The 70,826-nt window shown below is 46.3% G+C and overlaps 3 protein-coding genes across 5 annotated transcripts in view; 1 reads left to right on the top strand and 2 right to left on the bottom strand.

The window, feature by feature from the left end:
• The first annotated feature begins 22,640 nt into the window (after window positions 1-22,640).
• ANKMY2 (ankyrin repeat and MYND domain containing 2) lies at window positions 22,641-52,142 on the top strand. Its single transcript, XM_085850876.1, has 11 exons — window positions 22,641-22,945; window positions 31,780-31,844; window positions 34,628-34,766; window positions 35,021-35,119; window positions 36,547-36,707; window positions 36,834-37,045; window positions 40,651-40,786; window positions 44,025-44,153; window positions 49,450-49,567; window positions 51,198-51,372; window positions 51,926-52,142. Exons 1-11 carry the CDS (start codon window positions 22,879-22,881, stop codon window positions 51,957-51,959), a joined length of 1,335 nt encoding a protein of 444 aa, XP_085707002.1. The 5' UTR covers window positions 22,641-22,878; the 3' UTR covers window positions 51,960-52,142.
• Window positions 52,143-53,395: 1,253 nt separating this feature from the next.
• On the bottom strand, window positions 53,396-60,032 carry LOC147013720 (nuclease EXOG, mitochondrial-like). 3 transcript variants are annotated; one of them, XM_085850877.1, is made up of 6 exons: window positions 59,839-60,029; window positions 57,993-58,133; window positions 57,769-57,908; window positions 57,603-57,679; window positions 57,377-57,485; window positions 53,396-53,856 (listed from the first exon to the last, which is right to left on the bottom strand). In XM_085850877.1, exons 1-6 carry the CDS (start codon window positions 59,990-59,992, stop codon window positions 53,542-53,544), a joined length of 936 nt encoding a protein of 311 aa, XP_085707003.1. In that variant the 5' UTR covers window positions 59,993-60,029; the 3' UTR covers window positions 53,396-53,541. The 3 variants fall into 3 exon arrangements, with proteins under 3 accessions (XP_085707003.1, XP_085707004.1, XP_085707005.1); XM_085850878.1 differs by lacking the exon at window positions 59,839-60,029 and adding an exon at window positions 59,685-59,823; XM_085850879.1 differs by lacking the exons at window positions 57,377-57,485; window positions 57,603-57,679 and having other exon boundaries at window positions 59,839-60,032.
• Window positions 60,033-65,558: 5,526 nt separating this feature from the next.
• The window catches only part of LOC147013721 (uncharacterized), a 21,177-nt gene continuing 15,909 nt past the window's right edge, over window positions 65,559-70,826 (bottom strand). Inside the window, exons 7-10 of the mRNA XM_085850880.1 lie at window positions 68,196-68,323; window positions 68,043-68,105; window positions 67,737-67,870; window positions 65,559-67,585 (exon numbers count right to left, since the gene is read on the bottom strand). Of these exons, the coding sequence (XP_085707006.1) occupies window positions 65,812-67,585; window positions 67,737-67,870; window positions 68,043-68,105; window positions 68,196-68,323 (2,099 nt within the window). The 3' untranslated portion in view covers window positions 65,559-65,811. The remainder of the gene's footprint in view (window positions 67,586-67,736; window positions 67,871-68,042; window positions 68,106-68,195; window positions 68,324-70,826) is intronic.

Consider the following 70,826-nt stretch of genomic DNA (forward strand, 5'->3'; position numbering starts at 1 on the left):
CAACGCAGTCTCCGTGCCAGCTCAAGTGGCACACGCAATGAGCACAACGAATGGATGCATGAACGGTTTGAACTGAATGCAGTGAACCACAACGGTGCATGGGCTGCACAAACGCAGTCTCCGTGCCAGCTCAAGTGGCACACGCAATGAGCACAACGAATGGATGCATGGACACAAACACGGTGCACGGGCCGCCACTGCAGGCCCGTGTTGTAGCTGCCAACAGGGCAGTTCTCGCAGCTTGCAAACTGTTGCCTTGATCCTGGCGCACATGGAAATGAACAGGGGGGGGCAAAGCAAAAATTGAACGGGGCTGGTGAACGTGGGCAGTGGGCATGGCATGGCAAAGGTGAGCAGGCAAACACAGCCCGCAGAAGAAGGCCGCTGCAGGCAAACACAGCCCGCAGAAGAAGGCCGCTGCAGGCAAACACAGCCGGCAGATGAACTGGCCGGCACAGGCCTCGAAGAAAAACAGCCAGCAGATGAACTGGCCGGCACAGGCCTTGCAGCACACAGCTGCCGATGAACTTGGCCGGCCTCCGCCTTGAAGCAAAACACGGCCAGCCGATGAAGTGGCCAGCCTTTGCCGTTCAGTGGAGGTTGGTGGAGGGAGTGCGGTGGTGCTGGCCACTTGGAAGGCGGGCTCGGACCTACCCACCTGTCTCCCTCCCAACCTATCGCCTTTGCCTGTCACTGTACATACCCACTCCCTTAATTTGTCAAACCCCAATTTCGCCCCAACTTTTTTTTTTTATTTTTTTTTATTTTTACTTCCCCACTATAAATCGTCCCCTAACCCCCTTTATCGTCTTTGTTCGGCTAACCTATCCTGTCACCTAGCCTACTCCCAACCCCTACGTTCCCTTCCCGGAGGGGAATAAGGGAGAGCTAACGTCCTGTGTCGAGGCCCAACGAAGCCTCAGAATGGCCTCCCCAGAGTTCGGCGATCTATAACCAAAGTGGGTCCAGCGGCCCACAACGAGAGCGAGGGGATGGATGGTGCGGAGGGGTACACTTCCTAATCTACCCTAACCATTTAACTATTAAACTACCCCGGGGCTTCAACAAGCGCCTCTCGCTTAAACTATTGGTTCTAACAACCCAGATTCCCGTCGCCTATGTTGGTGTCCTCACAATTTCGGGCCTCGACCCCCAATTTTCTCTCCGTGCCCTCACACGGTCTCCTGGCTGGGACACGTGGCTCCCTTTGGCAGGCACGACCCTCTGCCGAATCTCCCGCTATGGCACCCCCGGGCACTACACTGCCTCCGAGCCTACCAGCTCCCTAACACCGGGGAGTGCCCCCCATGGCACCTCCCCTGAAATGCACACGTGGCAGGCTGGCTTCCCAGGCCCCTTTCCGAGGGTCACCCTTGCCCACAACACTGCCCACGCGGCTAATGGCGCCCCGGGCCCCTGCACCAAGCAGGCGCACCCGTGCCCACTACTCTATCCCGGCCCCCCATGGGCCCATGGCCTACCGCGGCCGACTAGCCTGGTGCCCGGGGTACCCACTCAGCGATACTCACCTTTCGCAGCCACGCTCCCAAGCCCGTCAACAGGGCTCCTGCACCCCTCCAAATGGGTCTCGAGCCTACTTTCCCACCAACAGCAAAACGACCTCCATTTTCAATTTGACTAACCCAGCTAACTCACTTTATACTGACCCCGGGGTCCCTTGGGCGGGAGTCACTCCTCCCCCCAATCACTCATCGCACCATGCATTCCCCATTCACTCCACACACACACAGACCCGCTGGCCTCACTCACTCATCATGTACTCACCTCTCAACTCTTCAACACACACACCGCTGAACTCTGCCATCCTTCTATCTGCACCCCCTAACTAACTCGTGCTCCCACGTCGTCCCTTAAACTACAGCACGTTCCTTTTAACACTACGTAGCTAAGCTACGTCCCCTCTACACATTCACAAGTCTGTCACTGTCTCCAAATAAATCCCATTTTATTTCCCAACCTAAAGCTCGCTACAATCCCTCTAACTAATCCATTCCACGGACTCCATGAGGACTTACCCCTGCCCCATGAAGTCGGTCTAGCTCAGCTAACCCTTCCCCCTAACTAGTTTCCATCCTGTGCCCAGGTAAGGGGGTCTTCCACCCCTTTCCCAGGAATCCTTTGCACCCGAAAGTGAGGCTTGCTGTCTTCTTTTTTTTTCATGCGCAGCACCTGCGCGGCAACTCAGAGCTCGCGCACTTTGCACCTGGCCGTGACGTCATGCAGCTGCACGTGTTCCTCGTCCCTCCTTGGACGGGACCATCCGGCAGAGATACCCCTCCTGCCGGATTCCAACCCCACGTGCAGCCATGACGTCACCGTGCGCTTAAAAAAAAACACAAGCCCCACGTCTCGAGGGGTTCCCCACGCGAACACATGTGCTTTGCCCGTTGGAGCTTAACACACACGATCGCGTGGAGAACCCGTCCGGTCCAAATCCATTTACCTGCCTAAACTTTGTCCGTCCGCGGGATCGGCAAATCCACCGCGTGCGTTTCCGGACCGGGGCTTCACTCTCGCAAGCGAGCACGTGGTGGTCTCGTGCGTTGCACAGCACGAACCGCGTGCTCACTGCTGGGTGAACCCGGCACGGTCCACGAAACAACTACAGCCGCTACTCGGCTTTCGTTTCTCCCATGTCGCCGTCTCCGTCGCCATTCCACACACGCATACCTGCGTGTCACGACGCACACAGTCCACTCCATCACATTCACACCGGGAGACGCGGCTGCGTGCTCCCGCATGCCAACCGACATCTCCCTCTCATACCGCTCTCTCACACACACGGTCTCCCTGGCACACAGCGACCTTGCACACGGCCGTTCACTCACGCGTGCGGGGGCACTCACCCGCGGTGCCTCACTCGCACTCCGTGCCTCATCCACACACGCGGGGGCACTCACCCGCGGTACCTCATCCACACACCGTGCCTCACTCATACACGCGGGGGCACTAACCCGCGGTGCCTCACTCGCACTCCGTGCCTCATCCACACACGCGGGGGAACTCACCCGCGGTGCCTCATCCACACTGGCCGTTTCATCCACACACACGGCCTCACTCACACACGGTGCCTCATTCATACAGGCCGTTTCACTCACACCCACGGCCTCTACCACACACGGTGCCTCATCCACACACGGCGTGCTGGGAAGCACACACTCCGGCACCATCGCCACCATACCACTCACACACGGGGTCGCTTCCACACACGGTGCCGCACTCACACCTTGCACCACACACACAGGGACAACCACACTGGGGATTCGTGTCCCCACAAGGGTCTCCAGGGCCTCTACACCCCCCAAGCTCTCCAAGCACCCGTCCACAGCACTCGTCCCCTCAACCTCGCAAAGCACGACCGAACCCACCTGGTCGTGACTCACCTCAAGGGGGCATACTCCCTCCCCTCGTTCCTGGAGGAGGTCATCCAGGTGCTCGCACTGGGTCTCTACCCAGTCCGCCAGCTCACCCCCATTATCCTCCACTACCTCCGTGTGTGTGTGTGCGTCACTTACCCCGTCTTCCTCGTGTAGTCTTTCCTCTATTGTTCCCTTCCCGGCTACCGTCACTGCCAACTCTTCACCCTTTACCTCTCTTGTCTCAACTATTATTTCCGTTGTCGTCACCTCGTGTCTCGTCTCACACGTTTTGGTCTCCCCATTTAATTTTTCCCTTTCGGTCATCGTCACGACCCTCGCCCAACACGTTCCACGAATTATTTTTTCACCCGCCTCCACCGCGGGCCTGTCAGCCGTTGTACCCCCTTCCAGCTCGTTTGCTCCCACACGTGGAGTCGCCATTCCCAGCTCCCTGGTCACGGCCTTCATGCCCGCCTGCAGGCATCGGCCCATGTTCTGCGTCTCACCCCGTAGTTCTTTCATTTCTTCCTTCATGTTTGCTTCCATTCCGTTTATTTGCTTGTTCATTTCGTTTTTCATTTCATTTGTATTTGTATCCATCTTTTCGTTCATGCCTTTCATTTCGTTTGTATTTGTATCCATCGTCGTTTTCACTTCATTCATTTGCTTGTTCATGTCTTTCATTTCGTTTTTATTTGTATCCATCTTTTCGTTTATTTGTTTGTTCATGTCTTTCATTTCGTTTTTTATTTCATTTGTCATTGCCGCCAGCATGGCGCATAGCTGGGCCACGTCGGGTGCGCTTGAGTGAGCCGTTTCGGCAGGGGTTGGGGAAGGGTCTTGGTGGAGAGGGGGGGGGAGGTGTCATACACCGCGGCCGCTGCCGCACCCACCTCGGGCCCTGGGTTCAGTTGGGCGAGTCCGTGTTCCTGCACAATCAACATTTCCTGCTCGGGGATTCCATCCTGGACCATGGACTCTACATTATTACACATATACATTTCTAATACCCCCGGCTCCCGCTCGCCTTGAGACGCCATCTTGCTTCTCGTGAAGGGTTAATTTGCTCGCTCGTAATTTGGAGGGAATCGGGGGTCGCTTCTCTCACCCCTGGACCGATTCCCGTGAATTTAGCCGGAGACAGGACAGCCCGTTTTCCTGTTCTCCGATACCAGTGCCGCGAGGAGGGCGATGAATTTGTATCGCACGACCTGACACCAGTGTCGCGGTTTTCGCGCCCGCCGGCGTGCGAACGGCCACGTAACTCGAATCGCGGCACGTCGCCCACCGGACGGACAATCCAGTCGTGACCCTCTCGGACTAACGCCGGGAACCAGTCACGGGTGGACCTTTCGGTCTCACCGCGATCGAGCCAATCAGCCACCGCGTGGGATAGGGTTGCTCGCCGAATTCGACCCACCTAAGTACCCACGCGGAGGGTAGACCGGGCGATCGCACCTCGCCGCAGGTCGACTTCGGACACGGGGCACTTAAGCGACCCGTTCCGTACTATCAGAATAACCGAGCGGTGTTATCGTCGACCTCGACGGTTCGATTAATTATCGGGCGTACTCAGCCCACTACCAACCCTTTACGTGAAGCAAGATGAGGGTTCAATGGAGGAAAAGACGAAGCGAAGCGGGAGAACAGTTCAACAATAAAGCACATTTATTCGCGGCACACGGGAAGCACACAAATACAATTCCACCAAATGCACACAAAAAAAAGAAAACAATTCCATTTACACAAAAAGCAAACATAAAAGTGAAAACACAGTGCAGAGCTAATACCGACTACCGAGCACACGGCAACACTTATACAATTCTACTTCACAGACGGCGCCGACAACACATACCCAAAACCAAGGAAAAGAAATACCCTCAAGAATGAGGCAGGCCTGAGGCCGAGACCGGGTCGGGCCTACCCGTCTGGTGATGAGACGCGGAGCGGCGATGGCCCCGCAACCCGCGGGCCTCGTGGACGGTGTCTGGTAGGGGGTGGGAACGGGGCCCCCTTGGTCGCACTATCTCAGCGCGGGGGGAAACAGGAGGGGGTTGCTGATGCTCGGGGTATAGAGGATCTTTATTATCCCTGGTGTGCGTCTCCACCTCGGCCAGGTCGCGCTGCCGGCCTCCCTCGGGCGTGCAGCTCCCGGCACCGACGCGAGCACCCCCTCGTCTGCCTTCGCCGTTGCCGCCTCTCCGCCTCTGGACTTTCCACCCTGGACTCTTCTCTGGGCTCTCCTCGTTCGACTCTCTTCAGCTTCTCCAGCTACTGCAGCTACTGCAGCTACTGCAGCTACTGCAGCTACTGCAGCTACTGCAGCTACTGCAGCTACTGCAGCTACTGCAGCTACTGCAGCTACTGCAGGCTTCGGGCTCCAGACTTCCACATCCTCTGACTCTTTCTCGTTCTCTTGACTGACGAACACCGTCCTTTTTATCCCCCCGTAGCTTCGCCTTTGACCCCCTCCCTTCGACCTTTCACCTCGCTCCCCATTGGCCCGAGAAAAAGTGGGCGTGAAGGCTTTTTGATCCACAAATTTGCATATATCGATCGTTCTGGAGGCGGGGCCAAATCGCCCCTCGCTCACCGATTGGACGGCAAAAAGTGGGCGTGTGTCGTTTTTGATCCGTTTTTGAAGCACAAAATCCGTGATTTTGTACACGCTGTTCAACGTGCGCCCTGCACGAGTCCAACACCGGCACCCACAGCGGGGCAAGAACGGTGGCGATGCTCCGGTTGCGAGGTGTGACGTGAAGGTCGTGGCGGTTGTGGTGAAGCGGCGTTGTGGTTGGTGGTTGATGTTGTGGTTGTGGTGGTAATCATGGCGGGTGGTCCAAAATAAAGATAGTAAAAGAAAAACGGCTATCCTGAAGAGTCGCAGCTCGCATAAATGACATGTATTCCCACTAGACAACGGGTTTGGGCCTAACTACACATATACTTGCCGAGATACCTCACCTAAGGGACCTGAATGGTGGTTTGCGAATTTGGTAACCACAACAATATATATAAATCGCATTTCTCAAATCAAGAAGAGATTGATCTCTTTTCACGAAAGGGAATATATCCGTATGACTCCATGGATTCATTTGAGAAGTTTAAAGAAACACAACTTCCTTCAAAGGAAAGTTTCGATGGCAAGTTGAATAAAACTCATATTTCCGATAGAGATTATACACAAGCTAAAAAGGTTTGGGAGAAGTTTAATATAAAGAATCTTGGAAAATATCATGATTTGTATCTTAAAACTGATGTATTGTTATTGGCTGATGTGTTTGAAACTTTTCGAACAGTCTGTCATAATAAAAATTCTTATGGATTAGACCCCGCTCACTATTGCACAGCCCCGCTTTGGCTTGGAGTGCTATGTTAAAAATGACAAAACAAAATTTGGAATTAATCAGTGATAGATATGCTTTTAATGATAGAGAAGGCTAAAAGAGGAGGAATATCTCAAGTATGTTCCAAGAGATATGCTAAATCAAATAACAAATATCTTCCTGATAATTATCTATCTATAATTCCAGCAATGTGTGTGTGTGCGTGTGCGTGTGCGTGCGCGTGCGTCTGTGACCGCTGTTTCTCGACAACCACTGGTCCGATCTAGTTTAAACTTGCCAGGTATATTGCTGGGGCCCTGTGGATGTGCCTTTTCAAGGGTTGATATTAATCGGACAAGTGGTTCCCAAGTTATGGCCATTTATTTACCAAACCAATGACAGGACACGTTGCTGCGAAGGCGTGGCCGATGGGGAAAGGGCGCCATTTAGTTACCAATGACAGGAGGGAAACCATGGGGTAACATTCCTGGGCCAGATTGCAGGAGAGTGTGTCAGAGTGGTGCTGAGGTGTCGTCCACCAGACGGCGGTCTCCTTGTGTTAACCTGAGGCGGTCCCTTCGGGTGGGTTCCTGGAATGTCCTATCCCTAAGAGAGGATGATCACCTGTCTCTGTTATCATCTGAGCTCAAGCAATTGGACATTGGTATTGCAGCACTCTCTGAGGTTCGGAGACCGTATTACGGCAAGATAATGGTGGGTGGTTACACCTACTATTGGTCTGGTCGCTCTGATGGTTACCATACTTATGGAGTTGCTGTAGCTGTGTCCAATAAGGTGACCCCAATGATAATTGAGGTAACGCCGGTCAACGAGCGTATTATGAGACGAAGGATTCGTCACTCCTTTGGTGTCATTTCCCTGGTCTCTGTCTATGCTCCGACTGAGGTGAGTGATCTCACTGTGAAGGATGCATTCGATGCCACTCTCCGAGTCTGTGGTTGATCACTGCCCGAGACGAGATACGCTTCTCATCTTGCGGGATTTCAATGCGTCAACTGGAACTGATAGGGATGGTTATGAGGTGTGTGTTGGTCCCCATGGGTCAGGAACTATGAACCAGAATAGCACTAAATTCCTTGACTTTGCAAGAAGTCATGGACTGAGGGTGGCTGGTTCATGGTTTCAGCGCCCACAAGCTCATCGCTGGACTTAGTATTCCAACGCTGGCGGTGTGGCATAGGAGATTGACCATGTTCTCGTTGACGGTCGCTGGAGGATGATCCAGAACTGCAGGGTCTACCGGAGTGCTCAGTTCATCAATACTGACCACCGGCTTGTTGTAGCAACTCAAAAGCTGCACCTTAAATCCGGGAGAATGTTAACATCCCTGCCTAGGCTGAATGTTGGCAAGCTCAAGGATTAGAGGGTACCTGAGGAGTTTGCAAACAAGCTGAGTGGAGATTTGGGGGGTCTGGCTGCTTTGGGAGGTCCTGAATAGTTGTGGATTACCTTCACGACCACCGTCCTTGATGTTGCCAGTGGATGTCTTGGAACTCACCGCAGGGCAAAGAAGAATTCTGTCTCTTAAGGGACACTGGATACCATTTACCAGAGTCGCAGAGCCAAGCTGAATGGCAGAGCTGAGCTGTTGAGGGAACTGAGGCATAAAACTGTACGTGCACTGAGGGTGGACAAGGAGGCCTATGTGCGAGGAATCTTTGACGGGGTAGAGCATCACCTGTGGACAGGTGATTCTCATCCTGCTTACAGGGAAATTTGTGCATTGCGTTCATCCAAGCCCATCCCTCGGAGCACTGCAGTGAGAGCAGAGGGTGGTAGGCTCTTGACAGAGGAGTCTGAAGTGAAGGCCCGCTGGGCCGGTTACTTTGAGCGGTTGTACCAGGCTGATCCCCCAGCTGTCGAGTTGGACGTCAAGGGTGTTACAATCCCTGTTGCTGACCCTTCAATCAACTGTGGTCCACCTTCGCTTGTGGAAACACAGGCTGCGGCGAACCGGTTGAAACGGGGTAAAGCTCCAGGGATCTGTGGCATCCATGCTGAACTTCTCAAGGCTGGTGGAAATGCTGCACTCGTGTCGTTGCATGCAGTTTTGTGCTCTGCCTGGAACACAGGCATCATCCCAACTGATTGGAAGAGGGGCCTTGTTGTCTCTCTCTGGAAAGGGAAGGGTGATCACCAAGACTGTAACAACTACCGAGGGGTGACGCTGCTCTCAGTGCCAGGCAAGGTCTTTGCTCGGATAATTCTTGATAGGGTTCGCCACCATCTGCTTGAGCACCAGCATCCAGAGCAGTCAGGCTTTACACCAAAGAGCTCAACGATTGACCGTATCCTTGCTCTTCGTGTCCTCACCGAACGCAGACGAGAGTTTCGGCAGGGGCTGCTTGCAGCCTATGTTGATCTCTGTAAAGTGTTCGATCCAGTGAATCGGGATGTCCTCTGGAGGATTCTTGGTCTTCGTGGGGTGCCACCAAAACTGATCAATCTGATGTCTGAACTCTACTCTGGAACTGAGAGTGCTGTGAAATGTGGTGGTACCATATCTGACTTATTTCCAGTTGTTACTGGAGTTCATCAGGAGTGTTTACTGGCCCCCACACTTTTCAGCACTTGTATGGACTGGATTCTATGGAGGATGTCGGGGAGATGAAGCTGCGGTGCATCGTTTGGGAATATCAAGATCTCGGACCTTGATTTCGCAGATGACGTAGTCATCTTTGCGGAGACTTTAGATATCCGTTTGGGGGCCCTTGAGGTGCTGAATGAGGAGTCAGAGCCGCTGGGATTACGGATTTCTTGGGTCAAAACTAAGATCCAGGCTTTCAATGACATCTTGGATGCTGCTGTCCTGTCTGTGTCTGTATGTGGTGAGGATGTTGAGGTCATGGAGAGATTCACTTACCTTGGCAGTGATATTCATGTCTCTGCTGGCTGTGAGTCAAAGGTTAATAGACGTCTGGGTCGGGCCTGCGGAGTCATGGATTCACTGGATCATGTGGTGTGGCGCTGCCGGTACCTGTGCGGGAGGACGAAAGTCCCAGTCTTCTGGTCCTTGGTGCTTCCAGTCTTGCTCTATGGATGCGAGACATGGACTCTGACCAAGGATCTGAGATGGAGACTTAATTCCTTTGGTTCCAGGTCTCTTCGGAGAATCCTTGGCTATCGCTGTTCGGATTTTGTGTCCAACTAGCGGTTGCTGGGAGAGACTCAGATGAGATTTGTTACCTGCATGGTCCATGAGCGTCAGTTGCAGCTGTATGGACATGTGGCTCGTTTTCCTGACACTGATCCTGCTCACCAGATTCTCTCAGCGAGGGAGTCTCATGAGGGGAGGAGGCCAATGGGCCGACCACATGCCTCATGGTTGCAGCAGGTTGACCAGCATCTCATGGAGATGGGGATGGGCCTGGGGAATGGCCAGATGGAGGCCCCTGGAGTGGCGGAAAGTGGACGCAGTGATGCGCTGTTCTGGCACATGCTTCCATACCTGACCTGACAGGACACGTTGCTGCGTAGGCGTGGCCGTTGGGGAAGAGATCCTCAGGATATGTTGCTTGGCGTTTTGCACCCACAGTATCTATCTTCTATCTATCTATAATTCCAGCAATCTCTGTTTGTTTGCCTTTCAAAAGGTTTGAAATTAATCGGACAAGTGGTTCCCAAGTTATGGCCAAGTTAGAGTGCGTTCCCCATTACGGGTTACAATATAGGACTTCCGGATAGTGATGACTTACTGTATTCTAATAATTTCTTTATTTCTTATGCGCATTTATAGATAAACACAATACCCCAATCCAGTCGTCGTACGGCCACGCACGTACGGGCACGCGAGAGCGAAGGAACGGCCTGTGTGGTTGTTGTTCCTGGCATGCGGTTTGAAGGTTTTTTTTGTTTGTTTGTTTGTTTTTTTGCACATACGGCCACACACATACGGCCACGCACGTACGGGCACGCGAGAGCGAAGGAACGGCCTGTGTGTTTGTTGTTCCTGGCATGCGGTTTGAAGGTTTTTTTGTTTGTTTGTTTGTTTTTTTGCACATACGGCCACGCACGTACGGGCACGCGAGAGTGAAGGAACGGCCTGTGTGGTTGTTGTTCCTGGAATGCGGTTTGAAGGTTTTTTTGTTTGTTTGTTTGTTTTTTTGCACGTATGGCCACGCACATACGGGCACACGAGAGCGAAGGAACAGCCTGTGTGGTTGTTGTTTCTGGCATATGGATTGAAAGTTTTTTTTTTTTTGAGCGAAGGAACGGCCTGTGTGGTTGTTGTTTCTGGCACGCGGTTTGAAAGTTTTTTTTTTTTTAGTTTTTTTTTTGCACGTACGGCCACGCACGTATGGCCACACATGTACGGGCACGCGAGAGCGAAGGAGCGGCTTGTGTGGTTGTTGTTTCTGGCACGCGGTTTGAAAGTTTTTTTTTTTTTGCACATACGGCCACGCACGTACGGGCACGCACTTGTAATAATAATGAGGACAACTCTTACCTGATGTATTATGATGCTAACAATTTGTATGGGTGGGCGATGTCTCAATCTTTACCTTCTGGAAAACTTAAATGGGTTAAAGAAAAACATTATGAAAAAGTTTTACAAGACATTGTTGTCTCCTCTCAAAAATAATTGGATGAAGCTGAAGTTGGATATTATTTTGAGGTTGATTTAAAATATCCAGAAGAACTTCATCACAAACATAAAGACCTACCTTATGCCCCTGATAAAGAAAGTCCAAGAAAAGAATGGTTAAGTGATTACCAACAGTCATTCAATATAAAAGGTAAATCAACAGAAAAACTACTTTCAACATTAAATGATAAAGAAAGTTATGTTTTGCATCAAAGGAACTTGAGACAATATTTATCTGCTGGGTTGAGAGGAAAATTCATCGGATTTTGAAATTTAAACAAAGTCATTGGTTAAAGAAGTATATTTAGTTAAAGAAGTTAAAGAAGTATATGGTTAATACAAAAAGGAGATATATATATATATATATATATATATATATATATATATATATATATATATATATATATATATATATATATAAATAAATGACCGTTTTTACAGCCATTTTTCCCTGCTGTGCAGGGGTTTGGCTTTTTCTTGAGGCAATGTTTTATGGCCGGATGCCCTTCCTGACGCCAACCCTGGTCGCCTCTTACGACACACAGGGATATGGTACACCTATTCTAACCGGGGCATACACCGGGACCAGTACACTGGCACTCATTTCGCCGACCTCGGAAGGATGACAGGCTGAGTCAACCCCCTGGTGTTAATTCAGCAGCCAACGGGGCTTGAACTCAGGACCCTGGGATCCCAAGCCGCCACCCTAACCACTAAGCCAACACCAGGCTAATACAAAAAGGAGAACAGAAGCAAAAACTGATTTTGAGGACTTTTATAAATGAATGAATAATGCTGTATTTGGAAAGACTATGGAAAATGTTGGGAATCGACAAAACATAAGACTTGCTACATCTTGGAAACAGGCTAAAAAGTTAATTAATAGACCAAGTTTTGAATGAGCGGAGGTGTTTTCAGAGAACTTTTGTGCTAGTCATTTGAAAAAAGAGAGTATTGAAATGGATAAACCTATTTATATAGGAACATCAATTCTTGACTTGTCAAAGTCGTTAATGCATGACTATTACTATAATAATTTAAAATCAAAGTATAAGGATAATGTGTCATTGTTATATATGGATACAGATAGTTTTATATTAGAAATTAAGACAAGTGATGTATATGAGGATATGATTGATAATATTGATATATATGATACAAGTAATTATTAGTCAGGTGATGTGTTGTTTTCATCAAAGATTAAAAAGGTTATTTGTAAGTTTAAAGATGAATTGGGTGGGAAGGTCATGAGTGAATTTATAGGATTGAGATCAAAGTCTTATGCTTTTACATATATTGATAATAATAACATTGAAAGGTGTGATAAGAAGCTAAAGGGAATAAAGAAAAATATAATCGAGGAAACAATAAACTTTAAACATTATTTCAACTGTTTAACCTTAAAGAAGGAAGAGTGCAGAAAAATGAATACAATAAGAAGTTATAAACATCAATTATATACAGAAGAGATAAATAAGAAAGCATTAGGAGCTTTTGATGATAAAATATATATTTTAGAGAATGTAATCAAAGGTCTCCCTTATGGTTATAAGTATAAGTGTTAAGATATTGGGTTGGGAATTTTAACAGGCTACCACCGTCTTTTTACTGGTTTATAAATGATAGAACCAAGCAATAACCAAACCAAAGAGTGGAGATGTAATCAGCCTTGGTATTTAAATGGGAAACATAAAGAATGTGAGAAATATCAAATAAGTCTTATTGAAGAAATAACCAGGGTAAAAGTACACAAAACAAATAAGTGGATAAATTTAATTTCAAATAAGTTGGAGGATGTAAAAAAAAAAAAAAAATCCTTGAATGGACTGAAAACTTTGATGGTTATCAATTGAACAATAGAAAAACAATTTACTACAATCTCAAAATGATATGTGGCTCAGGAGGTGGTCAAATAAGAGCATTAGGAGAAGTTTATCATTTCATTTCTGCTCAACAAAGACACTTATACCAAGAACCAAGTTCCAAGTTATTCTTTGTGAATATACTCAATGGAAATGAATGTTATAAGAAAATGAAGTTATTCCCTGAAGTAGAACATGGGCAAATATTCGTTAGTTCACTCTTCGAGTGGAATGAAGATATAAAAGGATTGTGATTATGTTTGGGGGGAAGAAGTGCTTTAATCAGTAAGTCTCAATCTTTCATCGTCTCAATTTTACATTTGCTTGTCTGGGAGGGAAGGGGATAGGTGGGGAGGAAATCAGTCGCCTATTTTGGACTTTTGGAGGTTGAATCAGAAAGTTTTTTTTTTTCCCTTTTCCCCCATTCATTTGAATGGGTGTCCCAGAAGCCCCATTTATCATCGACTCATGATGACAATTGAAGTCACCACATACGAGGAAGAGAGAGTTTGGATGAGAAGATAGAAGTTGGTCCATGTTTACGCATAGTGAGGTGTTGATGGAGTCATCACTGTAAGATGGACGGTACAGTACACATATAAACATGAGGTGGGAGTGGAGGGGAAGCCGTAGCCAGAGGTATTCCTGGGGGTGTGGGGGAGTGAGGACAGTGAATAGAGTCTTTGATGAAGAGAGCAACTCTTCCACCAGGACGAGGCTCAGGTCTGTTATACCGGAGGAGGGAGTAACCAGGGAGAGATACTTGGGAGTTAGACACGTCTTGAGGGAGGAAAGTTTCTGTTAGGCAGAAATTGTTGCCTTCATCGCTCATTGTTTGTCCATCTCTGTCTGCCTTCTCCCTCTGCCCAGCTGTTGACGTTTCCCCTTTATCCTACTGTTCCCTTTGTGATGTTGTGTTCTGATCTTTTCTGTGTCCTAGCTCTTTCACGAGCATGGACCACGTGTTAAAAAAAAAAAATTGGTCGGCTGTCGAAGTAATACAAAAAGTGGTGTAGTTGGCAACTATGCATTTGTTCATCAACACTGAGATGTGAATGAGGATCGGACAGTGAGTGGGCCAAATGGCCTCAACGTATTGTTGTGGTTACCAAATTCGCAAACCACCATTCAGGTCCCTTAGGTGAGGTATCTCGGCAAGTATATGTGTAGTTAGGCCCAAACCCGTTATCTAGTGGGAATACATGTCATTTATGCGTGATGCGACTCTTCAGGATAGCCGTTTTTCTTTTACTATCTTTATGTTGGACCAACCGCCATGATTACCACCACAACCACAACATCAACCACCAACCACAACGCCGCTTCACCACAACCGCCACGACCTTCCCGTCACACCTCGCAACCGTAGCATCGCCACCGTTCTTGCCCCGCTGTGGGTACCGGTGTTGGACTCGTGCAGGGCGCACGTCGAACAGCGTGTACAAAATCACGGATTTTGTGCTTCAAAAACGGATCAAAAACGACACACGCCCACTTTTTGCCGTCCAATCGGTGAGCGAGGGGCGATTTGGCCCCGCCTCCAGGACGATCGATATATGCAAATTTGTGGATCAAAAAGCCTTCACGCCCACTTTTTCTCGGGCCAATGGGGAGCGAGGTGAAAGGTCAAAGGGAGGGGGTCAAAGGCGAAGCTACGGGGGGATAAAAGGACCGTGTTCGTCAGTCAGAGCAGTGTGGAAGTCTGGAGCCCGACGCCTGCAGTAGCTGGAGAAGCTGAAGAGAGTCCAACGAGGAGAGCCCAAAGAAGAGTCCAGGGTGGAGAGTCCAGGGTGGAGAGTCCAGAGGCGGAGAGGCGGCAGCGGCGAAGGCAGACGAGGGGGTGCTCGCGACGGTGCCGGGAGCTGCACGCCCGAGGAAGGCCGGCAGCGCGACCTGGCCGAGGTGGAGACGCACACCAGGGATAATAAAGATCCTCTATACCCCGAGCATCAGCAACCCCCTCCTGTTTCCCCCCGCGCTGAGATAGTGCGACCAAGGGGGCCCCCTTTCCCAACCCCTGCCAGGCACTGTCCGCGAGGCCCGCGGAGTGAGGCGCCATCGCCGCTCCGCGTCTCATCACCAGACGGGTAGGCGCGACCCGGTCTCGGCCTCAGGCCCGCCTCATTCTTGAGGGTATTCTTTCCTTGGTTTTGGGTATGTGTTGTCGGCGCCGTCTGTGAAGTAGAATTGTATAAGTGTTGCCGTGTGCTCGGTAGTCGGTATTAGCTCTGCATTGTTTTCACTTTTATATTTGCTTTTTGTGTAAATGGAATTGTGTTTTCTTTTTTTTGTGTGCATTTGGTGGAATTGTATTTGTGTGCTTCCCGTGTGCCGCGAATAAATGTGCTTTATTGTTGAACTGTTCTCCCGCTTCGCTTCGTCTTTTTCCTCCATTGAATCCTCATCTTGCTTCACGTAAAGGGTTGGTAGTGGGCTGAATACGCCCGATAATTAATCGAACCGTCGAGGTCGACGATAACACCGCTCGGTTATTCTGATAGTACGGAACGGGTCGCTTAAGTGGCCCGTGTCCGAAGTCGACCTGCGGCGAGGTGCGATCGCCCGGTCTACCCTCCGCGTGGGTACTTAGGTAGGTCGACCCGGCGAGCAACCCTATCCCACGCGGGGGCTGATTGGCTCGATCGCGGTGAGACCGAAAGGTCCACCCGTGACTGGTTCCCGGCGTTAGTCCGAAAGGGTCACGACTGGATTGTCCGTCCGGTGGGCGACGTGCCGCGATTCGAGTTACGTGGCCGTTCGCACGCCGGCGGGCGCGAAAACCGCAACACTGGTGTCAGGAGTGGGATACAAATTCATCGCCCTCCTCGCGGCACTGGTATCGGAGAACAGGAAAACGGGCTCTCCTGTCTCCGGCTAAATTCACGGGAATCGGTCCAGGGTTGAGAGAAGCGACCCCCGATTCCCTCCAAATTACGAGCGAGCAAATTAACCCTTCACGAGAAGCAAGATGGCGTCTCAAGGCGAGCGGGAGCCGGGGGTATTAGAAATGGATGTAGAATGTGTAGAATCCATGGCCCAGGATGAAATCCCCGTGCAGGAAATGTTGATTGTGCAGGAACACGGACTCGCCCAACTGAACCCAGAACCCGAAATAGGAGCGGCAGCGGCCGCGGTGTATGACATCTCCCCCCCCCCTCTCCACCAAAACCCGCCGACCCTTGCCGAAACGGCTCACCCAAGCGCATCCGACATGGCCCAGCTATGCGCCATGCTGGCGGCAATGAACGAAAAGATGAATGCGAAAATGATCGAAAAAATGGATGCGAATATGAATGAAGTGAAAACGACGATGGATGCGAATACACAGCAAATGAATGAAGTGAAAACGACGATGGATGCGAATACACAGCAAATGAGGGAAGAGATGAAAAAGCTGCGGGGTGAGACGCAGAACATGGGCCGAAGCCTGCAGGCGGGCATGAAGGCCGTGACAAAGGAAATAATAATAGTGGAGACAAGGGAGGTAAAGGGTGAAGAGTTGGCAGAGACACGGGAGATAGAAAAAATAGAGGAAAGACTACACGAGGAAGACGGGGTAAGTGACGCACACACACACACAGAGGTAGTGGAGGATAATGGGGGTGAGCTGGCGGACTGGGTAGAGACCCAGTGCGAGCACCTGGATGGCCTCCTCCAGGAACGAGGGGAGGGAGTATGCCCCCTTGAGGCGAGTCACGACCAGGTGAGTTCGGTCGTGCTTTGCGAGGTTGAGGGGGCGAGTGCTGTGGACAGGTGCACGGAGAGCTTGGGGGGTGTAGAGGCCCCGGAGACCCTTGTGGGGACACAAATCCCCAGTATGGTTGTCCCTGTGTGTGTGGTGCAAGGTGTGAGTGCGTCCCCGTGTGTGGAAGAGACCGCGTGTGTGGATGAGGCACGGAGTATGAGTGAGGCACCACGTGTGAGTGGTGTGGTGGCGATGGTGCCGGAGTACGTGCTTCCCAGCACGCCGTGTGTGGATGAAACGGCCAGTGTGAGTGAGGCACCGCAGGTTAGTACCCCCGCGTGTGTGGATGAAACGGCCAGTGTGGATGGGGCACCGTGTGTGAGTGAGGCCGTGTGTGTGAGTGAAACGGCCAGTGTGAGTGAGGCACCGCGGGTTAGTGCCCCCGCGTGTGTGGATGAAACGGCCAGTGTGGATGAGGCACAGCGGTTGAGTGCCCCCGCGTGTGTGAGTAGTATGGTTTGTGTGAGTAGTGAGGCACGCGTGAGTGAACGGCCGTGTGCAAGGTCGCTGTGTGCAAGGGAGACCGTGTGTGTGAGAGAGCGGTATGTGAGGGAGATGTCGGTTGGCATGCGGGAGCACGCAGCCGCGTCTCCCGGTGTGAGTTTAATGGTGTGGACTGTGTGCGTCGTGACACGCAGGTATGCGTGTGTGGAATGGAGACGGAGACGGCGACATGGGAGAAACGAAAGCCGGGTAGCGGCTGTAGTTGTTTCGGGGACCGTGCCGGGTTCACCCAGCCGCGAGCACGAGGTTCGTGCTGTGCAACGCACGAGACCACCACGTGCTCGCTTGCGAGAGTGACGTCCCGGTCCGGAAACGCCAGCGGTGGATTTGCCGATCCCGCGGACGGACAAAGTTTAGGCAGGTAAACGGATTTGGACCGGACGGGTTCTCCACGCGATCGTGTGTGTTAAGCTCCAACGGGCAAAGCACATGTGTTCGCGTGGGAAACCCCTCGAGACGTGGGGCTTGTGTTTTTTTTTTTTTGCGCACGGTGACGTCATGGCTGCACGTGGGGTTGGAATCCGGCAGGAGGGGTATCTCTGCCGGATGGTCCCGTCCAAGGAGGGACGAGGAACACGTGCAGCTGCATGACGTCACGGGCAGGTGCAAAGTGTGCGAGCTCTGAGTTGCCGCGCAGGTGCTGCGCATGAAAAAAAGAAAAGCAAGCCTCACTTTCGGGTGTACAGGATTCCTGGGCAAGGGGTGAAAGACCCCCTTGAACCTGGGCACAGGATGGAAACTAGTTAGGGGGAAGGGTTAGCTTAGCTAGACCGACTCCATGGGGCAGGGGTAAGTCCTCATGGAGTCCGTGGAATGGATTAGGTAGAGGGATTTAGTGAGCTTTAGGTTGGGAAATAAAATGGGATTATTTTGGAGACAGAGACAAACTTTGGATGTGTAGAGGGGACGTAGTTTAGCGACGTAGTGTTAAATGGAACGTGCTGTAGTTTAAGGGACGACGTGGGAGCACGAGTTAGTTAGGGGAGGTAGTTAGAAGGATGGCAGAGTTCAGCGGTGTGTGTGTTGAAGAGTTGTTGGTGAGTTGTGAGGTGAGTACATGGTGAGTGAGTGAGGCCAGCGGGTCTGTGTGTGTGGAGTGAATGGGGAATGCATGGTGCGATGAGTGATTGGGGGGAGGAGTGACTCCCGCCCAAGGGACCCCCGGGGTCAGTGTAGAGTGAGTTAGCTGGGTTAGTCAAATTGAAAATGGAGGTCGTTTTGCTGTTGGTGGGAAAGTAGGCTCGAGACCCATTTGGAGGGGTGCAGGAGCCCTGTTGACGGGCTTGGGAGCGTGGCTGCGAAAGGTGAGTATCGCTGAGTGGGTACCCCGGGCACCAGGCTAGTCGGCCGCGGTAGGCCAAGGGCCCATGGGGGGCCAGGATAGAGTAGTGGGCACGGGTGCGCCTGCTTGGTGCGGGGGCCCGGGGCGCCATTAGCCGCGTGGGCAGTGTTGTGGGCACGGGTGACCCTCGGAAAGGGGCCCGGGAGGCCAGCCTGCCACGTGTGCGTTTCAGGGGAGGTGCCATGGGGGGCACTCCCCGGTGTTAGGGAGCTGGTAGGCTCGGAGGCAGTGTAGTGCCCGGGGGTGCCATAGCGGGAGAATCGGCAGAGGGTCGTGCCTGCCAAAGGGAGCCACGTGTCCCAGCCAGGAGACCGTGTGAGGGCACGGAGAGAAAATTGGGGGGCGAGGCCCGAAATTGTAAGGACACCAACACAGGCGACGGGAATCTGGGTTGTTAGAACCAATACTTTAAGCGAGAGGCGCTTGTTGAAAGCCCCGGGGTAGTTTAACTGTTAAATGGATAGGGTAGATTAGGAGATGTACCCCTCCGCACCATCCATCCCCTCGCTCTCGTTGTGGGCCGCTGGACCCACTTTGGTTATAGATCGCCGAACTCTGGGGAGGCCATTCTGAGGCTTCGTTGGGCCTCGACACAGGACGTTAGCTCTCCCTTATTCCCCTCCGGGAAGGGAACGTAGGGGTTGGGAGTAGGCTAGGTGACAGGATAGGTTAGCCAAACAAGGACGATAAAGGGGGTTAGGGGACGATTTATAGTGGGGGAGTAAAAATAAAAACAACAAAAAAATAAGTTGGGGCTAAATTGGGGTTTGACAAATTAAGGGAGTGGGTATGTACAGTGACAGGCAAAGGCGATAGGTTGGGAGGGAGACAGTAGGGTAGGTCCGAGCCCGCCCTCCAAGTGGCCAGCACCACCGCACTCCCTCCACCAACCTCCACTGAACGGCAAAGGCTGGCCAACTTCATCGGCTGGCCGTGTTTTGCTTCAAGGCAGAGGCCGGCCAACTTCATCGGCAGCTGTTGTTTTGCTGCAAGGCCTGTGCCATCGGCTGGCCGTGTTTTGCTTCAAGGCCTGTGCCGGCCAGTTCATCTGCCGGCTGTGTTTGCCTACAGCGGCCTTCTTCTGCGGGCTGTGTTTGCCTGCTGCCTTTGCCATGCCATGCCCACTGCCCCTGTTAACCAGCCCCGTTCAATTTTTGCTTTGCCCCCCCCTGTTCATTTCCATGTGCGCCAGGATCCGCAAGGCAACAGTTTGCAAGCTGCGAGAACTGCCCTGTTGGCAGCTACAACACGGGCCTGCAGTGGCGGCCCGTGCACCGTGTTTGTGTCCATGCATCCATTCGTTGTGTTCATTGCGTGTGCCACTTGAGCTGGCACGGAGACTGCGTTTGTGCAGCCCATGCACCGTTGTGGTTCACTGCGTTCAGTTCAAAAGGGAAGGCCTTGGACTGCGTGTGAGCAGCCAGCCACGTTCCCTGTCACCTGCATTGTTTTGACCCAGAGACTGCATGTGGGCAGCCTGGCTCCCTGCTAACTGCTTTTCTTTGCAGAGTTCAGTGATCCTGGGCCATGGTTTAGTGTAAAATTTGTAAGTTAAGGTTAAGATGTACTGTAAATATGAGTGCGCCCCCGGCATGTCTGTCTTAGCGCCGGCAATTTTATTTAAGTCGTCCGTGTGAGTGAGTTTGTTTCGGTAGTTACGCAGCCCTCAGGTTATTTATTTTGGGGACACGAATACCATGAATGTCGCACTCAGGGATCCGTAGGTAAAATGTACTAGGGGAAAACTACACATGATGGCACACGAAAATTTGACGACTCGGGACGAGTCTGTAAAAAGGGGAGGGGGTAGTGTTGTGGTTACCAAATTCGCAAACCACCATTCAGGTCCCTTAGGTGAGGTATCTCGGCAAGTATATGTGTAGTTAGGCCCAAACCCGTTGTCTAGTGGGAATACATGTCATTTATGTGTGCTGCGACTCTTCAGGATAGCCGTTTTTCTTTTACTATCTTTATTTTGGACCAACCGCCATGATTACCACCACAACCACAACATCAACCACCAACCACAACGCCGCTTCACCACAACCGCCACGACCTTCCCGTCACACCTTGCAACCGTAGCATCGCCACCGTTCTTGCCCCGCTGTGGGTACCGGTGTTGGACTCGTGCAGGGCGCACGTCGAACAGCGTGTACAAAATCACGGATTTTGTGCTTCAAAAACGGATCAAAAACGACACACGCCCACTTTTTGCCGTCCAATCGGTGAGCGAGGGGCGATTTGGCCCCGCCTCCAGGACGATCGATATATGCAAATTTGTGGATCAAAAAGCCTTCACGCCCACTTTTTCTCGGGCCAATGGGGAGCGAGGTGAAAGGTCAAAGGGAGGGGGTCAAAGGCGAAGCTACGGGGGGATAAAAGGACCGTGTTCGTCAGTCAGAGCAGTGTGGAAGTCTGGAGCCCGACGCCTGCAGTAGCTGGAGAAGCTGAAGAGAGTCCAACGAGGAGAGCCCAAAGAAGAGTCCAGGGTGGAGAGTCCAGAGGCGGAGAGGCGGCAGCGGCGAAGGCAGACGAGGGGGTGCTCGCGACGGTGCCGGGAGCTGCACGCCCGAGGAAGGCCGGCAGCGCGACCTGGCCGAGGTGGAGACGCACACCAGGGATAATAAAGATCCTCTATACCCCGAGCATCAGCAACCCCCTCCTGTTTCCCCCCGCGCTGAGATAGTGCGACCAAGGGGGCCCCCTTTCCCACCCCCTGCCAGGCACTGTCCGCGAGGCCCGCGGAGTGAGGCGCCATCGCCGCTCCGCGTCTCATCACCAGACGGGTAGGCGCGACCCGGTCTCGGCCTCAGGCCCGCCTCATTCTTGAGGGTATTCTTTCCTTGGTTTTGGGTATGTGTTGTCGGCGCCGTCTGTGAAGTAGAATTGTATAAGTGTTGCCGTGTGCTCGGTAGTCGGTATTAGCTCTGCATTGTTTTCACTTTTATATTTGCTTTTTGTGTAAATGGAATTGTGTTTTCTTTTTTTTGTGTGCATTTGGTGGAATTGTATTTGTGTGCTTCCCGTGTGCCGCGAATAAATGTGCTTTATTGTTGAACTGTTCTCCCGCTTCGCTTCGTCTTTTTCCTCCATTGAATCCTCATCTTGCTTCACGTAAAGGGTTGGTAGTGGGCTGAATACGCCCGATAATTAATCGAACCGTCGAGGTCGACGATAACACCGCTCGGTTATTCTGATAGTACGGAACGGGTCGCTTAAGTGGCCCGTGTCCGAAGTCGACCTGCGGCGAGGTGCGATCGCCCGGTCTACCCTCCGCGTGGGTACTTAGGTAGGTCGAATTCGGCGAGCAACCCTATCCCACGCGGGGGCTGATTGGCTCGATCGCGGTGAGACCGAAAGGTCCACCCGTGACTGGTTCCCGGCGTTAGTCCGAGAGGGTCACGACTGGATTGTCCGTCCGGTGGGCGACGTGCCGCGATTCGAGTTACGTGGCCGTTCGCACGCCGGCGGGCGCGAAAACCGCAACAGTATTTTCCTGAACGGCTTCGTGAGCAGTATCCTGTTTAGTGGTACAGCTGGCAACTCAAAATCAGCGGTGCAGCTGGCAACTCCATAATAACCGGTGTAGGTGGCAGCTCTATAAAAAGCGGTGGAGCTGGTGGCTCTATAATAAGCGGTGTGGCTGGCGGCTCTATAATAAGCGGTGGAGATGGCGGCTCTATAATAAGCGGTGGAGCTGGCGGCTCTATAATAAGCGGTGGAGCTGGCGGCTCTATAATAAGCGGTGTAGCTGGCGGCTCTATAATAAGCGGTGTAGCTGGCGGCTCTATAATAAGCGGTGTAGCTGGCGACTCTATAATAAGCGGTGTAGCTGGCATCTCGAAAATCTGTGGTGTTTGAGAAAACCTTTGTTTCCACACACCCTCATCTTGCAAACTGAGCTGTGTCTTCCATTGTAAAACAATTTTAATATATATGTATATATATTTATTACTCTGAATTGGATTCGTAAAATATATAATGTGGAATTAGTCGAAGCCTAGTTTTTTGGGCCTGGTTTTGTGGCCGTGTCCGTGTTTATTTTTTGAGTAGGAAAAGCATCGGAAGTATTTGTAAAATCTGAATTTTGAAGGTGGAAGTTATTTTCTCATCATGGTTCTCACGAAGAAAGGCGATCTCGTGGAGGAAGAACGGGAGTTGCTGACAAACGTGTCGCAGGGTAAGGTGAACATGTTTCGTGTTTCCATCGGAGTTACCTGGTTCATGATGCGACATCTCAGGTTGAAATACCTTTGTCACGGTGACCTCGATCGCGTCTTGTTCGTTGTTCACCAAATGTGTATTCTACGTGATTTAAATATATACTCTTTCAATGAAAAGCACTTCAACGTTGGAAGGAACGAACACGAACACGAACACGAACACGCGCACGAACACGAACACGCGCACGAGCACGCACACGAACACGCGCACGAGCACGCACACGAACACGCGCACGAGCACGCACACGCACACGAACACACGAACACACGAACACACGAACACACGAACACGCGCACGAGCACGCACACGAACACGCGCACGAGCACGCACACGAACACGCGCACGAGCACGCACACGAACACACGAACACACGAACACACGAACACGCGCATCCTTTTATATACTTCAAGATGGTATTTAATAAGATACCACATGACATTGGAGGTTGGTGGACAAGGTGAGGGCTTGTGGAGTGGCTGGTCAGGTAGTTAATTGGATTACAAACTGGCTTAGTGGTCAGAAGCAAAGGGTGGCTGGTCAAGTAGTTAATTGGATTACAAACTGGCTTAGTGGTAGGAAGCAAAGAGTGGTTGGTCAAGTAGTTAATTGGATTACAAACTGGCTTAGTGATAGGAAGCAAAGAGTGGCTGGTCAGGTCGTTAATTGGATTACAAACTGGCTTAGTGGTCAGAAGCAGAGTGGCTGGTCAGGTAGTTAATTGAATTACAAACTGGCTTCGTGATAGGAAGCAAAGAGTGGCTGGTCAGGTAGTTAATTGGATTGTAAACTGGCTTAGTGGTAGGAAGCAAAGAGTGGCTGGTCAGGTCGTTAATTGGATTACAAACTGGCTTAGTGGTCAGAAGCAGAGTGGCTGGTCAGGTAGTTAATTGAATTACAAACTGGCTTCGTGATAGGAAGCAAAGAGTGGCTGGTCAGGTAGTTAATTGGATTGTAAACTGGCTTAGTGATAGGAAGCAAAGAGTGGCTGGTCAGGTCGTTAATTGGATTGTAAACTGGTTTAGTGATAGGAAGCAAAGAGTGGCTGGTCAGGTCGTTAATTGGATTACAAACTGGCTTAGTGATAGGAAGCAAAGAGTGGCTGGTCAGGTAGTTAATTGGATTGTAAACTGGCTTAGTGATAGGAAGCAAAGAGTGGCTGGTCAGGTCGTTAATTGGATTACAAACTGGCTTAGTGATAGGAAGCAAAGAGTGGCTGGTCAGGTCGTTAATTGGATTACCAACTGGCTTGGTGATAGGAAGCAAAGAGTGGCTGGTCAGGTAGTTAATTGGATTGTAAACTGGCTTAGTGGTCAGAAGCAGAGTGGCTGGTCAGGTCGTTAATTGGATTACAAACTGGCTTAGTGATAGGAAGCAAAGAGTGGCTGGTCAGGTAGTTAATTGGATTGTAAACTGGCTTAGTGGTAGGAAGCAAAGAGTGGCTGGTCAGGTCGTTAATTGGATTACAAACTGGCTTAGTGGTCAGAAGCAGAGTGGCTGGTCAGGTAGTTAATTGAATTACAAACTGGCTTCGTGATAGGAAGCAAAGAGTGGCTGGTCAGGTAGTTAATTGGATTGTAAACTGGCTTAGTGATAGGAAGCAAAGAGTGGCTGGTCAGGTCGTTAATTGGATTGTAAACTGGTTTAGTGATAGGAAGCAAAGAGTGGCTGGTCAGGTCGTTAATTGGATTACAAACTGGCTTAGTGATAGGAAGCAAAGAGTGGCTGGTCAGGTAGTTAATTGGATTGTAAACTGGCTTAGTGATAGGAAGCAAAGAGTGGCTGGTCAGGTCGTTAATTGGATTACAAACTGGCTTAGTGATAGGAAGCAAAGAGTGGCTGGTCAGGTCGTTAATTGGATTACCAACTGGCTTGGTGATAGGAAGCAAAGAGTGGCTGGTCAGGTAGTTAATTGGATTGTAAACTGGCTTAGTGATAGGAAGCAAAGAGTGGCTGGTCAGGTCGTTAATTGGATTACAAACTGGCTTAGTGGTCGGAAGCAAAGAGTGGCTGGTCAGGTAGTTAATTGGATTGTAAACTGGCTTAGTGATAGGAAGCAAAGAGTGGCTGGTCAGGTCGTTAATTGGATTACAAACTGGCTTAGTGATAGGAAGCAAAGAGTGGCTGGTCAGGTAGTTAATTGGATTGTAAACTGGCTTAGTGATAGGAAGCAAAGAGTGGCTAGTCAGGTCGTTAATTGGATTACAAACTGGCTTAGTGATAGGAAGCAAAGAGTGGCTGGTCAGGTCGTTAATTGGATTACCAACTGGCTTAGTGATAGGAAGCAAAGAGTGGCTGGTCAGGTAGTTAATTGGATTACAAACTGGCTTCGTGGTAGGAAGCAAAAAGTGGCTGGTCAGGTCGTTAATTGGATTACAAACTGGCTTAGTGATAGGAAGCAAAGAGTGGCTGGTCAGGTAGTTAATTGGATTGTAAACTGGCTTAGTGATAGGAAGCAAAGAGTGGCTGGTCAGGTCGTTAATTGGATTACAAACTGGCTTAGTGATAGGAAGCAAAGAGTGGCTGGTCAGGTCGTTAATTGGATTACCAACTGGCTTAGTGATAGGAAGCAAAGAGTGGCTGGTCAGGTAGTTAATTGGATTACAAACTGGCTTCGTGGTAGGAAGCAAAAAGTGGCTGGTCAGGTCGTTAATTGGATTACAAACTGGCTTAGTGATAGGAAGCAAAGAGTGGCTGGTCAGGTAGTTAATTGGATTGTAAACTGGCTTAGTGATAGGAAGCAAAGAGTGGCTGGTCAGGTCGTTAATTGGATTACAAACTGGCTTAGTGATAGGAAGCAAAGAGTGGCTGGTCAGGTAGTTAATTGGATTGTAAACTGGCTTAGTGATAGGAAGCAAAGAGTGGCTAGTCAGGTCGTTAATTGGATTACAAACTGGCTTAGTGATAGGAAGCAAAGAGTGGCTGGTCAGGTCGTTAATTGGATTACCAACTGGCTTAGTGATAGGAAGCAAAGAGTGGCTGGTCAGGTAGTTAATTGGATTACAAACTGGCTTCGTGGTTGGAAGCAAAAAGTGGCTGGTCAAGTCGTTAATTGGATTACAAACTGGCTTAGTGATAGGAAGCAAAGAGTGGCTGGTCAGGTCGTTAATTGGATTACCAACTGGCTTGGTGATAGGAAGCAAAGAGTGGCTGGTCAGGTAGTTAATTGGATTACAAACTGGCTTAGTGGTCGGAAGCAAAGAGTGGCTGGTCAGGTAGTTAATTGGATTGTAAACTGGCTTAGTGATAGGAAGCAAAGAGTGGCTAGTCAGGTCGTTAATTGGATTACAAACTGGCTTAGTGATAGGAAGCAAAGAGTGGCTGGTCAGGTAGTTAATTGGATTACAAACTGGCTTCGTGGTAGGAAGCAAAAAGTGGCTGGTCAGGTCGTTAATTGGATTACAAACTGGCTTAGTGATAGGAAGCAAAGAGTGGCTGGTCAGGTAGTTAATTGGATTGTAAACTGGCTTAGTGATAGGAAGCAAAGAGTGGCTGGTCAGGTCGTTAATTGGATTACAAACTGGCTTAGTGATAGGAAGCAAAGAGTGGCTGGTCAGGTCGTTAATTGGATTACCAACTGGCTTAGTGATAGGAAGCAAAGAGTGGCTGGTCAGGTAGTTAATTGGATTACAAACTGGCTTCGTGGTAGGAAGCAAAAAGTGGCTGGTCAGGTAGTTAATTGGATTGTAAACTGGCTTAGTGATAGGAAGCAAAGAGTGGCTAGTCAGGTCGTTAATTGGATTACAAACTGGCTTAGTGATAGGAAGCAAAGAGTGGCTGGTCAGGTCGTTAATTGGATTACCAACTGGCTTAGTGATAGGAAGCAAAGAGTGGCTGGTCAGGTAGTTAATTGGATTACAAACTGGCTTCGTGGTAGGAAGCAAAAAGTGGCTGGTCAGGTCGTTAATTGGATTACAAACTGGCTTAGTGATAGGAAGCAAAGAGTGGCTGGTCAGGTAGTTAATTGGATTGTAAACTGGCTTAGTGATAGGAAGCAAAGAGTGGCTGGTCAGGTCGTTAATTGGATTACAAACTGGCTTAGTGATAGGAAGCAAAAAGTGGCTGGTCAGGTCGTTAATTGGATTACCAACTGGCTTAGTGATAGGAAGCAAAGAGTGGCTGGTCAGGTAGTTAATTGGATTACAAACTGGCTTCGTGGTAGGAAGCAAAAAGTGGCTGGTCAGGTCGTTAATTGGATTACAAACTGGCTTAGTGATAGGAAGCAAAGAGTGGCTGGTCAGGTAGTTAATTGGATTGTAAACTGGCTTAGTGATAGGAAGCAAAGAGTGGCTGGTCAGGTCGTTAATTGGATTACAAACTGGCTTAGTGATAGGAAGCAAAGAGTGGCTGGTCAGGTAGTTAATTGGATTGTAAACTGGCTTAGTGATAGGAAGCAAAGAGTGGCTAGTCAGGTCGTTAATTGGATTACAAACTGGCTTAGTGATAGGAAGCAAAGAGTGGCTGGTCAGGTCGTTAATTGGATTACCAACTGGCTTAGTGATAGGAAGCAAAGAGTGGCTGGTCAGGTAGTTAATTGGATTACAAACTGGCTTCGTGGTTGGAAGCAAAAAGTGGCTGGTCAAGTCGTTAATTGGATTACAAACTGGCTTAGTGATAGGAAGCAAAGAGTGGCTGGTCAGGTCGTTAATTGGATTACCAACTGGCTTGGTGATAGGAAGCAAAGAGTGGCTGGTCAGGTAGTTAATTGGATTACAAACTGGCTTAGTGGTCGGAAGCAAAGAGTGGCTGGTCAGGTAGTTAATTGGATTGTAAACTGGCTTAGTGATAGGAAGCAAAGAGTGGCTAGTCAGGTCGTTAATTGGATTACAAACTGGCTTAGTGATAGGAAGCAAAGAGTGGCTGGTCAGGTAGTTAATTGGATTGTAAACTGGCTTAGTGATAGGAAGCAAAGAGTGGCTGGTCAGGTCGTTAATTGGATTACAAACTGGCTTAGTGATAGGAAGCAAAGAGTGGCTGGTCAGGTAGTTAATTGGATTGTAAACTGGCTTAGTGATAGGAAGCAAAGAGTGGCTGGTCAGGTCGTTAATTGGATTACAAACTGGCTTAGTGATAGGAAGCAAAGAGTGGCTGGTCAGGTCGTTAATTGGATTACCAACTGGCTTAGTGATAGGAAGCAAAGAGTGGCTGGTCAGGTAGTTAATTGGATTACAAACTGGCTTCGTGGTAGGAAGCAAAAAGTGGCTGGTCAGGTCGTTAATTGGATTACAAACTGGCTTAGTGATAGGAAGCAAAGAGTGGCTGGTCAGGTAGTTAATTGGATTGTAAACTGGCTTAGTGATAGGAAGCAAAGAGTGGCTGGTCAGGTCGTTAATTGGATTACAAACTGGCTTAGTGATAGGAAGCAAAGAGTGGCTGGTCAGGTAGTTAATTGGATTGTAAACTGGCTTAGTGATAGGAAGCAAAGAGTGGCTAGTCAGGTCGTTAATTGGATTACAAACTGGCTTAGTGATAGGAAGCAAAGAGTGGCTGGTCAGGTCGTTAATTGGATTACCAACTGGCTTAGTGATAGGAAGCAAAGAGTGGCTGGTCAGGTCGTTAATTGGATTACCAACTGGCTTAGTGATAGGAAGCAAAGAGTGGCTGGTCAGGTAGTTAATTGGATTACAAACTGGCTTCGTGATAGGAAGAAAAGAGTGGCTGGTCAGGTCGTTAATTGGATTGTAAACTGGCTTAGTGATTGGAAGCAAAGAGTGGCTGGTCAGGTCGTTAATTGGATTACAAACTGGCTTCGTGGTAGGAAGCAAAAAGTGGCTGGTCAGGTCGTTAATTGGATTACAAACTGGCTTAGTGATAGGAAGCAAAGAGTGGCTGGTCAGGTAGTTAATTGGATTGTAAACTGGCTTAGTGATAGGAAGCAAAGAGTGGCTGGTCAGGTCGTTAATTGGATTACAAACTGGCTTAGTGATAGGAAGCAAAGAGTGGCTGGTCAGGTCGTTAATTGGATTACCAACTGGCTTAGTGATAGGAAGCAAAGAGTGGCTGGTCAGGTCGTTAATTGGATTACCAACTGGCTTAGTGATAGGAAGCAAAGAGTGGCTGGTCAGGTAGTTAATTGGATTACAAACTGGCTTCGTGATAGGAAGAAAAGAGTGGCTGGTCAGGTCGTTAATTGGATTGTAAACTGGCTTAGTGATTGGAAGCAAAGAGTGGCTGGTCAGGTAATTAATTGGATTGTAAACTGGCTTGGTGATAGGAAGCAAAGAGTGGCTGGTCAGGTAGTTAATTGGATTACAAACTGGCTTAGTGATAGGAAGGAGTGAGTGTCTGTGAGTGGGAGGATGTAAGTAGCGAGGTTCCTCAGGGATCAGTACTCGGACCATTACTATTAATCATTTACATCAGCGATTTGGATAATGGGGTAAACAGTAGGTTTTCCAAATTTGCAGATGACACAAAACTTGGAGGTGAGGTTGATATCAGAGTGGGTGGTGATCACATCCAGGAAAGTGTTGATACTTGTATAGATTTGGTAAAATATTGCCAGATGTAATTTAACCTGAACAAGTGTAAGGTATTGGGGATGGGAAAGAACAATGAAAATAGAGATTACAGGATGTAAGGGGGTAATTTTGGAGCGTGTCACACAGGAGAAGGATCCGGGGGTGGGAATAGATACGGAGCTTTAGGGTGGGGGGGTACTTTTGTTTTTCCCATGTAAGTGGGTGAGGTGTAGGGTGGGGGCAGGTGTGAAATGGAGGGGGGGAGTGGGGAGAGTGGAAGATGGGTACTTTTACTTGACTATCTTTGTCGATCTTGGATGATTGTATTTCGTTCTGATCATATGAGTGTGAGTTTTATTTGTCGATTTAAACCAATCTCATGATTACAACTGATGTAAGAGAATATGATGTGCTCGTGGAGGACATCGACAGGCGGAACACCCTTCGGTTGTATTGATTTGCCTGTTTTTCCTCATCTTGGTGATTTCATGTGAAAGCTTGGTGTCCTTGTACGTATAATCACATCCTGGAGGACAAAGCTGCTCCATGAACCTGAGACTTTTACGTATTTGTTTATTTTTAAAGAGGAACGTTATTGTTTGATTCGATCTTTGATCCACCAGGAAAAGACCTCATGGTGCTGGAAATAAGCCCCTGTCCTGGTCCGGCAAGGCCCGGTTGAGACGCGTTTCCGATGGGTTTGATAAATTGCTGTGTCGGTTTCTCTCTTCCCATGTGCATTACAGTGAAGTTGATCTTTCAACACAAGATCCCTTACTCACCTTGCCTTGTGAACTCTATCAATGTATTGTTTTCCAAGAGACGACACTCCAACATTCACACACCTTTGAGTTCGTCCTGGAAATGAATATCAAACCATAACGAGATGCATGCGTTGTCAGTTGAGGATGAGGATCTATTTAAAAGGTTTAAACGACTTTTTACCCTTGCTTTTCCATGACCCTCCATCTAGTAAAGGATGGAAACCACAACTTATCCCATCCAGATATCATTCATCAGACACCTCACCCGGTGGAGTGTTCGAGTTCTCACATCTCATCGAACTTGCACTCGTTTGCCTGAGTCAACATCGTTTCTTTGACACCTTTGTCGACCTCTCGTGATCGGTGAAGCGTTCATTGATGGTCCGTTGGGTACTTTTTCAACAGAAAACAAACTAAATCAATGATTGCTCTCGCATGCCCTGATCTTCAACCTGGTGTTGAATCGTGAAACGGATACCAACAACTTGATTGCATTTATGATGAGAGTCCATAGGACACCTTTACCCCACCCAGTCTTGAGTAAAAGGATGTTTGAAGGGTCTTTTAAACTCTCCCTTTGCGTTTCCGAGCATGGTGTGTTGTCTCAGAGCCGCAATTTTGTCTGAATCTCGATATTCCTCGGCGCTGAGAACACGAGTGGCACGTGATTGGTCGTGATGGCATAACATTTTGTGCATTCGCTACTAAACGAGGGTTTTGAAAGCGCGAAGAAAGTGATTTTTGTTCTCGTGTTCAAGTACGAAATTCAATTGAAATAAAATTAAGTTTTAAAGGCTGTTGAAAAGCAAACGAACAAACATTGAATCGGAAGATTACCGCCCTTGCAGCACATTCTCTTACACCGGTCGATTTAACACGTTCCATCAGTTCTTCGTGCCTGTTGTTTGTGTCCTTTGTGACGTCCTTAAAAACAGTACCTGATTGGAATGTTTTTCAATACTGTTTAACTGTGTCTGTCTGTCTGACTGAGTAAAAAAAATTAAACAAATTCCTTCCTCTTCTCTGCACATGCACGACCGGGATTAGATTCCGTACAATGTGGCGCATTCAGAGCCGAAGTACTGCTTAACTGTTCATGTTCCGATTCGTGTTCAAAACATATAATTCAATTGAAATTAAGTAGTTCCTCGATCATAGACCGATGGATTACGGACGGACAGACAGATAGACAGATAGACAGACAGAGTGAACAAATTGGCAATTGCCGAACGCCGCTTTGCGTGCGCCGTGCTGGGTAATCCGATGTGATGACAAAGCCACAGCAGATCTTCACAGCATCACAGAGCCATCGATTTTTGAATTAACAGTTCGTGATCGTATTTGCACAGATTAACTGGGTTTACGAACGGTATTCAAATGTCATAATCTTCAACGTTGTGCATATTCACATTGTGTGAAGGTGACTGTTTCATTGTTGGGGTGACTTGCTATCTCGTGATTATCAAGATGTTTTAATCCCCTTGACGAATGTAAAGGTTGCCAAGCTTTGCTGTTGCGAGTTTTAACATCTCCTTGCGGCTTTTTTTTCTTCCTTCTTCTTTGCACAGGGAATGTGGAAGAGGTGGAAAGGTTGCTCAAATTGAAGAATGTACGCATCAACTGCCTGGATGAGGTGCTTTTATATTGTCTGTCCTATCATAAGGAGTATTTCAGTGGATGTGGTTATAGATGTAATGGATTTAAAGGGTATTTTAATCTACTTTTAGTGCATGTAGTATATCTACACTTTCAAAAAGCATTTGATAAGGTACCACATCGAAGGTTGTTAGCGAAGTTGAGGGCTTGTGGAGTGGCTGGTCAGGTAGCTGATTGGATTGCAAACTGGCTTAGTGATAGGAAGCAAAGGGTGGCTGTTAGTGGGAGGATGTAAGTAATGAGGTACCTCAGGGATCAGTACCGAACCATTACTATTCATTATTTACATCAACGATTTGGATAATGGGGTGAAGAGTCAGCTTTCCAAATATGAAGATGACGCAAAGCTTGGAGGTGAGGTGGATAGCAGAGGGGGTGATGATCAGATACAGGAAAGTATTGATACTTGTATAGATTGGGTAAAAGATTGGCAGATGTAATTTAACCGAAGCAAATGTAAGGTGTTGGGAGATTAATGATGAAGAATAATGAAAATAGAGATTTCATGATGTAAGGGGTAATTTTGGAGCGTGTCGCATCGGAGAAGGATCTGGGGGTGGTAATAGATACGGGAGGAAGCAGACAGGATAATGCCAGGTAGCTTTTGCACTGTAGGTAAAGAAAAAAGGTTGCATTTGTAGTAGGGGGATAAATTAATTATCAATCAAAATAACACTGTATCGGTAGGTAAGTGGTATTAACACTGTGTAGGAAGTTAGTGAGGCCTCATCAATTACATAGATGATGATTCAAGAGGATTCTTGGAGGTGTCAAGTTTGTAGCTCTTAACGCTTTCTTTATGGACCTGCTTTCACTGGGGACTGAGGTCATTGAGAAATATTTTTTTTTCACGAATACATTATTAACTGGAATGGCACTCAGTGGAGCGCATACCTTCACCAGGCTGAACAGTCTTTGTTTTCCCACTGATGGGCTGGATTTGCATCCGGATCTTAACCAAAATCGAATCTGCTTGTTCTTGTCACCTACTCAACTCATCCACCAAGTTTTGTCTGAATCCATCCTCAACGTTTGTGAGATAACGTGCTATACCTCGTTTATTGGTCCTACCTCTCGATGCTGAAGAATGACATAAATACCAAGGGCACTTGGTAGAGCGCATACCTCCACCTGGATCTGGATCTGGATTCGGAACTGCACCAAAATCTAACCAGTTCATCCTTGTCACACACTCAACCTGCCCACCAAATTTCATCGGATCTGTCCACAACTTTTTGAGATTTCCTGCACAAAAACAAACAGACACGGTGGTGAAAACATAACCTCCTTCCACCTTCGGTGGTGGAGGAAATTAAAAAAAAATCTTATCTGGATCTTCACCAAAATCAAATCTTTTCGTCCTTGTCACACACCCAGCCTGCCCACCAAGCTTCGTCCGAATCTGGCCGCAAGTTTTTGAGATATCGTGCTCACAGACAGACATACAAACAGGGGTGAAAACAACCTCCGTCCATCTTTGGTGGAGGTAAAAAAAAATAACACTTGGCGAGTGGGAGTGGTTCATGAACTTTCAGCTTTGTTTGAGAAAAACAATATTCCGACCAACGATTGAGAAAAAGAAAAGCCGCAGTTGAGAAAAAAATGAGACGATTTGAGGGTTGCGCAATTATTCAACTTGGACAAACTCGCCTAAATCTAACCAGGAGCAAGTGACACGGTTCACACGTGGAAGGTCAACGTCCCAATAAAAAAAAAACTTTCAATTCCTCATCAAGTTGATTTCAAAAACATGAAATTAAAAGCTTCCGATCAAGCGTCCTCCGTCACGTGCCTCCCTGGAGCTTGGACTACGCCTGTGAGTCTGAAGGTCGATGCTTGACTGTTGGGAATTGAACCAATTTCATTTAATTATATATTTTTTTGTCCGTTGAACCATACTACACTATATATAATTAGAGAATTTTGTTTGACTATTCTGCTCTCCTAAGCGAATGAGTTGAAAACTGGTGGTTGTACTCGGGGTGTGCACGAGTCTGTCTGCCTGAGACTTGGTTTGAAGGGTTAAAAAAAACACACCCTTCGAAAATACAAGGGACATGCTCAGTGAAGCGCCTCGTGGCATTGTGTGTCCAAGTTTACGCTACTAACGAGTAGGTTCATGGCATAAAGCGTTGTTTTTAGAGGGTAAAAAAAACAAGAAAACACTAACAGCAGGGTTTGAGAGGGTAAACAAACAAACAAACAAAATTAATAGTCCAAGTGCTTCAGAGTAGTTGGAGGATCCCAATTTTCTGTACGTACTATGTATTGTTTTGCGCCATCTGGTGGAAGCCGATATTCCAAGTCAAAATAACATACGCCGTGAACATCCTACAAGTGGCGAGGGGTGTGGGGTTAACCAATCTGTACGGACCGATTCTCTGCGAGTAAAAATTAATTTACAAAGGATCTTAGAACTCTGTGGGACTATACCGAGTCAAACAGGTGGTCGCATGATCCTGCACGACATTGTACAACGGAATGAGAAGGCCATTTGGCCCGTACTAGCTTGAAAGACCACTTCGACATTCTGGAGTAAGCAGGTCAGCCTCGTGCGATCGGGGTTGACCAAAACCTTTCCATGTTCCAATACTTTTATATGAATGAAACGGTTGACCGTTTTTGCAACATGTGGAGTGGAAGTGATGAGCCCGTCTTGACTAGAATTTAGGACTTTGACCTTCGAGTCATTACCGGCGCAGCTAACTGACAGACAACCATACACTGTTTAACATCTCGATGAAATCTGCCTTGCCGCAGCACGGAATGAGTCCACTGATGCACGCGGCATACAAAGGACGAGCTAACGTGTGTGAAGTGCTGCTCAAGCACGCTGCTGACGTGAACGTGAACGAACACGAACACGGATACACAACCCTGATGTTTGCTGGACTATCTGGTAATGTTCATCTCTCGATGTCCGATGTTGTGTACATTCCAGGCTTTTACTGTTTTTGTTTGTTTTTGACGTGTTCTTTGACCACTTCATCTCCCCACAAACAAGTACTTTTGACATCTGCTGACTTTTCCCCCTGTGTTGGTCTGCTCTTCCATTTTGCTATTTAATTTATTTATTTATTTTCACAAACCGTGTTTTATGCAACTTTAACTTGTATCCTCGCTTGATTATTTCCTTGTCGATGGTACCCACAGGTAACAAGAAGATCACCAGGATGATGCTGGATGCCGGTGCCAAGACGGACATGGTAAACTCTGTGGGCCGCACAGCGGCACAAATGGCTGCGTTTGTAGGTTTGTTTCAACAATGTGGCTTTTCTTCATCACATATCTGTAAGTCTTTACTTGGGAGGGAGAACGAAGCCCAAAAGGAGTTGGGGGGGGCAGAGGGGGGTATGATTGGTGCTAAGTTATCTGAATTTTCCATCACTTTTACCAAGTTGAACATCGTAATTAAATAATTGTTTTTAACAATAAGGTCTTGCAATAGTAAGTCTTGTAAACTCGGACACACAATGCCATAAGGCGCTTCACTGAGCATGTCCCACATATTTTGGAAGGGTATGACCACGTCACACATACACATGTTGAGTTGTTGGAATCAGAACTTGAGGTTCACAAATCAGATCCATATTTCAGATGGTCTTCAATTCCAAGGCCTTATTCAGAAAAAAAATATAATGTATGTGGCTTGATAAGTTGTAGGAAGCATGTTTCCAATGAGTTCGAGTTTGGACTCTGGTGGTGGTGGTTTCCAAGGATTACAAGGAAATTATGCGCACGAGTTGGCTATTCGGCCCATCATGCCTGCGCCACACCAATACCAGATTTAATAAATCCGTTGATACCCCTTCCCTTCGTGTGCAGCCTTTTGGCTGCTACACTGGTACTCATTTCATCGACTTCAGAAGGACAACAGGCTGAGTCGACCCCCTGGTGTTAATTCAGCAGCCAACGGGGCTTGTACTCGGGAACCCAAGGATCCCAAGCCACCACTCTAACAGTTAAGCCAACACCAGGTGGTTGTTGTTGTTGTTGGTGTTATTTTTTTGGGGGGTGGAAGGGGGGGCAGAGGAGGAGCCCTTGCTGTAAGCAGCATATCCTTACTTCGACATATCTGGTTTTTAGCTCAATTTCCTGACAGCTGTTTAAGATCACCTAATATTTGAAGTGAATAATATATACTGCTGTACTGGTAAAGGTTTGAATTTCTGCTGCCATCATTACAAGTTGATTTTGAAGAGATGTTCTGATCGATTAGTAGTTCCGTGTGTTTTGCTGAGACAGGCTCACATCTGACGGTGTTTGCAAAATCAAATTTGAGAATGTACTCCTTGTCCACGAGGACACGAAAGGTTCATTCGACTGCCAAAATAACAATCCTTGCATCCCACCATCGATTCATTCCGGCTTACCGTCAAATGAAACTCTTCAAATCTTATTTTCATCTTTCGGAGTGGAGTGAAGTTCCCAGTGGCCCTCTTGAGTATAGCCAACCCCTTTCATGACATCCCAAGGGCATCGTTTAATCGATGACTCCCTCGATAGGAAATGTTTATCAATCGGGCAATGTGGTGGTTTTGTATCCATCCAGGCACCTGACGTTATGCACATTTGGCAGTTTGAGAACGTGTCGCATGGAATAATTAATAGTACCTTTTAAATGTATACAGAACAGGTCAGTAAATCCATTTTTTTTTTCCCCCACTCTTATTTTCTAGGTCAGCATGAATGCGTGACAATAATAAATAACTATTTTCCAAGAGAGAGATTGGAGTACTACACACACCCTCAGGGCTTGGAGACAGAACCGAAGCTACCACCCGAGCTCGCGGACCAGTTACACCGCATTCTGCTTGCCACCAACCTCAACCCTGTCAAGGTAAGTATGGCAGTGTGATGTTTAAACAAGGTTTACTGGACCAGCTGAATGCTTTCATAGCTCTTGAACTCGATTTGCATTCCCTTTCTAAGCTGCACATTCTGCTGGTGTCGGTGTCGTTTGCAGCTGGTTCAGCTCGTCCAGGCAGACTCAGCCCTGCAAGATCCTTCTGCGTTGACGCGATGTGTCCGGGTCTTAAATTCTGTGAGCGAGCACGGTATGAAAGAGGCCGAGCCCTGCGAAACCCTTGCCATACGGAGCCATTACTTGGGCTGCATACTTAATCGCTGCTGCTTGCACCTGCAGGAAAAGGGCAGCCTGACGACGCTCATCAAAGGGTGCAGTTGGCTCATCTTTTCTTCTAATTATATAGATATATATATATATATATATATATATATATATATATATATATATTTTTTTTTTTGTATACAATGTTGAGGCTCGTGTAAGAGCTAATACACAGAAAGGTATAACAAGGCAAGAGACAAGAGGAGTGGGAGGGAAGCACAAAATGGTGGGGAACAGAGATAATAGGAGATCTGTGGAAGGAAGAGGGATGGGATGGGATGGGGTGGGGTGCAGGGGGAAAACAAGATGGTTCTACAGGGACTTTCAGGAAGGAAAACGGAATTTGAAGGTGGTGAGTTTGGGGTGGATTAACGGAGGTAGTAAAGATCAAGATTTTGGATGGGGGAAGATATGAGATGGTGGTGAACAGCTTTTTTGAAGAACTGGAGGGAGGAGTGGGATTGAAGAGTGTGTGGGAGTTTGTTCAAGAGGTTGGAAAAAAAAGAGGAATGAAAGAGTGATGGTGAGCAGTGATTCTTGATTTTGGTAGTTTCACCAGAAGGGGGTTTTTGGCGGACCTTGAGCACCCTGAGGAAATATAGGGGGGATAGATCAGACAGTGAGGGCGGTGGGGGGGGAGGCGGGGCAAGACCGGAGAGGTGACTGCAGAAGACAAAGACCACCGACCTGCCTCCGGTGACAGACCCAAAGACTCTGCTTCATCGTGGGAGATACCAATGATCCGAAAAACCTTTGTTTCCATAGCGTGAAGTCGAGCTAGGTATGAGGCAGGATCACCACCCCAGAGGGTGGCGCTTGATTCAATCAAAACCTTGATTGAAAGGACTTCTTGAAGGGGATTGTTGAGAAAGTAGATTGTTGAAGGAAGAAGGAGGGGAGGAGCCTTTGGGTGCAGGGGAGGGGGAGGGTAGTGTGAGGGAGTAGAAGTGGAAGCAGTGAGAGTTGATGACTGATTGTAGAAGAGCTCGGGGAGAGGGTTGGATGGGGAGGAAGACACGGCTAGGTGGTGAAGGGATGAGTAGCAGCGGGGAGTAATAAGAGAGGGGGCAAAGGGAAGTTGGAGATTGGAGGAATGAGCTGGAAGAGAGAGGGTGGGGGAAGGAGGCAGCTTTGTGGAGGGGGAGAGATTTGAAAGGTAGGGGTGTGGGGGAACTATTGAGAAAGGTGAGGGGGAAGAGAGAGTAGTTTTCTTTGAAGATGAAGAGGCAGTTGATTTACAAGGGAGGGGTGAGAGAGAGAGGGAAGCTTTGAGGGAGAGGGGAAATGATGAGAGTAGTAATGGCCATGGGGGAGGAGGGAGAAAGAAGGGGTGGGGAGGGTGGAAGGATGAGATTGGGTAGAGGTATTCTGGAGATGGGAGTGGGTGGGGGGAGGAACAAAAATTGAGGGGGAGGTGTGATGAGATTTGAGGGGGAGGCAGCTTTGAGAAGGGGGAGTGGGGGAGAGATTTGAAACAGAATGGTGAGAGAGGAGAATTGAGTTGAAAGGGGGGGGGGGACAGAAAGAGTGAAGTTTGCTTTGAAGAGGGAGGAGGCGGCTGAATTATTTCTGGTATGGCTGAGAGTGCTTTCAAGTGAGTTGGTTGTCTCGAGCACAGAGATATTTACCTTCTGATGCTGTTTTGTACCTGTATAAAATAACTATACATCCCCTCATGGAGTACTGTTTCAACATTTGGCTTGGAGCACCAGCCTGCCACTTATCTTCACTTAATTGGCTCCAGAAATGTGTGGTGACCTGGTTGGTGTGGAGATGGGTTCAACTCTTCAACCGCTCTCTCACCGTAAGTCATTTGCCACTCTTAGTTTGTTCTGCAGATTATTTCATGTAAAATGTTCTGCTGGACTTTCTAACTTGGTTCCTCCTGTATGAGTGTTTGGTCGTAAGACTCGGTTTGCAATCTCTGCACACCCATGCACTATAGCTGATTCAAAGTGCAGAACGAAAGGATATGCAGCTGGTTTTATCACTCGTGCTGTCTCGCTTTGGAAATCACTGCCTGTAACGTGCTTCCCATTACCCTACGATCTACCAAGATTTAAGAGGAATGTCAATTCCTCCTTCCTTCATCTTTGAGGTTCCATCACATTTCACCTGACTTCTGTTACTTCCTGTGTCTTTGATGTTTTCTTGTTATTTTTCTCTTTCTTTTATCTAGTTTTGCTTATATCCTCATCTTCAGCTAACCTTCCCATTGCCCCTTACCTTGAGTGGCTTTATGCCTTGTTTGGGGCAATTTCTAATCAAAAATATATATTTAATATATAAAGCTCATTTTAACCATTCACTCACTCACTATTAATGTTCAGGACCTTCCGGGTGACGTAGAAAGCTGAAATTTCACGTGCCGATGGATATTGAAGCCGATGCACGGTTCAGTGTGTGTTGGTTTTTTTTATATATATGGTCGAGTTTCATGGAAGGGAACTAAATGGGAAACACCAACAGCAGAGTAGAAGTGAGAGTGATATCAAAGGGAGGGAAAGACACTTGAACAACCTGAATGAAACGCAGCAGCAAGAGGCAGAGGAAAGTGGAGATGAAACAGAAAAGGAGCAAATCGACTGACAACAAATGAAAAGGGGAGGAGGGAGGGGATCACAATAACCTGGAAAAAAATGACGGCTTGAGAATGGGGTCATAAGAAAATGGATGAAGGATGACCTGAGTTTGGGGTGACTGGCTGTCTTGAAGTTCTGGAGGGAAGATGGGACTAAACCGATTGGGGAAGTTGAGTTCACAGGTGAGAGAAAAGAGAAATGAATGAGTTGAGGTGAGCGGTGAGCCTGGATTTTGTGAGTTTAACAACAAGAGGGTTACTGGCAGAACGTGTGTGTCTGGCAGGAATCTTAAAATCTGGTGTTGGCTTTGCGTTTAAGGTGGTGGCTTGGGATTCTAGAGTCCTGAGTTCAAACCCCGTTGGCTGCTGAATTAACACCAGGAGGTTGACTCGGCCTGTCATCCTTCCGAGATTGGTGAAATGAGTACCGGTGTTGCAGCCAAACGCTGCACACGAAGTGAAGGGGTATTGACGGATTTACTAAAGCTGGTATTGGTGTGGCGCAGGCATGATGGGCCGAATGGTCTCCTCCTGCACAAAATTTTTCTTGTAATTCCTTGTTAAAAAAAAAAAATATTGTAATATATATATTTATACCTGGGAGGGACGGAGCTAAGAGAGCGTAGAGGGTGCAAGACCAAAAAGCAGGCAGTGGAACATAGGCCACCAACCTGCCTGTAGTGTGAAAGTAACATGCCTAGATACTCAGCTTTGCCACTCACACCTGTGTAATCATCCCCAGCATCTGATGTTGGTCTGTTTCTTTGACCTACCTCTTTTTTAACGCCCAAACAATTACTCCATACTATGCCTGAGAGGGAAGATGGTTTCTGTATTTTACAGCGGTGCTCGAGTAAACACATACTCGGTCCTGTTTCCTCTTCTTCCTGTACTTAAGGATGGGCTCTCTGCTCGTTTTGAAGGAAAACCTTCAATGGTTGGATTGGTTAGCATGCACGACTTGAATGAAGGATTAGAAGCAAGTGCAGTTGATGTTCAGTTTCTTCCCCAAAATGCATCAAGACGACAATACTGAGCACACATTTGTCTGCATGCTTCCCGTATCTCCAGGTTTCTGAAGGGCCGGGAAGGTGACGGCTTCCCTTTGATGCAGGAGCGGTTTATTCGGGATGCAATCAAGCGCTTCCCACGGCCAGAGGCGGGATTACTGCAGCAGCTTGTCCGGACCATAGCCCCCATCGAGATGGTGAGGCCAACATCGGTACAACCGTGCATCACCAAGTAGAATGAATTGCACACCTAAAAGAATGGCATTCAAACCATAAGGGATGTTTAAGTTTTTTTTCCCCCCCCCCTTTTGTTCTGGCTTGCTTATCCATGAGAATGTCAACTCGGCGATAAATTAAAACTCGCTTCATACTTCCTGCTGTCGGACATTCTCCAATGTGCAGCACACCTATTGGACTGTTTCTTCGTTTGACTTGAAATGTTATGACTTCATTGTTACATTTTTTTTGTTTGTTTGTTTGTTTTTAAAGGTAGTCACAAAGCATGGAAATAATCCATGTTGGCCATAGTGTTGTCACTATCTTTATTACTACTGTTACCTGCTCTCTCCGAGCAACAACACGAGTGCATCAGTTACCCGGAGGGGTGGCAGGGGTAGAAAAGCTTTCCTGACAATAATATGTCCCGTCTATTGTTTATCAGGTGAAACCAACACATGCCACAAAACAGAAGGATATTTAATAAGCAATTTATTAAACCCGACTGTGTATCTTTCAAAACACGAATACCGTACCATTTCATAGCATCCCATAACAATGATTTTAAAAGAAACACTGATTTGAAACACTGATGCCAGGTTTTCTTGCAGTTTTGAATTGACTCTCGAGTTTCAAGTCAGCAACTTATCTCGGGTCCTCCTTTTTTTTGTAATAAAACCTCAGCAGGGTACGAATTTTTGTCAAAGTCTGTTGTGGCAACGTTTGAAGCAGCTTTGCCCCGTCGAGTGCGTACAGGTTGAAGTCTGACCGGCCAGTCGCGTAGCAAGTCCCCAGAGAGTGATCTTGGTATCACCGAAGCAAGCAGATGAATGAGTCCACTACTCACTCGCCTTTAAGGACCACAACAGGCCATCTACTAAAGATTGAGGGGAAGAGAACACAGGTCCTTTGCCTTCTCGATGCAACCAGAGAGGAAATGCCTGCTTGGATTCGTCTCCGAGACACCAGCAAGGCAGTAGATTCGGCGAGAACCCAATCTGTCAGCGTGCAGCTGGTTCAAGTCAGTTTTGGTATTGCAGAACCAGTGATAGTTATCATGCAACACTCTCAATACCCTCTTTGGTGGATGAGCCCGGTTTAAAAAATGAAATTCAGCTTGGACGTGCCGCAGTGCACACAGCTGTTCTTTCTCACACCGGTCACATTGTGTCCTAAATTACATGGCTCTCTGCCTGTCCTTTTTATTGTCTCACACAAGGTCACTCAGAGGCCTGGCATCGAGGAGTCTGCATGCCTCGTCTCTGTGGATGAGCTTTACGTGGTCTGGATCGTAACTCTTTTCCCCCATTCCGTTCCGCTTTTTTGTGGAAGTGGAGCTGTCAGATTACTCAGACACATTAGTCTAAACACATTGCAAAAAGAAAGTGGGGGGGCTCATGTCCAACAAAAGTGCAAAAAAGTTGAGGAAAGTGATTTCTTTGACACACAAAGTGGAAGTTTTAGATAAACTTAGTCAAGGCAAGTGTGTGCGGCATCACTGCATGGGCAGACATCATGGTGTTGAGTCCAGTATCCGCCAAGTCAAGAAATGTACAGAAAACGTAATGGGGTTGTGAATACCCTGGTTTTGCACCATGAGCAAGGGTGATTCCAGTAAACCGCTCCTGTACATGACGCACGAGTTTATAGTTGAGAGGAAACGTAACCTGCCGCGTAAAACAAGGGTTTACTGTAGTCTGAAAATCCACCTTGTATGTTGAGAGCATAAATTTTTTTTAATGAAATTGAGGATAATTATTAATTGCAGTTTATTCCATGTGACAGAAGCTGGTGATTAATGCTGCAACAGGTGCAACTTGGAATGGTTCTGTGATGACGTGCTATGCTCGTATATTTTAGCTGAAGGTATACAAGTGTTACTGAAACATTCATTGGAATATGGAATGGGACTCGGCAGAGCGCATACCTCCGCCACGCAATGCCTGATCCGCAAGAACATATCGGGCCCAGTCCATTTTTCAAATATCGTGCTACATATAGTTTTTGGCCCTGTCTCTCAATCGTGAAGAATCACTTTAAAAATTAAATAATTCTCGGATCTTCACCAAAATCGAATCAATTTGTCCTTGCCACACACTCAATCTGTCCAAGTTTCGTCCGAATCCATCCACAACTTTTTGAGATATCCTGCACACCAACAAACAAACAAACAGACGGACGGGGTGAAAAATGTCACTTGTGACCTTAACACATTTGTATTAAAAGTCATGGAAAACACTTTTTTTTGTTCTGGAAAACTGGAAATTTGGTCTTCCATGGCTGTGCGAACCATTGTGGAGATGTGCCTTGGGTGAGGCTTGTCAGGGTACAGTGAACAATTCCGAGAGCACAAATTGCAATCGACAGCGCATTGACGCTGTCCTTTATTTATATTTTTAAAGAGTAACGCAAATTTGTATAAGCCAGGAATAAGTAATTACACGGGTTTTGCGAGGTACTCGTGTGATACACAGGATTTTACTGGGCTTGAACACGGGTATAAATCCCTGGGTATAGGGGTATAAATCCCTGGGTATAGGGGTATAAATCCCTGGGTATAGGGGTATAAATCCCTTGGTTATAATTTACTTTTAGAGTTGCTCATTCTTATATTATCACACATCACATATACGTGGGGAAATTGCCAGGATGTGCTACTCGTAAGTAGTGGCCATGTGCGATGCTGTGTTTGGTGGTCAGAGCCGACATGACCGGCATTTGCAAAGCTGCCTTCAAATGTACGTGTGATGACACCGAGTTGCAAGTTCAGTGATGCTTCGGAAATGATGTCTTCATACATTTGGGCTGCTGAATTGGGCTTCCTGGCTAGATTTATTTAATTTTCTGTTGTGGTCTGACCAAAAGAGAATGCTGAAGTCACGGCCCAAACTCGTGACAAGACGAGGCATGACTGAGAGCCCGATCAAAGATGAGTCCCAGAAAGCAAAACAAGAAGAGTGCATTCTTGAATAGTTTGATCCCATGCTGCTATCCATTTTCTGAACGCTATCCGTAGTGAGACAGGTGAGAGCAGTGCCGGTTATCCTGTAATGGTAATGCGTGTACTTCAGATCCGTTGGCTTTGTGTTGCCAGTGGGACGGAGATTTGTTTTCCTCTTTGTATATAAATATATATATTTATTTTTTTTAATGAGGTTTTCCTCATTTGACTAATCTTCACTTTTCCACAACCCATCCCTCCCCATCCCCACTTCTCAGGGTCACGAGCCAACCGCTCTATCGGTGTTGACGCAAGCAGTGACCGGGCAAGTGGGTATGCTGGATGCTGAAGTATGCGCGACTTGTGGAGAGTATGGCGCGTTGTGCAGGTGCTCGGCTTGCAAAAGGGTGAGGAGTCTGTGCTCTCATCTCTTCCAGCACAATAACATGTTTATTATCTCCACGCTTTTTGAAAAAAAAAAAATTAATAAAAACCTCCCGCGTTTTAAATCGAGAGACATTATTGTAATCGGCTCTGTCTGTCCGTCCGACATGCTACCTCCTGCTAAACGGTCGGGCAGGAATTCACCATACTTAGTTATGATCACATAGCAGCAATGTGCAAGAGCAGTCATGTTTGGTTTTGTCCCTTCGGGTGGGGTCAAAATGTCAAATACCAAAAAATGCAATTTTGGACACTTTTTGAATGATATTTTTTTTATTTATTATTGAAACGTTGTTTATGTAAATATAACATTGGGGGGACACATGAAATGTGTAACAAATTTTTGGATTTGACCCCGGTTCATGTCCCAGGGGATGGGGACTTTTCATAGGTCAAAACGGGGGGAAAAAAATAATTCAACTCAAAATTTGATATTTGGTCATTCAGGTCAGGGTCAGGTATGGGAGCATGTGCCAGAACAGCGCGTCGCTGCGTCCACTTTCCGCCGGTACTCCAGGGGCCTCCGTCTGGCCATCCCCCAGGCAGATGCCAGGCCCATCCCCATCTCCTTGAGATGATGGTCAACCTGCTGCAACCATGAGGCACGTGGTCGGCCCACTGGCCTCCTCCACTCATGAGACTCCCTCGCTGAGAGAATCTGGTGAGCAGGATCAGCGTCAGGAAAACGAGCCACATGTCCATACAGCCGCAGCTGACGCTCACGGACTATGCAGGTAACAAATCTCATCCGAGTCTCTCTCAGCAACCGCTCGTTGGACACAAAATCCGACCAGCGATAGCCAAGGATTCTCCGAAGAGACCTGGTACCAAAGGAATTAAGTCTCCGTCTCAGATCCTTGGTCAAAGTCCAAGTCTCGCACCCATAGAGCAAGACTGGAAGTACCAAGGACCTGAAGACTCGGACTTTCGTCCTCCCGCACAGGTACCGGCAGCGCCACACCCCATGATCCAGTGAATCCATGACTCCCCAGGCCCGACCCAGACGTCTATTGACCTCCGGCTCACAACCTGCGGAGACATGAATATCACTGCCAAGGTAAGTGAATCTATCCACGACCTCAACATCCTCACCACAAACAGACACAGACAGGACAGCAGCATCCAAGATGTCACCGAAAGCCTGGATCTTTGTTTTGACCCAAGAAATCCGTAATCCCAACGGCTCCGACTCCTCATTCAGCACCTCGAGGGCCCCCAAGAGGATGTCTAAAGTCTCCGCAAAGATGACTGCATCATCTGCAAAATCAAGGTCCGAGATCTTGACATTGCCAACGATGCACCGCAACTTGATCTCTCCGACATCCTCCCAAAATCCAGTCCATACAAGTGTTGAAAAGTGTGGGGGCAAGTACACATCCCTGACGAACTCCAGTAACAACTGGAAATAAGTCAGAGGCGGTACCACCACACTTCACAGCACTCTCAGTACCAGAGTAGAGTTCAGACATCAGATCGATCAGTTTCGGTGGCACCCCACGAAGACCAAGAATCCTCCAGAGGACATCCCGATTCACTGAATCGAACGCTTTACAGAGATCAACATAGGCTGCAAGCAGCCCCTGCCGAAACTCTCGTCTGCGTTCAGTGAGGACACGAAGAGCAAGGATACGGTCAATCGTTGACCTCTTTGGTGTAAAGCCTGACTGCTCTGGACGCTGGTGCTCAAGCAGATGGTGGCGAACCCTATCAAGAATTATCCGAGCAAAGACCTTGCCCGGCACTGAGAGCAGCGTCACCCCTCGGTAGTTGTTGCAGTCTTGGCGATCACCCTTCCTTTCCAGAGAGGGACAACAAGGCCCCTCTTCCAGTCAGTTGGGATGATGCCTGTGTTCCAGGCAGAGCACAAAACTGCATGCAACGACGCGAGTGCAGCCTTTCCACCAGCATTGAGAATTTTAGCATGGATGCCACAGATCCCTGGAGCTTTGCCCCGCTTCAACTGGTTCACCGCAGCCCGTGTATCCACAAGCGATGGGGGACCGCAGTTGATTCGAGGGTCAGCAACAGGGATTGTAACACCCTTGACGTCCAACTCGACAGCTGGGGGATCAGCCTGGTACAACCGCTCAGTAACCGGCCCAGCGGGCCTTCACTTCAGACTCCTCTGTCAAGAGCCTACCACTCTCTGCTCGAACTGCAGTGCTCCGAGGGATGGGCTTGGATGAACGTAATGCGCGATTCCCCTGTGCTGGACGAGAATCACCTGTCCACAGGTGATGCTCTACCCCCTCACAGATTCCTCGCACATAGGCCTCCTTGTCCACCCTCAGTGCACGTACAGTTTTACGCCTCAGCTCCCTGAACAGCTCAGCTCTGCCATTCAGCCTGGCCCTGCGACTCTGGTCAATGGTATCCAGTGTCCGTTGAGAGACAAAATTCTTCTTTGCCCTGCGGTGAACTCCAAGGCATCCACCGGCAACATCAAGGACGGTGGTCTTGAAGGTGCTCCACAACTCTTCAGGACCCCCCAAAGCACCCAGACCCCCCAAGTGTCCACTCAGCCTGTTCGCAAACTCCTCAGCTACTCTCTCATCCCTGAGCTTGGCAACATCCAGCCTAGGCTGGGATGGTACCATTCTCCAGGATTTAAGGTGCAGCTTTAGAGTTGCTACAACAAGCCTGTGGTCAGTATTGAGGAACTGAGCACTCCGGTAGACCCTGCAGTTCTGGATCATCCTCCAACGACCGTCAATGAGGACATGGTCAATCTCCTTTGCCACACCGCCAGCGTTGGAATACCAAGTCCAGCGATGAGCTTGCGGGCGCTGAAACCATGAACCATGAAGTCAAGGAACTTAGTGCTATTCTGCTTCATAGTTCCTGACGCGTGGGGCCCAACACACACCTCATAACCATCACTATCAGTGCCAGTGGATGCATTGAAATCCGCGAAGACTAGAAGTGTATCTCGTCTGGGGCACTGATCAACCACAGACTCGAGTGTGGCGTAGAATGTGTCCTTCACGGTGAGATCACTCGCCTCAGTCGGAGCATAAATAGAGACCAGGGAATTGACACCTAAGGAGTGTAGAATCCTTAATCTCATAATACGCTCGTTGACCGGTGTTACCTCAATATCATTGGGGTCAGCTTATTGGACACAGCTACAGCAACTCCTTGGGTATGGTAACCATCAGAGCGACCAGACCAATAGTAGGTGTAACCACCCACCATTATCTCGCCGCAATCCGGTCTCCGAACCTCAGAGAGAGCTGCAATCCCGATGTCCAAACGCTTGAGCTCAGATGATAACAGAGACAGGTGATCATCCTCTCTTAGGGATAGGACATTCCAGGCACCCACCCGAAGGGACCGCCTCAGGTTAACCCAAGGAGACCGCCGTCTGGTGGACGACACCTCAGCACCACTCCGACACACTCTCCCGCAATCTGACCCAGGGATGTTACCCCGTGGTTTCCCTCCTATCAAAGATTGGGGGTCCCGAAGGCTTTGCCCCAATCCCATCATCCGGTGAGCTGCCCTGCGAAGGGAAGCTGCACAGGAGGTACTCACGGAGTGGGTTTTCAGATTTTTTTGCGTTTTTGCGTTTTGCGGAATGAAGCGTTTTACGGTGGCTGGAGTGCAAATCCTGCCACCAACCTCCTAATAAGAAGTAACCCAACTGCAGGAGGACGTCCACAGACACAGTTGGGCACTAGATATGGATGGCCGTTGGCTCACAAGGAGCTCCTCCGCCCTTTGACAGGTTTTGTTTTTAATCCTGCTGGGTGTCCATATCCAAACACCCTCCTCACCAGAAAACCTGGTGGGGGAGACGGTTTAGTCGCCGACAACCCGACCATGGAACAGGTTAGTACAGGTTTACATGGTACCTGTAGCAGGTCATAGATCGAACCTGACCTGACAAAGATGTCATTTGGTCATTCCTGGTGGAATTTTTTGCCTTCATTCAACTTTGCTTGAGGTGAGAAGCGTGGCGACTTGCGATGGTGTGCCATCGACTTCACGCCAGTTATTTTTGCAGTGGGGACTATGAACCTTGCTGGACACCAGTATAAAAGTGCACGGTATGGAGTTTTTGAGGATTTCAAAAGTAAAAAATATGGCAGTCCAAAATTCGTGTCAACGGGGTACCCCCTAATCGGACGCAGCAGTCGTACCGCGTGTCCAAGAGGAGGGACTCGTCCCCACAAATCTGGCCGTACCCCCGGCACTCACCATTTCTGGTGGAGTTTCCGAGGGGAGGTGGGTCGCAATTCCAGAAGCCACGTAAACTCTGCTTGGCCTCAGCAAGACTGAAGTCTGCGAGCTCAGCAAGGGTATGTTCAAAAGACCCATTAGAACCTTGCTGGCCACTAGTATGGAGGTGCAAGGTTATAGAGTTTTGAGGATCAAAAAAAAATCCACTATTTAGCTTTGTGAAGGAGAATATACGGACATGGACAAAATAGAAGCAGGTTTTGGAGACTGGTTGACATGTTTGGGAACAGGTAGGCATGTAGAGAATATATGGATAGGTTTAGTAAGACCAGATACTATCACAGGTAACTCTGGGTGAAGGAACGAGACGGCGGTGAGCAACCACTGTGAAGAAGAGTTCGGAGGGACAGGATTGTATTGATACAGGGAGGTGATTCCCTATGGGAATTAGGGAGGTGGGACAAAGGAATTTTTACATGTTAATAAAGATGGTGTTTCTTGATAGAATGCATGTAATCTGTTGTGAGTGTGAGTGGGAGTGGAACAGAGGGGTTGAAAAGGTGGGAGAGCGAGATGAAAGCTGACTGAGGTTATCTATTTATTACATACCACAAATACTGCAGCATTTTTTGGTGGAATTACCATCGATGCAGAGGGCCTTGCACTCCATTGCTTCAAGATTGGATAATGGGAGATAGTCCATCTATCCATTGGAACCATACTCTATGCAGAGCGTTGGTGCTGCCTGAGCAGTCTCCTTGGCTATTGGGTACAATCCGAGACGGGTCGCCACTCCGACACAAGATACCAGCAAGCTGGTAGTCATTTTGCCGACCTCGGAAGGATGACGGGCAGAGTCAACCCTGCGTGGTATTAATTCAACAGCGGAGTGAGATTTGAACTCAACGTCCTAGGATCCCAAGCCAACCACCCTCACCATTAAACCAACACCAGGCATAACAGCGGGAAGCCAAACTCCATTACACGATGCAAAAAGGCAGATCTTTGCATAAAATGATGTCCTTTGTACAGTTTTGTTTTTCTAAATATAATAAAATCTCCCGATGTCTGCGCCAGGTGGTGTACTGTGGCACGTCTTGTCAGAAGCTTCACTGGTTTACGCACAAGCTCTTGTGTGCATCGCTGAACGCTGAGAGGCTGCGTGAGCAGGAACATAACTTGCACAAGAATGCCGGTACATGTTACACGTTAAATTCCATTTATTTTAACAGTACACTGGTTGTGAAATGCAGACAGTTAGAGCGTACACTCCGAATCTGGGAGGTCAGTGGTTCAAATCCTGGCTGAGTCGCACCAAAGACTTTAAAAATGGTACGTGCTGCTTCCTTGCTTGACAGTCAGAATTGAAAAGGATAGAGAACGGACAATCCCCATGGATTGGCATCCACGGGGATGAGGAAATTCCTCATTGGGAAATGCCCCGCTGAGTGCGGTGAGAAAGGCTGTGTCATTATCCACAGTGCCCCAGGTGTGCGCGTGCGTCACCATCACCCTTGCGGATTTAGTTTCGTATCCGTGCTGCTGTCGAAGTTATTGTGTCCATCTTGGATTTCTGTTTTCGGTTTCTTTCATGTAGTCTCCAGTAAGGTGTTTGTTCATTTCCGAAGGCCTGCCAGTGCGTTCGTTTCTGACATCCTTCCCGACAAATGGTTTTAGCTTTATTGAGTACTCGGCACGGATTTAATGAAAGGACGACATGTTGTACTTCACAAACATTTTGCTCTGTTCACCCATACCATTTGCCCGAGGTCATCTTCCATCTGCTTGAAATTCAGCGAACACCACCATCATCACCCATCTTTGATGATTATACATGGCGTGAGCAAAGATGACTTTCGCTCAATGTTGGATTCTTTGGTTTGAACTTCCACTTAAAATGAGTGCAATGAAACATTTTGAAAATTTTGAAATATTTCACTCAGATTTCAACATCACCGTAATGCATATTGTTGAGTTGTTGAAATTTTCTTTATGCTATAATAATAATAATGATTTGTAATACCGGATACCATTGGTTGGTGCTATACAATATACATTTACATAGAGAATCAGGATCTTCCTCCCCCCCCTCCCAACCTTGAACCCCCTCCCCCCAGATATGATACCCCACCAGAATCCATACTTGGGGTCCCCCTTGAACAACATGCAAAATTTGATTGGATTTGGTTCAGTATTTTATTTTTTTGAAGCATATAATAAATAAACTATATATAAATATCTAAATTCACTTTTCTGGTGTAGACTCCTGGAGGGGGAATGATTTTTTTTTTTTTTTTAATTTTTTTTTTTGAAGGGGGTCAAAGAGCTTGTTTGGACACGCTTGTTAAATCGCAAAGCGCCGAAACCTGCTCGGGATGCTTCGTGCTAAACTTGGCCTTAAGCCGGCCATCTTCAACACAAATTACCTCAGCATGTGTGATTCCCACCCAGCATCGCTTGCTGTTTTGGGTGAGGGCTGTGGATATGACAATGTTTTCTGTGACACTATCTTTATTAAAGGGTCGGGGGGATGGGAGGGGGGACACGAGACTCCAAAATATCTCCACCAAAATGACAGCATCCTTTGATGTCACACTGATTTAAAAAAAAAAGTGTCTAGACGTCGTACAAGGACCTTGTTTTCATTAGAATTGTTCAGTTGAGGTAAAATTCCACTTGATTAACTTCCTGCCAAAATCCGTTTATTAAAACTTCCAGGAATAGCACCATAACCTTATTTTTTTTAATTATTTTTTATTTTGTTGTACTCTTTGCATAATCATGAGATATCCTGCTTAAATGCCATTACTTTCATGTTTTTCAAGGGCTGGAAGCTGTTGAGAAAAAGGAAGACGTGGGTAAGACCGTGATCATCGATCCTGTGGATGAACCCAATGCTGTGAAGGAGGAAAGTGATGGGAAAACCAAGGAAAACCAAGAAAACCAGAACACAAGAGAGAGCACGGGGAGTGACACGCTGGCTGGAACCAGAGCTGAAGAGTAAAATCTACCATTATTATAAACACGATGTGGACTGTATTATTTGATGTAGCATAAATCATAATCACTCGGTGTGCCTATTTGTCGCTTCGCTGATGGGTTTAATCAAGAGACCTCATGTACTCCACAAACATGTTGCATGTCTGTGACTTAATGAGGACAAAAAAAAGTTTTTTTTTTTTTTTTAAAATTTCATTTTATTTTTAAAAACAAACATATTGCTGCTGCTGCTGTCATTCTTTGTGTGGTCTTGCCGTGTACTTTTATGTATATTTTAATTCCTTTGCGAAATGTTATTTTTGTCATTCTAGGAGAACAGCAGCCACTAAAGCTCGGTCATGCTACTTCTCCACCACACACACACACACACACACACACACACACACACACACACACACACACACACACACACACACACACACACACACACACACACACACACACACACACACACACACTTTTCTTTAATGAGTAAATGTTTGTTTGTTTTTTACCTCCACCACTGAAGATGGAAGGAGATTGTTTTCCCTCACCCCTGTTTGTTTGTGTGCAGGATATCTCAAAAAGTTGTGGATGGATTTGGATGAAATTTGAAACACAAACTGCGTGAGCCGGCCGGGTTTTTTTTTTCATCTCTTCCGTGTTTCTTTGTTTTGCCCACTTCCATTTTGAGATGCTTTCCAGTTCACCATTTGAGCTTTTGTCATTAACGTTTAAACAAATTCTCATTATAAAATGGAGAACACAAATGAATAAATGTGACTTTTTTTGCTGTTTTCATTAAGTTTAGTTTGAGTACAAAGTGGATAGGCTTTGCATTTTGAGATGCTTTCTACTTTTATTTGTAATCGCACTGAGATCGAGTTTCTTGAAAGAGCGAACAACTCGGAGGAGTGAGGCTGAGATCACGAACGGAGCCTCGGTGACTAATTTAGCAAGAAACCAATAAATAAGGACACACAAGGCTGATAAATACAGTGAATGGAGGTGGGTGGGAGAGGAAAACCAATGAGTAGTTCAGGAATACAAATAGGGGATGTGAAGAGATAGAAATTGCTCGCTCTTAAATGAGTGGAGGGGACGGACCCAACAGGGCAAAGGCGTTAAGTGGAGTTAAGTTATGCGTTAAGTGGAGACCAGAGGACAGGTGAGCAGTTGGCCTGGATTTTGTGACGATGATGTTTGGATTGTTGCTTGTGTGTGGCCTGATGGGGCTTGAAACTGGTGGGGATGAATATCTGAGTGGAGGTGGGACCAGATCAGGTTGGTGGTGGAAAACTGCTGGGCCACTATCTTGTCTGCAGTGGGAGAGTTGGCCATGTACCTCGGCCTCCTTACAAGTCACTCCAATTACTATCAGTAGTCCAGGTGTCATGGCCTAGTGATCAATTTCACACCCAAACTTGGGGTACTACTCAATTTTGCCCGGAAAGCATTGCTATTGATCAAATCGACTCTTTACGGAAAGTGATCGTGACAAAATTCACCATTTTTTGGGGACGATTCCTTCATAAAGTGAAATTGTGCTTTGATATGGAAATGTGACATATGAGGCTCTTGACCAATGAGAATGTTTCTCATTCTTAAAGCTGCTTTGTGTATCGAATATGGTGTCGCCCGGGTCCTGGTGTTTGCGAATGATTTAGATCATTATTTTTCCCCTCATTATGTCTGGGAACCAATACTTGATTCATCGAGAGTTGATTAATTATCCCCAAACTAGAAGGCCTTCACTGAGAACATTGTGTGAGGTGGCAATGAAAATGGCAAATTGGGATCGGTGTTGATGGAAAATTGGTGAACATTTACACCTCACCAAATTTGGTTGAAGAAGTAATGGCAGACCCCCCCCCCCTCCCAAATCACCTGAAATGTGACAGTTTACTGTCTAGCCCAAGTTTCACAGGCACGGTGATTCATAAATGTGTGTGCCGTCCCTCGGATGGACGATAAGCCAGTGTGCCTTGTGAACAGGGTGGGAGGGGGAACACTTTGGTGACCAATCACACATGACTGGGCTGGATAGAAGAGCAATATCTCTTTTTAGAATGTGTTTGTATTCTTTACGATGTTACACATGTGATGCTGATGATGTTTGTAAATTGGTTCATTCACAATTATGAATGTGAATAATGCAATGATGGTTCATTACGAAAGGCTACACCACCATCAGCCTTGTGCTCTCATTTTCCGTCTTTCCTTGGCCCATTTATCAACAAAGGCTTGGGTTTCACAAACGTCCACAGCGCAAAGGTCTTGCGGGGCATGAACCCCGACCCGTGCCAGCCGAGGGAAGAAGGTGAGTCCGGCGGTGCGCTCTACCTCGATCAGCTCGGTCTGGAACGAGTGCAAAGACCAGTCTGCTTCAATTGGACTGTTTGGAATTACAAAGGCAGCGAGAGCGGGGCGCTGCTCGGAAGATCCCTGAGCCACCACGACCTTGTAGAGATGTGTAGGCACTGCCACACCTGCATCGCCAATAATCTACAAAACACAACCCACAGGTGTGAAGATTTAAAACTTTGCTTTCTTTCAACAACACAATCGTTGATATATTGACTTTCCTTGTCCTCAATGTCCCATCATCACATTATTTATTAATATAAAAATGTAACCACGGAGGAGTTGAATGGAAGAGAGTAGCTGTTTCATAGATTATCAAAGGGGAATGGAGACATTACACATGAGTGGTATGAAGGAAAGAGAGGAGGGGGGTTGCATGATGTTTGTCAGGATTAATGAAAGAGAGTTTCACTGATTATGGGATCAAAGGGGAACATGGAGGTGATGACAGCTTGCAAATGTGTGAGTTGCAGAAGGAAAAGGTGGGAGGGGCTGGTATAGGGTGTCAGCAGGAGTAGAGCAGATTATCAGACAAGTTTAAGAGAAGGGGGGGTGGGAGAAGTGAAGGGGTCAGGAGAAGAAAGGGGGGAGAGGGATTCAGTAAAAGTGGAGTCCCTATATACTAGGAGTAGCAACATGACACGTCCTAAAAATTTCCAGTCACGTGGGTCATGGCACCATTTTGTTTCCATCGATAACTCAATGCTCATCATTCTTTTTAAAATGATAGGATGTTGTGCCATTAGATGCACCAATAGATCAGAGAAGTGTTTCAAAATGTTTGGATTCTCCGGGCATGCCGGAAGGAAAACAAATTTTTGGAGAAGTCAGTATGAGATGGTAACGGACTTCAGGATCATTCCTGTGCCAAGCACAGTAAGTTGTGGTCCCGTGGGTGAGACTTTAAGTGTGGTGCTGCTATCATTTTGTCGTTGGGTATAACTTGTAAAAATACATAAATCATCAAGGAAACATCTTGCAGATAATTTATGAAATATCCAGAACATCCTGGCAAAATTGCTTTGAAGTAAACGCATCACTTGTGTGTAATGTAACTTTGTTACCCCATGTGCTGAAGCAAAAAGCAGAGTTACTTTGTCTGTCCAGAAACATCAGTTTATGATTGAGGAACAACAAGATTTCAATTGTGTGTTAGATTTTGAACATGAATCGGAACATGAACCTGCAGTTTAGCAGTACAGTACGTCGACTGAACTTTATTGGCAAATTGTACGGAATCTTGTCCTGGTCCTGCATGACACAGAGTAAGGTCATTTTTAAGTTGGGTAGTTTCTTCAATCTTTGGTATGTCTATCCGTCTGTTTTAAAAAAATGAAGAAGAACCACCTTTCTAACCCTCTGTGGGGATAACCAGTTGCAAGTGTTTGCAGTTTTGCCACGTGTGTCCACAACATACCCATGCACACAAAAAGACTTATTATTATTATTATTATTATTACTATATTTTAAACTGCACTGCTTACTTCGGGCACAGGTACGTTTTTTTTTTTGTTTTTTTTTTTTTTTAAACCTTTCTGCCTGTCTGATGGTCAAACAAAATTGAAAATCATTCCAAATGGGAAATTTACTATTTCAAGGATGTCATCAAGGACACAAACAATTATTATAACGTGTTAAATAAGATGGTGTAAAAGACGCTGCACCAACAGTGAGAAACCTCTGAAAAAGTTTTTTTTTCTCTAACCTCTAAAATCTTTGTTTTATTTCAATTGAATTATATACTTGAACAATATAGAACACAAATCACCTTTTTGGCATTCTCAAAACCTTCTGTTTAACAGTACTTGGACAAAATATTGCGGAAAAACTTACTAGAGGAATCAGAAGTGAGAGAAAATGAGAGAAGGGTAATATAAGGTACTAGACAACCCGTGAACCCGTTTGGTTCCCGTTGTGACAGCAGTTGATAAAGAATAATTTACAAAAAAAAAAAGATAGCTCCAGCAAACTATACCGCTGAGGTTGTTTGCATTGATCAAATTCTCCAGAAGAGTACTTGAGTGAATCGGGAATTGATTTTTTTAATAATTTTTTTTGTTGCCCAATTTGAACGAAACTTGATACTGCACACCGCAGAATGGTGAGTAAGGTGGCCCTAAAATTTTTGCGCTATCGTGTACCGTTTTGGCTGTATTTCGGAAACATACATACATATAAGATGAGTTTCAGATATATATATATATATATATATATATATATATATATATATATATATATATATATATATATATATATATATATATATATATATATATATATATATATATATATATATATATATATATATATATATATATATATATATATATATAGAGCCTGGTGTTGGCGCAGTGGTTAGGGCAGTGGCTTGGGATCCAAAAGGTCCTGAGTTCCATCCCCGTTGGGCCACTGAATTAATACACCAGGGGGTTGACTCAGCCTGTCATCCTTCCGAGGTCGGCGAAGTGAAGACCAGTGTACTGGGCCGGTGTATACTCCGGTTAAACTAGGTGTACCATATCCCTGTGTCGTAAGAGGCGACCAGGGTTGCGTCAGGAAGGGCATCCGGTGTAAAACATGTGCCAAATCACTATGCGGATCATACGGATGATCCGCTGTGGCGACCCCTCACGGGAGCAGCCGAAAGAAGAAGTATATATATATATATATATATATATATATATATATATATATATATATATATATATATATATATATATATATATATATATATATATATATATATATATATATATATATATATATATATATATATATATATATATATATATATATATATATATATATATATATATATATATATATATATATATATATATATATATATATATATATATATATATATATATATATATATATATATATATATATATATATATATATATATATATATATATATATATATATATATATATATATATATATATATATATATATATATATACACATGAGCTGTGGGCAAAGGAAAACCAGGGAAGATGAAAGATTTATTGGGAATAGAAAATAATGAATGAAGGATTACATGAGCATGCATGTTTTCAGCGGTACAATACTTGGGTTTGAAGAAATGAAGTTAGAATTTTATTTTTATTTGAAAACGGACGCATTACGCTTCACGCACATGGGCACAGGTTTGTTGCGCTGCCCTCGATAGATACAAAATGGCTTCTAATTGCAAGTTGTCACTATTCCGAGTTACCTCGTATATAGGGATTCCAGGTGAAAGTAGGAGGTGGGGGGGGGAGTTAGTGAGAGAAGAAAAGAGTAGACTCGATATACATTATTAAATTAAACCTCCTTTGTGACCATGCCACATGATCTCACATTTGGATTTCTATTAATCCACTTTTTAATTGCCACAATTTCCAACTTTAATTATCTTCAATAAATATTAGATTTCAGTGTAAACCCTTACTTCAGCCTTTTCTCTCATTTTCCATGTCCGAGGATGAGCATTGCCTTTTTTTCTTAATCGGACTGGACCTTACTCGGAATCAAACCCAAGATCAGACAGCTATGCAATGAGCTGCAAATATATATATATATATATATATATATTTTTAACTTGTATCATATACAAACACCAAACGTTGGAAATGAAATGTTATTTCGGTTCAAGTCACCTGTTTATACCTCTCACCTGGTATTTGATACTTCTTTGTGTACCCTCGGTCGGGCGGAACAGTGGCCCACTCACAACCCACACGTCTCGGAAACGCTCGGTCAGTTCTCGACAATAATCCTCCAAGCTGCACAGGTAGAATCAAACTCTCGTAAACCCTGATAAGCAAGAAGTACCCCCCACCTCCTCCCTCCCCTCCGCAATCTGCCAACTTGCTGGCCAGTTAATAGGAACTTAATATCACCTCCTCCAGATGCCCTCTGCATTGGTTTTGTCTTGTGGAATGATGTTGGAATAAAGAAATGCTTCATCCATCGCTTGCTGTTTGGGACATTCAACATTCAATGTCATGTCTCATACCTATTTGGAAAAGAGGTAAACCCTTACAAAGTACCACCCCGACCACCTACCTGGCTGACTTTGTTATCCTCCACGGGCACCAAGTGACCCCGAATCCAAGCGCTGTGTTTGTAGTCTCCATCGCTGGCACTCAATGACTGTGGGATGGCCGGGTCCATTCGGAACCATGCCTTGGACCTCTCTCCTGGTCCTGTTCAGAGACCGAGGCATCTTGGTCATATGAAGAAAATCCACAAAACTGACGCGAGGCAGGTTAACTTGCAGGGTATCTCACCGTGCAAACTGGTCTTGGTGATGTGTTCGGCAACCCACGAAGGAATGCGAAGTTCTGGGTTCCAGCCCACAGCATGCTTGCTGTACCAACGTACTGGAGGACCGAGGTCTGGAAACCCAAACTGTGCAAGTGGGTCCACACCTGAAGGTGGCAGACCAAAAGTTAATGGTTTCTGGGAATGGGTATATAATGTAATAATCCTAGTTTCCTTAAAAAACAGCATGTGTTACACAAGGAAATTGGACACAGGAGGAGGCCATTTGGCCCATCATGCCTGTGCCACATCAACACCAAACCAATGTACCAACACCAAACCAATTTACCAACACCAAACCAATTTATCAATAACACCAGACCAATTTATCAACACCAAACCAATTTATCAATAACACCAGACCAATTTATCAACACAAACCAATTTATCAACAGCACCAAACCAATTTATCAACAACACCAAACGAATTTATCAACAGCACCAAACCAATTTATCAACAACAACAAACACCAATTTATCAACACCACCAAACCAATTTAACAACACCAAACCAATTTATCAATAACACCAGACCAATTTATCAACACCAAACCAATTTATCAATAACACCAGACCAATTTATCAACAACACCAAACCAATTTATCAACAGCACCAAACCAATTTATCAACAACACCAAACACCAATTTATCAACACCACCAAACCAATTTAACAACACCAAACCAATTTATCAATAACACCAGACCAATTTATCAACACCAAACCAATTTATCAATAACACCAGACCAATTTATCAACACCAAACCAATTTATCAATAACACCAGACCAATTTATCAACACCAAACCAATTTATCAATAACACCAGACCAATTTATCAACACAAACCAATTTATCAACAGCACCAAACCAATTTATGAACAACACCAAACACCAATTTATCAACAACACCAAACCAATTTATCAACAACACCAAACACCAATTTATCAACAACACCAAACACCAATTTATCAACACCAAACCAATTTATCAACAACACCAAACACCAATTTATCAACAACACCAAACCAATTTATCAACACCAAACCAATTTATCAACAACACCAAACACCAATTTATCAACAACACCAAACCAATTTATCAACAACACCAAACCAATTTATCAACACCAGCAAACCAATTTATCAACAACACCAAACCAATTGATCAACACCAGACAAACAAAAGAAAAATGCAAAATCTTTTGTTTTTTGCGTTTTATAAATTAATTTGTAGTTTGTTTTTCTTCCTTTCCAGGGGAGGGGGCATGGGTGAAGATGGTTTTTGGGCGAAGATGGTTTTTGGTTTAAAAAACACATCAACCACACAGCCCCCCTTGACAAGACCCCCACCAACAGCACTCCGTACACATGCACACAATCACCCATCAATGCTCAAACTACCTAAAATTCCTGCCATATCCCCAGACCCCTCTATCTCCATCACTTCCAGGTACCTATCTAATTCTAATTTAAACTTATCCACTGTTTCTGCCGCCACTACCTTTCCAGGGAGACCATTCCATACATTAACTACTCTGAGTGAAAGTCCCCTACCTTACTACCGTCTTAACTCTCCCCTTCTTTACTCTCAGGCTATGACCCCTGATCCCATCACTGTCTCCTCTGTTGAATAATTCATCTTCACTTCTATCTGTACCTTTCATTACGTTAAACATCTCCATCATATCTCCCCGTAACCGCCTCCTTTCTAGTGTATAACGCCCTGTCTCCTTCAACTGCTCCACATAGCTGAGTCGACCTCGGCCCGGAATCAATCTATAAAAATGAAGAAGAAGAAGACGGTAACCCACGTGTGAATACAATCCCTTTCCGCAGAATCGAGTTCACACCACAACCAAAGTCGCGGTCGGATTGGTGTTGGAGGAGCCAGCGGAGACCCACCACACCAGCCGCGGATAATAACAAACCACCCGCAAAACCTCGACGGAACAAAGGTCCAAACATGGCGCTTCAGGGGACGACGCACGCGTGTAGGTGACGTCACGGCGCTTCGGGGTAAGACGCACGCGTGTAGGTGACGTCACGGCGCATCGGGGGACGACGCACGCGTGTAGGTGACGTCACGGCGCTTCGGGGTAAGACGCACGCGTGTAGGTGACGTCACGACGCTTCGGGGGACGACGCACGCGTGCAGGTGACGTCACGGTTAATATCATAGGTGACGTCATGAGTAACCTTTCTCAATTTAATAATCGACGAGAGAGTACGCCAGTACTGGTGGGATGGCGCGGAGAGAAGTGGCCTCCCCATCTGCTTCATACAAAACTGAAGTTGAAGTATCTTCTCTAAAAAGGTCGCTTTGGTCACACACAGGAGAACCTCGGTTTGTTCAGTTGGTTGTCAAGGAACGGGTCATATTTTTGCGAGCTGCCTCCATCTACCAATCCTCCCATATATTATTTCTGTTAACGTCTGCTGCGTGTAATTTGACATTTCTCCTCCGTAACTGCCGGACGGTTTTGTCGCCACTTTCGGCATGCGGGTTCTCTGTGGTCTAATGAACATCATGGGCTATGTGGGATCGCGCCACACCGACAGGTTTGGGAATTTTTGGCGATTTTCTAATTTTTACATTCGTTTGCATGGCGACGTGTGACGTCACCGCTGAAAGGCGTAATGACGTCATGGCATCATCAGTCATTCGCTGACGTCATTACGTCCGTCGTCGACAGACCGTCACCGCTGAGAGACGTAATGCCATCATGGCATCATCGGTCATTCGCTGACGTCATTACGTCCGTCGTCGACAGACCGTCACCGCTGAGAGACGTCATGCCACTCCGAGAAAACAGCGTCCGCAATGTAAAACCCTCTTCTGCACGAGCTGATTACCTCAGGTGAATTTGACACAAAAAATGTAACAAGAAACATTGTTTATAAAGAAATTCGATAAATCACATTGTGAACACTGGATATAATGATGTCCTTACAAACCCTCACTCTAGAAACTTCGCGCTGAGCGTGGGTTTGGCTCGTGGCAATGATTCTGGTTCCAACCAACAGAGTTTTACCTCGTGCATCATCCTTTGGGATTGTAATTTTACTATCTTTCCAATATCTTGAGGCTTTCCACCGGATGTTGGAACATTGCTGAAGGGATTTGTTTCCATTCAGCCACAAGATCATTCGTGAGGTCAGGCACTGATGTAGGGCGATGAGGTCTGGCTCGCACTCGATGTTCCAATTCCTCCCAAAGGTGTTCGATGGGGTTGGGGTGAGGGCTCTGTCCGGCCCAGTCAAGTTCTTCCACACCGATCTCGACAAACCATTTCTGTATGGACCTCGCTTTGTGCATGGGGGCATTGTCATGATGAAACAGGAAAAGGCTTTCCCCCAAATTGTTGCCACAAAGTTGGGAGCACAGAATCGTCTAGAATGTCGTTGTATGCTGGAGCATTAAGATTTCCCTTCACTGGAACTAAGGGGCCAAGCCCGAACCATGAAAAACAGTCCCAGACCATTATTCCTCCTTCACCAAACTTTACAGTTGGCACTATGCATCCAGGCAGGTAACGTTCTCCTGGTATCCACCAAAACCCAGATTTGTCTGTTGGATTGTCAGATGGTGAAGCGTGATTCATCACTCCAGAGAACGCATTTCCACTGCTCCAGAGTCCAATGGTGGTGAGCTTTACACCACTTCATCCGATGCTTGGCATTGCACATGGTGATCTTAGGCTTGTGTGCGGCTGCTCGGCCATGGAAACTCATTTCATGAAGCTCTCGATGAACAGTGTTTGTGCTGACGTTGCTTCCAGAGTTCGTTTGGAACTCGGTAGTGAGTGTTGAAACTGACAACAGACGATTTTTCCACGTTGCATGCTTCATCACTCGGTGGTCTCGTTCTGTGAGCTTGTGTTGCCTACCACTTCACGGCTGAGCTGTTGTTGCTCCAAGACATTTCCACTTCACAATAACAGCACTTACAGTTGACCGGGGCAGCTCCAGCAGGGCAGAAATTTGATGAACTGACTTGTTGTAAAGGTGGCATCCTATGTCAGTGCCACATTGAAAGTCACCGAGCTCTTCAATATGGCCGATTCTACTGCCAATGTTCGTCAAAAGCAGTTAATATATAAATAAAGAAAGACCCACCCACATCTCTCACCTGTGAATGGAGGGAATAGCCAATCAGCTCTCACCTAATCAACTAAACCCAGGTAGCCTGGATTATATGAACAATTGACCCCTCCCTCACTCGTTGAGCCAAAGAAGCTGTGTAAAGCAACCCAAGGAGACCTACACAAGGTAAGTGCAATGCTGTTCAAACCCTTTCCAGAGTTTGTCAACAACTCTAAAGTTTTTGCCATTTGCACGTGATACATGCTTGGGAGCCTCATTGGTATGCATTACTGTTTACGCCATCGCTGATGATTCGCCAAGAAGTGATGAAACCAGTCCGGTAGCTGAGGGGGTGTGTAGCATTTGGATTCTCATGCGTGTGCTACGTGTGAACATCTTTATAGTTGTTGAGGAACTCTGGGAAGGGTTTTAAACAGTGTAGCAATTATCTTGTGTAGGTCTTTTTGGGTTGCTTTACGCAGCTTTTTTGGCTAGAGGAGTGTGGGAGGGGTCAATTATATATATATATATATATATATATATATATATATATATATATATATGCATATATATATATATATATATATATATATATGCATACAGAGTCACCGGGCCGAGGCCTCTGTGTTGAAGGTGATGCTTTGGTGTAGGACTGTGTCCATCAGGGGAGGGGGAGTGCTCAGGAATCATTGAGAGCAGCAAGGGAAAGGGTCTGGTCAGGAACGGTTAATGGGGCTAATAAAGATCATGTAGCAGGATAGGGGATGATATGAGGTGTTGGTGCACTGCCTGCTCGAAGCCGCGGAGGGAAGATTGGAAAGAACGGCTGGCCTCTGGAAGATGGTTCCATTTATGGGGAAAGAAAGGAACAAAGGAATTGAGATTTGCAGTCAATTTGGATTTTGGAAGTTTAACCATAAATACCTGACTGGAAGAATACGTGCATCCTGGGGTTGTTGAGGAGATTCAGAGGACAGAGCAGAGGGAGCAATATTGCAGAATAAACGGTAGAAAACAGAGAACACCAACCAGCGTACAATGTGATAGCAACAGACCTTGGGCTTCGGCCTTATCATGGGAGATTCCAATCATTTTGAGAGCTTTGGAATCCTTATAATCCAGGAGAGACAGATGTGATGCTGGAGTGCCAGCCCATGTCCGAGAGCAGTACTCCATTGAGCGATGGACGAAGGCCTTGTATACTGTGAGTAGCTCTGATTTTCCCAAGAAAAAAACTTGAAATGAGGAAGCATGCACACTGCACAGTCTTTGACTGGCTTTGGAGGCCAACTTTGTTATGTGGTTGGCCCAGGAAAGGTCATGGCTGATGGTGAGGCCTGCAAGTGGAGGCCATCATGCCCATAAAAGCCTATTCAAAGGTTTCCAGCGAACGCGGTTGGTTGTCCGGTTCTCTATCATTGTTAAATGCTGAGCATCAAGCAAGGAAAGCAGCACGTACCATTTGTTAAAGTATTTGGTATGACTCATTTGGGGTTTGAACCACTAACCTCCCAGCCTCAGAGCAGATGCTCTAACCATGATGCCACCGAGTCTTCTTCTTCTTCTTCTTCTTCTTCTTCTTCTTCATTGACCATGACATCAATGAGGATTCATTCAATTTCAGGTGTAATATATGTGAAGGTGACTAATCAGTCCAATTTCAGGATTATACTAGAACAGCACTCGGTAGAGTGCATACCTCCGCCAGGCTGACCAGGTTACATTTTGTTTCCCACTGATGGGCCAGATCTGGATCTGGATCTGAACTAAAATCGAATCGGCTTGTTCTTGTCATCGAACCAACTCCTCCACCTAGTTTTATCCAAATCTGTACATAACGTTTTGAGATGTCCTGCTCACAAACAAACAAACAAACAAACAAACAGGGGTGAATATATAATCTACGTCCATCTTTGGTGACAGAGGTAAAGATAAACCCCCCTGGGAGGGGGCAGGGTGGGGGTTGGATGTTGCTCTTCATTGCATACATATGGAGGGGCTAAAGAGAAAAGAAGGTAGGATTCTAGGAGAGAGAAAGGATGTGTGGGAGAAGGGAAAAGGTTTGGAGATCAGAGCATGGATGGACCCACTGTTTTTAAACCCTTTTCTCACACTGCATAATTAATCTCCATACCTCATCTCAACTCCCTCTTCCCAAACTTCTTTATCTTTGCCTTTAATGCCTCCAATCTCTCCCTCCCCCTTCCCTTTTATCACCAAAAGCACATCGGTGAATGACCACACCCTCCCCTAAAGATTTAATAAAGACAGAAGGGGTTTTAATGTCTTTATTTTTGTTTCTGCTGTTCCTCCACAGCGACATGGCAAGGAGTACACTGGTTGGTTTGCTTTTGCCTTACCAGTGGCAGTCAGGAAAGGAATTTGTAATTTGTTCAGGTTGCCGGTAATAGCTTGCCTGTTCTTCATGAAGGGCACTGTGGGATCCTTAACTTCCACCAACGAATGCTGGCAGATGTGACGCCCAGTTTAACCCTACCTGTGAATAACCAGGATGACAGTTTAGAGCTGAGTTGGGATTCAAACCCAGGCGAGATGGCTTAGAAGCAAGTGTGCATACCTCTAAGCTATCCTGTCAGATCCTTCAATCTTTTTTTAGTCCAATATTAGGAGGGGACTATAGGTTTGCTCTCTGTCTGTCTATCCGTCCATCCGTCATCCGTCCCACCTGTGGTTTTTCAGACTTTTTTTTCCCGTACCCTTTGACATATTCAACTGAAACTTGTTACATGACATTACTATGATAAGCTACAGAACAAGTTTGAGTTTCAGGACGTTTCGTTGATTTTTCACAAAGTTATGCCCTTTTTAAACTTAGAAAATATCACATTATTCTCTAATAATTAAGAGACTTACATGGGTAAGTGGGTAATAATTACCCACTTACATGGGTAAGTGTTCAACTGCCCAGACTCCACTCCCTTGGCTGGACAGTTGGTCTGACTCCACCCCATTAAAATCATGCGCCGCCATTGCATGAAACAGCAAAGATCAGCAGGCCTCAGGCCTTATGCCTGGATTGTAGTTCATGAAATTGGAATGATCCCCGGTATATAAGCACGATGTATTATATATGCACATATGCCGTACACACGTTTTTGCTTTATGGATGTGCATCGGGTTATTTTTAATATGAAATATGCAAAGCCAAGAAACGAACAAAACATGGTGGGTTAGAGAGTTTCTTCTTCTTCATTTTGGTTCCAGCATCGGCTCGAGCATGCATTAAACGCAAACAATTTTTTTTTTTTATCTCCCTAACATTAATTTGGACCGGTAGGTGACATGTATTGCCAAGCAATTCTTGCTCTTGTTTAGTTTTATTCCACCAACCAGCCTCTCGACTCTCAACATGATGTCGTACCCCAGGTACTCACCCCATACCTTTACTCACTCAAATGAAATTTCAATTTCGTTTCAGTGCTCGAAGTTTTGTAAATATTTTTGCATACTCATTTATTTCACATTCGTACATCTTCAGCATGATAGTATCATAATTGACTCAATCTACATAATCGTACAGAACGTTGTTCTTCTGATGAGAGACCTCCAACTTAAGGACTTTATGATCAAATCCTTCAGCCCAACTAAAAACAACCAAAAATAGAATCATAAATTAAGGATTTTACTTTTATATAGTGTTTGAAAAAAATCTTGAGCTGTGGTTGGGATTGTGAACGATTTTAAGATAGGAGATCAACAGTATCTGTTTGGGTCTGTTGTGCTGCAGAGACTAACCCATTCTCCTCTTCCATTGTATCAGTGCAGCTGAGAAAAGGGTTGGTCAATGAGAATGACACACTTGTACTGTTCACACCATACTTATCGGCCATACAGTCATACAGGGGGAAATCCCCGACTGAATTTGGATGTTCTTGCATCTCAGGAGGGGAGCAAAGTTCATCTCTTAAACCTGTAATATCCAAAGTGTTTGTTTTTGGAGCCATACATGTACCCCATTCTGCAATTTCGTTATCTGGTGTTGATGGAGCAGTTACCCACAAGTCAATACTGGAAGAAGGTGAATGAGCAAGTGTCAGGCTGGGAGAGTATCCCGTGTCTATCATGATAATCTGACTTTCTGCCCTGGCAGATGCTTCACTTGCACATCTCAGAGGATCGAAGTCTGAAATGGTATCGGAAAACTCGGGATCGACATCTTGAGTTGAAGACGTGATTGGAAAACGTATCAAAGGTATTTGGGATTCCCCAAGTAGATTTCTGATTGCAAGCTTTTCTTTTTCATTGCCGTACTCATTCATGCTTATGTCGTAGCCCTGAAATTCATCCTCTCCAAACTCGAAAGCCTCACCTGCGTGAGAAAATTCTCCATTGGCATTGTCACACCTCAAAGTCCTTCCGCAGAGTCCATTTTCTTTAACCACACCTTGTTCTTCCTGATTGTTGTTGCTCATTGCATCTTCCAGGTGACTGATAGCAGAGCGAAACTTAGGTGACAGTGCCATTCCCTTATCCACACTCTCTGTCTTTCCAGACATGTGTCTACTGTACAGTTTAGCCAAGGTAGAATAACCAAAGCTCGTACGATTGCCACCTTTTCTTACCTTTGCCTCATCTTCCTTGGGTACCAACTTTTCATCGTTCTTTTCACTTGCTTGTCGAAAAAAACGATTACTCTCTTCATCGCCTTTGTTGTCCTCAGGTTTTGACTCTCCAGCAGGTTCATCCAATACCTGTACTCGTATCGGTCCAAGATCGTTATTCAGAGTTGTGTTCACGTTTTTTTGCCCTTCCCAACCTCTTGGAGCATCCACTGAGATCAAACGACCGACTCCAGTCTTTTTCTGGGGTTGCCACAGTTCTGCAGATACTTCTCTCCCTAAACGATAAATACCAGGTAGTTCTTGTTTGGCTTTCAGGGCAGTGGCTTCAAATGTCTTAGTCGCTTCACTTTTACTTGGTTTCTCACCCAAAGTGGAGGATAACAATGCCTCAGTTTCACTTCCTGGTCTCAAGCTACACCAAAGAGCAGGTTGAGGTGGGCATGTATCAACACCTCCTGATCTAGGCACACCATTGCCAGTTTCATGTTCTGGAGTACCTTGAATTCCTGGAAAACTTTCACTTTGTCTTTCATCCTTTCCTGAAATCGTGGCAATGACCTCACCATTACCTTTCCACTCAGTTTGGTCACCTGTTGCTATTTCCCTGCTTTTACCACCTTTATGTACAGGGAAGACAGCAGCCGGAGTAAGAAGAGAAGAGGCCATCCTTTCCGATGACTTTGATAATGTATTGAAGTTTGGCGGCGTCCATGATCCGCCGACATTTCCTTTGTGGGCCCAAGGTGGCGGATACACCTGTCCTTGTCCACGACCTTTCAGAGCTTGTTCACCCAATGCGAAACCATCCTTGTAATTTCCTTTTGCACAGAAAAGCTGTTTGAAGTGTGGACGGCAGTACACAAAACCTTCCACTGCAGCATAATTCCCGAGGCTGGTACGGGGAACCCGGATGGAACAGACAATTAGCAGTTACGGAGCAGAACAATATGCAGCAAGTAGCAAACTTAATATGAATCAAAGTGAGAATTTGAGACGTCATAAAAAATGATTTAATCAAAAAAAACTTCTGTACAAAGACACACCTGAGTTTGCTCCAACAATGGTGGCACCTGAAGCAGGATTTGTGGTAAATGTTGTTATCAACCGCTAGCCGGTCAGCCCAGTAGACCTTTTCACCGCACCCTTTGCAGCGTTCTCCTTCCTGTTTTGTAAATCCCTGCGAATAATCACAGCAAAAAATTTACCTCCACCATTCCTTGTGCCAACTTAATCTGCTTGAGAACTCACTTTGTATTAGTTTGAAAATATTTCCAATGCACATCGAAAAAATGTCTATAAATTAAGACGTTATGCACAGCGTTCGAGCTTCTTGTTGAAGGGTGACTCACAAATCTCGGTTTGGCCTGTTGGTAGCTTCCGAAGGTGCTGGAGGAAGACATTCCAGGGAGAAGCTGAAAAGGCAACATCCAAGCAAAACTGCAATAAGCAGCCTCGTTACCTGAGCCAACTGACCGTGAACGCACTCAAAAGTCATCGCTCACCTTTTTCTCACCGGAACTTTCAATGATAGCAGCCTGATACATCGCCACCCGCTCACGTAGCGAAGGTATCCTACTTAGCTCTGCCTGTGGTTCACCATCTTGACCCACTGGAACCTCCAGAGCAGACTCTGTTCCAAAACGATATCAGTGGTTTCACAGGTGGACAAACGTGATTAGAGGTCACATGGTCAGGTCAAAGGAGTCATCATGTTGTGTTGTCGTCTCATTGGGTTTAGCCTGCTTGGTGTTTCCATCTGGGTGGATTTCTCATGATGTTGGGATCCCAGTTGGTTCAAATGCAATATACCGTGTTCATTTTACCATTGCCCACTAATCTACCGATATAAAACACAATGTGTATTTGTGTATTTGTCTGTGCCTCTTCATAAGGACGGTTTGAATCGGGTTTTAAAGGCGAATCTTTTCACACGACTGCGTGTTCACTACGGGTTATTTTTCAGGATTAAAAAAGAAGTCGAAAAACATTTTTCATGAAAGAGTAATTATGTCTCTTCTATTGTAATTGTAGACAGTGACTTGCAACTGGGTCTCCAGGGCGGTGTACAGGAACGTTTTAAAAAAGAATACTAAATACAAGGCACACAGGGAGGTGAAATTCACTGTAAATGATGTGTAACACACTCAGAGAAGAAGTGTAACACTCAGAAATGAATAAAGAAGTTGTAAGCACACCTGATGCTGGGCTGAGGCCTCGCACTTTGGCACGCTCACGAGGCTGTACCGTCGAAACAAAACATCCCAGAAGATAAAGAAAATGGGGTACCATTTGTACATGTCATGTTTTAAAATAACACTTCTTGCTATGAAACATCGTATCGTCTCGTCTCCTTGAATATGTCAAACAAAACCATTCCAACCCATCATTTTTGGCAGGCTTTTACACTCGCCATGCTACAATTTGAGAGAAGTGTCTGTTTGTTTGTTTGTTTGTGTGTTTGTCCCCGATGTACACGTGTACCGCTGGACGGATTGAGTTGAAAACTCAGTTTTACGGGGCAAACAAAAACATTTCTAGCATGGGGGTAGGAGGACCACACTTCTCTCCAGGTAAATATACATCGTGCAGCGCCGTTCCCGGTGGTGTTACAAGTCTTCACGTCTGTAGTTCTGTGAGGATAAACCGGGCTGTAAGGACACATTCTTTGCTAGTTTTATAAATCCATGGTGGATAGCTCGTGAAAGGCTTGAATGTATAAACTTTGCTTTCATGTCAGAGATTTGCAGTAACTAACAAAGTACCAAAGGAGTGGTTTCAGGAGGTCTTTAATTGATAGAAATGATCACCATGTAGGAGCGCTAAGTTGGGCACAGGACAAGGACATTAGTTCACAATGGATAGATTAATACATGATATGGGATTTGAGTTTAAGAACTTTTTAAAAGCATTTTTATTCCCCCAAGTCTCAAGGGATGGTTATTGTAATTGGTCTGTGTCATTTTGTTGCACCAATGGTGCCAATTTACATGCAGAACGAGGTCCCAAAGTGGCTTTAGGCACAGTTCGATAGAGTTGTCTAATGTAACCATTATAATTTATACTTCTAATTGAACCAGAAGTTGAGTTTGTACAAGGAATGTAGATTATATCAGTTATCTGTGCCTGTGGTTTGAGGTGTGCTGGAAGCCCTATGGGCTCGACTAGCAAACCCAACTGTTGTCTGGCCAATTTGCTCACCGCTGACTTGTGTTCCCAAACGAGGTCTTCCTGCCACCGAACCATCCCGCAGCCTACAGTGTCCTCCAGCATCCCCATTTCTTATTTGCCTGGTTACTTTCTATGTGGATGGTGATTTAACTGTGGTGCCTTCGAAACTATTGTAACAGTAAATGCACAAGGTTTGTGTTATATGGGATTGTCTTACATGTGGGAATGTGCACCGTCTTGTCCATCTTGTCGTGGCCTCTTAATTTTTCAATAAATTATTTATTACTTTAAGCAGCCTGTCTGGCATTGTCTTTTCCAGTCTTATCACAATATAATTGGACTGATTTGAGTATCCCTGGAGGATTAAATTGTGTTAATCCTAGTTTGGGCACCGGCGGGATATTAGATCATGCTGCAGGCCGACGTTCCGCTTTCCGCTCCGCCGGCTTGTGAGGACAAAGACCACTTGGTTATTCTGTAGAACTTTCCCTCCATGGTTTTGTGGCTGTGGTGTGGGATCATACACGGTGCTGTTTGTCAGTGAGTAAAAGTCTGCACTGGTTCTCAGATCTACTGATATATATATATATATATATATATATATATATATATATATATATATATATATATATATATATATATATACATATACATATATATATACATATATATATATATATATATATATATACATATATATATATATATATATATATACATATATATATATATATATATATATATATATATATATATATATATATATATGCACTATTGGTATACTGGGCGTATTGGCGTGCGCCTGTAATCCGGCTACTCGGAGGCTTGGGTTGGAGGATCGCTCGAGGACGGGAGCTCTGCACTGGGCCACGCTATGAGAGGGTGTAGGGCAGCCCGGAATCATGGCGAAACCCAATCCTTATCCCTGTGTCGTAAGAGGCGACCAGGGTTGCGTCAGGAAGGGC

The sequence above is a fragment of the Eptatretus burgeri genome, chromosome 13 (assembly GCF_056783735.1).
Source record: "Eptatretus burgeri isolate ZD-2024b chromosome 13, Ebu_testis_v1, whole genome shotgun sequence".
Lineage (NCBI taxonomy): Eukaryota > Metazoa > Chordata > Myxini > Myxiniformes > Myxinidae > Eptatretus > Eptatretus burgeri.

Coding starts and splice junctions, on each gene's coding strand:
- ANKMY2 (XM_085850876.1), top strand. CDS start 22,879: ATGGTTCTCACGAAGAAAGGCGATCTCGTGGAGGAAGAACGGGAGTTG. Junction 22,946..31,779: donor GCTGACAAACGTGTCGCAGG/GTAAGGTGAACA, acceptor TTCTTTGCACAG/GGAATGTGGAAGAGGTGGAA. Junction 35,120..36,546: donor ACAAATGGCTGCGTTTGTAG/GTTTGTTTCAAC, acceptor CTTATTTTCTAG/GTCAGCATGAATGCGTGACA.
- LOC147013720 (XM_085850877.1), bottom strand. CDS start 59,992: ATGTTTGGACCTTTGTTCCGTCGAGGTTTTGCGGGTGGTTTGTTATTA. Junction 58,134..59,838: donor GAAAGGGATTGTATTCACAC/GTGGGTTACCGT, acceptor TGCCACCTTCAG/GTGTGGACCCACTTGCACAG. Junction 57,909..57,992: donor CACCAAGACCAGTTTGCACG/GTGAGATACCCT, acceptor GTCTCTGAACAG/GACCAGGAGAGAGGTCCAAG.